Genomic DNA, 60948 nt, shown 5'->3' with positions numbered 1-60948 from the left:
GGAAGTTATCCTTCAGGGCAACACAAAAGCTAGCAGCTCTTCCTCCCCGAGAGAAAAGAGGATGCCATCCACAGATCAGACACCTGGAGAGCTGGATTCAGCCTTTGCTGCAAGAAGCCATGGGATTTCAAACGAGATGCACAATGAAAAGACACAGCGACTGTGTCTTAGTTTGAGTAACTATTGCTGGGATAAAACACTGTGACCAACACCAGCTGGTGAGGAAAGGGTTTATTTCATCTTAGCTCATCGTCTAGGGAAGTCGGGGCAGGAACTCAAGCAGGGCAGGAGCCTGGAGGCACGAACTGAGCCGAGGCCAAGGAGGGGTGCTGGTTACGACATGTTCCTTATGGCTTGCTCCCTTATAGCACCCAGGACTACCTGTCTAGGTGCATCCACCCTCAGTGAGCTGGGCCCTCCTATATCAATCATTAATCAAGAAAATGCTTCACAGACTTGCTAAAAGGCCAGTCTGGCAGGAGCAATCTCCCAGGTGAGGTTTCTTCTTCCCAAATGGCTGTAGCCTGTGCTACATTGACAGAAGACCAGGCAGCGCAAGTCATATGTGAATACATGCCTGCTGATACCGGCACAAGCACTGTTGCACTAATGCAGCAACTTTTGATTGTACCAAACGTTTAGACTTCTACACTTTATTTTCAATGATTAGGAACACTATACAAATCCAAAGATACCATTTTGATGTTTTCCTTCCTTCCTTCCTTCCTTCCTTCCTTCCTTCCTTCCTTCCTTCCTTCCTTCCTTCCTTCCTTTCTATTTTCCCTAGCTGTGAGCCAGAGATAGTCATCAGGACCATGGGTGGCCAGAATCCTTGAGATGCAGTTCACTGTGTTGCTTCTCAGTGGGTATTTGCTGAGGGCAACAAATAAGGAATCACTGCAGCTTGGGAAGTGTAGAACGCCACAGACACAAAAGCCAGTTTTAAAAGCAGCTCACGACAAAGGTTAGCCGCGTGAGAGTACTGTTCTTACTCTTCAAGGGGTCTGCTCCTGCTGTCGTGCACCTCAACAAAGGCACGCAGAGCAATGTCAGCAACCCTGAGATCTGGGTGATTTTTCCTGATTTACACTGAATCCCTTGCCATATCCCTATCTGAATGTAAATAAACCAGTGGTCAGCAAAGAAGAGATTGTAAATAAAATTTTATAAGGGAATTTTTTATTTTATTTATTTATTTTTTTTACAGCTACAATATTTTATTTACTTTATCTTTTATCATAACTAAGATAAACTATAACTATAAAATTCTTCAAATCCACCAAAGAGTCTAGAAGGCTATATTATCAAAGTAAACAGAAAGTACATTGTAAGCAACTTCCAAAGCTCTAGAATTGACAGAGACACATTGCTGCCTGGACAGTCACCCACATTCTTCTGTACTGTTGGTGCATCCAGTCTTCAGCATTCAGGCCCATAGTACACAGCAGACTTTTCTATAAAGCAGAAAATTTCAAAGATAGTTCCACCTATATTGGCAGTTTGTCAGTCACTTTCTTCTGTGTCCTAAAGAATATCTACCATACTCTTTCATAAAGCAGGAACCCCAAAAGATTGCCTAGCCTTATTTATTATTTTTTAAAATTATTTGTTTTTATTGTATTGCATTGGGGTTTTGCCATGGGTGCCGGGCCCCTTAAACTGAAATTACAGACAGTTGTGAGCTCCCATGTGGGTGCTGGGAATTGAACCCATGTCCTCTGGAAGAGCAGCCAGTGCTCTTAATCATTGAGCCACCTCTCCAGCACTTCCCCCTTTTTTTCATTTTAATCTCCTAGTTAGAAATTAAGTTCAGACACCCCGTGAAGAAACACACGTAATATAAACAGTCCTAAAAATTAAATAGTTTTTGTCCTCTTTTAAATTTTGGTCCTCAGTGACGGAGAAGCCCCACAGGGGGTGTAGACAGGCTGGAGCAGCCCCACAGGAGGTGTAGACAGGCTGTATTTTGTACATTTTCCCTGAAAGGAACGGAATACCTACACTCCACAGCACAAATGAACCTTGTGCCCCGTGAAATAACCAGTCCCCAAAGGTCACATATTGGGTGGTTTGATTAATTTGACTTCTCTACAGTGAAAAAAGTCACAGAGAAAGCAGATTAGCATCTGCATGGGGCTGAAGGTTTTGTAGAGTTCTGTTGATTTATCTGTAGTGTTTTGAGCAGATCTCTTTGCATAGCTTTATAGCAATTGTTCCTCTTATTACATTATATATGCACAACTATGGCAGTCTGCCATTGTTTGAGCAGTTCAGCTGAAGTAACAACATCTTAACTCTACATCCCTTTAACATCTGCCACTTATAACCGTCTTAAATATTCTTCTCCGCATAGTTACAGCCACATCAGACAATGTTATAATTTACTTCAATTATCAAATATAATTGAGTCAATTCAAGAGGAGGTGGAAAGCCTGCTATATTCAGTCATATTTTGTTTACTCTGTTATTTCTTCTGCTCTGGTTCTTTCTTTGCTTTCTCATGCATGCATTTATATATTTATTATTATTATTTTTGCAGATCTCCATGTATCCGCATTTACCCCCAGGAAGCCTGCTTGCAACGGTCTCCTAGTTTGCCACCCTTGAGACTGTTGGCTTATCACAGTTTCCCAAAGGATGCTTTTGCCGACGATGGGATCCAGAGCTGCAGGCTCTTTTTTCGGCTCCTGAAAATATTGTGCTTCTTTCTTTAGGCCTCAATGGTTTGGGTTGAGAAATCTGCTGTGATTCAAGTTGACGTCCACGGTAAAGAAAGCTGCTTGAAAAGTGTTTTGTTAGGGTTGAGGAGACGGTTCGGTAAGAGCACTTGCTGTGAAAATCGAGGACCACGTGTTAGCTGGGCGTGGCCGTGCCTGCTGGTCCCACAGAGTGGTGGGCATAGCAACAAATCTCGAGCATCCACGTGTTAGCTGGGCATGACTGTTCCCGCTGGTCCCACAGAGTGGTGAGCATAGAGACAGGTCTCCAGCATCCACGGGTTATCTGGGTGTGACTGTGCCTGCTGGTCCCACAGAGTGGTGGGCATAGCGTCAAGAAGACTGCTGAGCCTTGCTGGCCTTACCCTCAGGGAGCTCCAGGCTCAGTAAGACATCCTGTCTCAAGGTGAAGGGCCACAGAGAAGAATCCAGATGTTTCCTCTGGCATCTGGTAGAGTTTCAGCACTGTTCTCTCTGTTCTTCTGAAACTCTCTCTTTTTTAATGTAACTTTCTTCTTAATCACTCGAGAATTTCATACATTCTCAGTGTGTTTTGATGATATTCACCCCCAGCCTTGCTTGCGACCCTCCCCAGACCTATACTCACCCCACCTTCTCCCAACTTCATGACCTCTTTTATGTATATAACCCATCCAGTCCAATTTGTGCCGCCTATATATCCCATGGGTACGGAGCCATCTGCTGGAACATGGTCAACCTACCAGGGACCACAGAACGGATTCTCCTTCCCCTAGAACCCAGAATCTGTCAATAGCTCCTCTGCTCATGGGCCCCTCCCATCCAGGCTCTAATGCGACTGCCTTGAACTTGGGTAGATCTTGTGCACACAAGCCACCACAACTGCTTCCCTTTCTCATTAGTCCCCATTTGTCCCTTTGTCCCTGTGCTGGCTAGTTTAATGTCAACTTGATACAAACTAGAGTCATTTTGGAAGAAGAAACCTCAATTGTTTCCACCAGACTGGCTTCTGGCAAGTTTGTAGAGCATTTTATTGATTGATAGTTAATGAGGTAGGGCCCAGCTCACTGTGGGTGATGCCACCCCTGGCAGGTTATCCTGGGTGCTAGAAGAAAACAGGATAAGCAAGCCCTGAGAAGCAAGCCTGTCAGCAGCACCCCTCCATGGCCTCTGCTTTAGCTGCCGCTTCCAGATTCCTACCTTGCTTGAATCTGTGTCCTTCCATTCCTCAGTGATGGACTTTTATCTAGAAGTATGAGATGCAATAAACCATTTCTCTCCAAGTTGCTTTTACTCATGGTGTTTTATCACAACAAATGAAACCCCAACTAAGACAGTTTCTCCTGGAAAATTTAATTACACTTTCATGTCCTATATACCTACATGATTTTATTATCTATGTAAAACCTAGAAACGGCAAAAGGAAGAAGACCCATGGTATCTGTCTTTTTGAGACTGGTTTAATTTGTTCAGTGCAGTTGTCTCTAGTTAGATCCATTTTCCTATGAACCACACAGCTTTGTTCTTTATGGCTGAAAGGAATCCTACTGTATGTATAAACCTTTGCTGTATTCTACGGCATGTATACACCTTTTCTTTGTTCATTCTTGGATGCTTAGCTTGGGTCCATAACTTCCCTATTTAATATTAAAATCCTTTTAAGAAGTAAAAGAAGAATCCACTTCCCAGAAGTATATAAGCAGAGTATTTCATAAAACCATGCATATTTTCTACCCCTACACACGGGCACAATGGGCAAAGAAGACATTACAGAGAGAAGCCTCCACTCTGTTTCTGCAAAGTGGCTCCTATGTCTCTTTCCTCCAGTTGTAGCCTCTCTATAAACAGACAGAAAACGCTTGGCTAATTCCCTGATGTTGATCAACACTGTGGCAAAGATACTGTTATAACAGTAAATCCCACAACCTTGTGATATCTAGGCAGATGTTGACAACCAGAAAGCCAGGCGTGAGTGTCTGCATGTCTAAGGAGAGGCAGTGTCTTCCTTTCCTGGCAGAAAACAGAAGGTCGATATGAGTGCTGCCATTTTGTCTCACTCTGAGTGAAAGGCTGTCTGGAGACATTAGGGAAAAACAAGAGTGTGTCTGAAGGTTTCCCCAGGCCCACCCCCACAGCACCGCAGCACGGAGATGTCCCACAATGCACTGCTGTTTTCCAGCCTGCTCATGCAAAGTCTGAAAGCCCAGATGCACCTGACAGCTGTGGGTGAGTATTATCATGCTTACACAAACCCAAAGCTTACAGAGATTCGTGTGGACATCAGTGTGGGGTGTGGTTGTGTTAGGGGGACCTGAGGAACTATAGTGCTGCTTAGGTGTTCCCACCATGTGGCAGAGAGCTTGCACACAGACACTAGTGGGCAGAGTCACATACATAGCATTGTGCCCTTTGCAACTGGTGACACAGAGATGAACATCTTTGTGACTGTGGGTGTGGCCTGGCTCTGCACATCTTGATGTTCCTGCCTGGCTCCTTGTCAGCACACATGACTACTGAGCCATTTTAAGCTTAACTGCTTGGCTCCGGTAAGATGCCTGAGAGTGAGGGTTCTGCCTCAGTCACCACTCCACCAGGCCTTTGGAGATGGGGGAAGGGCTCCTCTCATTGACATTGAGTCTTGGTCAGGGTGAGAGTAACACTAATATCTCGGGATGTCATCTGCAGCACTGCCCAGACCCAAAGGAGCAGACACTCCAAGAAGAGTAGAGCGTTTGCTTTGAAAGCTTCCGGAACCACCACAAGTTCATCTCAGTTCTGCACCTTGCTGGGGTCCTTCTCCGATATATTCCGATACATCCCATAACAGCCCACCTGAGAGAAGACTATGGCCCAGGAAGGCAATAGTCTAATCTGGCTGCTTGGTCTCTCTCTCCAGTATTCCAGTTGCGTAGATATGTTAGTGGGCAGAGTTTTCTTCTTAAAATTTGTTTCAGCCAAAGTGGGTGTCATGGCACATGCCTGTGATCCAAGTATACGGGAGGCTGAGCTAGAAGACGGCGAGTTCCAGGCCAGCTTGGGTTACATTGTGAGTCCCTGTCTCTAAAAACAGCAGCCCTGCCCTCAAAAAATCAAAAACAAAAATAAAAACCAAACCAACAATATCAGGCTTTCCTGGAACTGATTTTCTAGAAAATGAGGATTTAGGTGACACCATGGTGATTTTATCTGAGTCCGAGAGCCATTGGCATGGACTTTCAAACATTAAGTAAATGGGAACACTGGCAGACAGTTTAGACAGAAGCAGTTAATAAACAAAGCAAAGAGCAGGTTAAAGGGATAATACGGGAAGAGTTGGTGGTCAGACCTAAGCAGCTCGAGCTGCTTGTTCCAGGGTCTGCAGAACTGCGGTGAATCTGGGAGATTTCTGACCCTTGCAGCAGCATGCCGGGTAGGAGTGTTTCACCCAAGGCCTGACGACATGACACACTGTGTCAGTTATAATGGCCGCTTAATGAGATGCCTTCAACTTGACCTCCAGGGCACTGGGTCAGTCCTGCACGTGTTCCATGTGTGTGAGACCCAGTAGAAATCCTGGATGTTACAGTCAGGTTGAAGCTTCTTAGGTGGCCACCGCTGCCAGGTGTTGCCCATATGGTTTCTGGAGAATGCCATGGTCCTGCAGCTGTGCTGGGGAAGTCACACCAAAGCCTTGCTCTCCAGCCTGTAACCCCAGTGCTGTGCAGGAGGATTGGGATGGAAACAAGAGGATCCTTGTGGCTCCAGGTTCTGTGAGAGACTACGTCTCAAAAAATGAGTAGAGAAGCCGTGGTGGTTTTAAGAAGAATGCCTCCCCCACCCTGTATAAGCTGATATATTTGAATGTTTGGTCAACAGGGAGTGTGGAACTGTTTGAAAGGATTACAAGAATTAGGAGATGTGTCTTTGTTGGAAGAAGTGTCACAGGGGTGGGCTTTGGGGGTCTCAAATGCTCAAGCCAGGCCCAATGGTTTTGTCCTTGACGGCTGCCTGCTGATCCAGATGTAGAACTCTAGCTACTTCTCCAGCACCACGTCTGCCTGCATACTGCCATGCTTTCCACCATGATGACAATGGACTAAACCTCCGAACTGTAAGCCAGCCTCAGTTAAATGGTTTTCTTTTGTAATAGTTACCATGGTCATTGTGTCTCTTCACAGCAATAGAACATTGACTATGACATAAGTGATTGAGAATGATACCTAACATTGGTCTCCACATGTGAATGCACATACACACACACACACACACACACACACACACAGAGACACACAAATAAATACATAAACAAATATTCCTTCTAGAGCTTCCAGGGTTGAAAGGTTGTACTTCTGGGGACTGGAGTATTGAAGTGTGATTCTAAACATCAGTTTTTTAAGACAACTGTGGTGATTTGCCTAGAAAAGGCCCCCATAGACTCATGTGTTGAATTCTTGACCAATAGGGAGTGGCACTATTAGGAGGTGTGGCCTCGTTGGAGGAAGTGTGTCATTATGGGAGCCAACCTTGAGGTCTTATATGCTCAAGCTACACTCAGTGTGGCTCACAGTTCGCTCCCTGATGCCTGTGAATCAAGATGTAGAACTCTCAACTCCTTCTCCAGCACCATGCCTGCCTGCGTGCTGCCATGCTTCCCATCATGAACGTCTGAAACAGCAAACCAGTGCCAATTAAATGTTTTCCTTTATAAGAGTTGCTGTGATCATGTCTCTTCACAGAGAAACCCTAAGACAATGACTAAGATAAGTAGAGCCAATAGTTAAATTGAGGGTTTTGTGACCACTGGGTTATAAGCCCTGAACAGAGCATGCCTGCAGAAATACAGTGAATTTTCCTCTAAATTCATCTTTTGGTTTGTATGAAACTATTCCAGCACACCTCAGTACATACAAAACGTGCGTGCAGGTGCCGAGAATTTGATTCTTTCTGACAGCTGAATTCCAATGATAGTTCCTATATTTCTAGACCTTAGCTCGATAAAGCAAGAGCCCTGAGCAGACCATCAATTCTAATAACAATATTACACTATGATTACAATGCAAGCCAGACACACGTAAGTTTAATACATGGAAATGCACCATCTACTTTGGCCTGTTTATTCATTCCAGGACCAAAACAGCTCCTGAAATTTCTGAGTTTCTAATTCAGAAAATCTTAAATAGGGAGAGAACGGTTTGGACAAGCCTGGCTAACAGTTTTCAAAAAACTCATTAGTCCTGTAAAATTTCAATTTATCCTCTCAAATTTGCAAGGCTTCCAGCGCATTTACCAATAATACCCTTTTCTTCTCCAGTTATCCTCACCTCCATCTGCCGCTGCCCATGTCATTAAAACACAGTGATGTGACCGCAGAGAGCCGATGTGCATGCCCAGCCAACAGCCACTATTAAAACAAAGGAAAGGGGAGGGGAGGTATTATCAAGTTTCTTGCGGGGGGGGGGGGAGGAGGCTGCCTTTTCTCTGGTCACTCAGACTCTCTTCAGGTTCTGAGAATATTTCTGCATGCATGCCATCAGCCGTCCAGGGATTAAAAGCACACCCGAATGTTGAGGCTTGAGAGCTCCCTGGAGAGGTGGCATCCAGCAGCATCACCCTCAGGCCAGCAAGGTTCACACTGGAGGTCATATTAATCATCACTGTCCACCCTAGAATAAGGTAACGACTAGAAAGGCCTCGGTCCCCAAGGTCTCTCCCTATGTAGGTGGCATTGGGCATCATCAGCAGAGGGAAGGCAAATGTCTCTTTGACAGGGGTTCCTGAAATATACCAAGACAGCAAACACAGTTGAGAAACTGGGCAGAGAAGCTAGCTCTGTAATAGATGGCTGTGACCGGGGAATAAGAACTCATGGTTTGGTGTGAGATACAGGTCCTGGATGCTCTCTGGTCACCTAGTGGCTGGCCACTCAACTTGCTTTTTTCAGCATCCCACCTGTTTTTGTTTTATTTTTATTTATTTATTTATTTTGAGATAACATCACACTCTGTAGCTCTGCCTGTCCTGGAACTCCCTTTGTAGACCAGGCTGGTCTCAAACTCACAGAGGTCTACCTGCCTCTGCTTTCCAAAAACTAGAATTAAAGGTGTGTGCCACCATGCTTGGCTGCCCATTCTTAAATTTGATCCCTACCAACCACCCGTGTTCACTGTCCCCTTCAGAGGCTGTCTCCTCTCTGCATAGGTCTGAGCTTGCCTGTCCTCTCACGTCTGCCTTACTTACTTTGAGCTTGCCCCAATAGACCTCAATAGAGAGCAAGTCATTAACTAAGCCTTGACACTGAAGTGACCTATTATCTGCCTCCCCACCAGTCTTCTGCGGGGCTCCAAGAGCAATATTCCCAGACCACCTGGTCCTTTTGCTGCTCAGCTTGGAAATGATGATGACTCCCTTAGGATGGATGGGTGCTGAAAATGTAAGTGACACACACGCAGTTGGGAGTCCTGGGCCCTCACAGCAGTGGCGAGGGAGTGTATTACACGGTTAAGTCACAGACTCATCCCAACAGAAGTCCAGAGGAGCTGCCTCTAGGGCTCCATCTCACAGATCCTAAATTTAAGAGTCAGAGCATGCCCTGTGGTTACAAAGTGACCAGGATAAGGGTTGAAATCCGCAGGTCTCTGTCCAAAAGGCTGCACATATCAGAGAACAGCATGAAAGACTCTCAACTGCATGGCTCCCAGACCACCTTGCATAGCAGGCTGAATGGAGAGAGCATAGGAGACTGCACTGGCTGGGTACTAGGAAGATGTGGCTGTAGGATGAGGCAAGGGTACTTGGCAGTGGCCAGCAGATGTAATTCCCATCCACACACATTCACCCTGTGGTTGGAGGCAGCCATATGACCCAGTGTTGGCCCAAGAAATTCAAGCTGAAGACCAAAAATGACTTCCACTCCTGTCGTGACAGAGGACGGGGTTGGCTTCCAGGGTCTGGCATCCTTCCATATCTTTCTTCCTGGTTGGAGAACAAATGCACGCATTGCCTGAGGCTGTGGCAGCCACCATGTGGTAACACGGCATTAGCGCGAGGAAACGCTACTATGAGGTCCCTGAGGAGACACTCATGAGCAGCTACCCAGCGCTGGACTTTGGGTTCTGCTGTAAATGAGATTTCTGCTATTCATAGCCAAATACAAATTTAACTGGTAGGACCAAGTGTTGTAACTTATTTAAAAAACGCCACAAAGAGAAGTTACACGGTGTAGCAAAACTCACATGGGAGGGCTATTGGAAGAGGAGAGAGAAGGGGCAGAAAAGGGGACAGAGAAGGGGGCAGAGAGGGGCAGAGACCAGAGGACAAGATTGGTGGAAGAGAGGGGAGGGATGTGGGCAAGGCCCACCTTTTAAAAGGGAATGTAGTGAATGTGCACAGGAGGTGCTCTTAGTGGCTGCAGCTGAGGATGCATCCTGTCAGGGGCCTGAGTGAATACTAACACCAAGGCCTTGAGACACTACTGTGTGTCCCAGGAGATATGAGAGGCACAGTGGTCAGATGTCCTAACAGCTGAGGGCCAGTTCTGTGTTGACGCTTATTCCCCTCCCATCTGCACGTGGTGTATTCCAGGGTCAGCAGTGCAGCAACAGCAGCGTCAAGATCTGTGTGAGGTCCCAGGCCTTCTATTCCAGAGATGAGGCTGTGACATTGTGGTTTAGAGAGCCCTCTGTAGACCTATGGTCTTAAACCCTGGCATGGTGCTGAGCAACACCCAGGATGCACTCCTAGATAGTCTGCCTGGCATGTTCTAGAGACTGTGCTTCGGATTGACAGGCACTAGGGGACCAGACCAGCTCTGGGCATCGGCGGTCTCTGCAGCCCAGCCTCTGGGGAGGGCCAGAGATCTCAGGTTTAACCAGTCCAGCATTTGCATGCCTGCTTGGGTAGAAACATGGTACAGCAAAGAGCAGGACAGTTACCAGAGAGGTGGCTGGAGTGAACCTTAGAGGCCGGACAGAGCAGGAACACGGATTCTGGTGCTGCTCATATGGTTTCTTGTCACCTCCCCCTAAGCAGGCCCTGACCCGGCAGGCGGGAAGTACCTGTGAGTATCTCCACGTTAGTGAGCAGCGAGGGAGAGGTCAGGTGTTGGGGATATTATGTTCAGGTGTGTGACCTTTGTTGCATTTAACTCTGTGAAGTTGTGGTATTTGCCTGTCTTGACCACTTGATGGTCTAATAAAGATCTGAACAGCCAATAGAGAGCCAGGAGAAAGGATAGCCAGGAATGGCAGGCAGAGAGGATAATAGGAAAAAACTAGGAGAAGAGGTTCTGGAAAAATAGCCAGAGAAGGAGGAGGCCATCAGCGGCCAGCCATCCAGCTGCACAACAATCAATCCATGGGGTAAGAGTAAGATTTAAAGCAAGAGAACGGGAAAAACACAGAGGGCAAAGGTTAGACGCGTTAATTTAAGAAATGTAGGCAAGAAACAAGCCAAGCTAAGGATGAACTTTTATAAATACGAATAAGATTCCACGTGCGATTCATCTGGGAGCTGGGTAGCGGATCCGTCCAAAGAGCATAACAACACATTGCTACAGACAGGACGTGCTGAGCCTTTCTGGTTATATCATATGACCCTTAATCATCTCAGCTACATCATCCTAATAGAACCCTTTCCTCTAACTCAGTGGGTCTCAGCCTTCCTAATGCTGCAACCCTCCCTTCAGTACAGGTTCCTCATGTTGTGTTGCTACTTCATAACTGTAATTTTACTACTGTTATGAATCATCATGTAAATGCTTCTGGAGACAGAGGTTTGCCAAAGGGGTCACGGCCCACATGTTGAGAACCCCTTCTCTAACTGTGAAGAGTGTCAATCCCTGGGTTTTCTGAGCTGTGCTTGTGAGTTCTATAGCAGAACCAACTGGTGCTGTCCCCGAGGGGGCCTGCATTGCTAATCAGCACCCCCCCCAACTGGAGGAGCTCTACACTGATCCCAGAAGATGTGGCTTGGTGGTCCTCGGCCCTGTGGGCCTACTCATGCTGGGGGTTTCCAAGCAGGGAGCAGGAGTGTAGGAGAGCCAATATTTAAAATTAAACCATCGGAACAACATGGTGGCTTATAGCTGTAATCCTAGCACGTAAGCTGTGACAGGAGGATTGCTGTGAATTCAAGGTGAGTATCGGTTACATAATAAGCTCTAGGACAGTTTACAAACTAAACCTGTCTCAAAGCAGGACAAGCAATGACATGAAGCATGCCAGTATTTGGAATTAAAAAGGAAATGACATTATCTCTCACTTCAGAGTAATATCTCCTGAAGCCAGTGGCTATGGTGACAGGCAGGTGGGTGGGGGAATGTGTCATTCCTGTGAGTTGGTGGTAGGGTGCTTAGGGAGTAAAAAGCTGGGGTCTGCCAGTCCACTGAGATACCTCTTCCATACACCATCCCAAAGGAACGCACCTAGAGATGAACAGAAACTCTGGTAGTATAGAGGAAGTTGCCTTTGGTAGGGATGAGCCGATGTGCCCACCCTACAGACACCTTTACAGGTGACAGAGGAGGCCTTCCCCGTGCTGTACCTGCTTGGGGCCTCCAGGGTTGGTTCTCCTTTCTAGGGCAGGGGCTCCATCCACTCCCAGCTCATCTGCATTTTAGAAGGGCCTGGACAACAAACTCTATAGATGGAGTGCCTGCCCAGGCTGCTCTGGTTCAACCTGATGAGAGTTGGTCCTTTTCACAAGGCTACAGGATCTTCTGAAGCCAGGACAGCCATGGGGTCCTGAGCAGCCACCCTTCCTATTGCAGCTCCAGAATGGTGGTGCTCCCTGCTCATGCTCTCTGCTTGGTCCGGCCTTGTTTCTAGGAGCTGCATGGACCAAGGGACCCAGACAAGGAATGACTATGAGCACTGGGCACCCAGGACCACAGAGGCCCCACACAGCTCCAGCTGTCCTCCATATCCAAATCCTCAGGTTGTTCCCCAGGGCTCCCCTCACCAGCTAACTGCACCCACTACTGGGTGCAGATCCCAGGACTCTGTATGGGTGGGGACTGAGGTACTCTTCACTTGACAGACTCAGCCCTGCCCCACCCTCAAATTCCAGGGCCAGGCGTCAAAAGTGTGTGTGTGACTCAGGTATGTGGAAGTGGACATGTGCAGACATGAACACACGGCTTGTGACTGGGGTCACCATCCAGATAAGCTCTTATCACATGTAAGGCTTCAGCTCAGAAGCCAGCCCTCAATATCTTATGGTTGACACCGGAGCCCAAGCCAGGTGCCACCAAAGGCATGGGAGCATCCCGTGAGTTCTCAGGAGTCTCTGGAGCCCAGCAACTTGTTTAAACACATTTTATTTATAATCCTGAAAGGCAGTCAAGTGTTTGGAAAGCTCACAATGTTTTATGTTGGCTTCCACACGTCGTGAAAGGTTCCCTCTGTAGCTTTTAGAAAAAAAACAGGTGAGTTGCTGCATGCTCTGGGGAGCCCTACCTCCCGGACAGGGTGTCACCTCCCTGGGGCCCAAGAAGTACTTCCTCTAAGCTACATGAGCATTCTGTTACCAGAAGAGAGGCCTCCAGTCTCTTCAGTTACAAAACCTGAGAAGGTGCAAGTGGTACTGAGATGTGCTGGGGCAAAATGGAGCCATTTTTTTTCTTCCTGGAATTACTAGGCCAGCTTTGCAAACACATGCTGGTTGTTTTCTCTGAGTCTACAAAGTGAAGGAAGACGGCCGAATCTTCGCTCTGGAAGAACGACTTGAAGTACCTAAGCTTAGCCTGCTTCCTAGCAAAAGCTGAATCTGTCATTCTGGAGGGGCAAATGGACGATCTGAGTCAGCGTGCCTCTCCTGCAAAGCTGAGTTTTACTCTGAAGTCTGTCTTGCAGGGACTTATTTATTGCCTGATAATAAATGCAGAAATTTTTACTAAATGCTAAAAACTCGGAAGCAAACAATTTGAGTTTGTTCTTGCCAAAAGGTTGTAAGATTAAAAATTGGGGCTTAAGATTTTTAAAAGTGAAATTTTCAAAAGGTTATTTTAATCCAAATACCATTTTATTCTTCTTACAATTTCCTGCAAGTAGGTTCTTTCTATCCTTCATTGCCAGACAATAGCATGGTGACCCTTTTGCGGGGGTTATCTGTGACTATAATGCTTTTTTTTTTTTTTAATGCATTTACGTTTACATAGCCTACAATTATTCCCTTGATGCCCTTGATGGATAGCAAGCTGGCTCCATCCCTTGCACATGACAAGTGAAAGAGCCAAAGCCAGTTCCTTTGGTTGTCTCTATAATGTGATCGATCCTGGAGTGAGCTTGCATTCCCATGGCAGGTGGGCCACACATGGGGGCAGAAAACACATGCATGGAACATAGCTTACTTTATGCTTGTCCACAGGTTACCCCAGCCCACAGGTACCAGGAAGGGCTAGACTGAGCATAGCACCATCTAGGAAGGGTCTCTAGACACTCAGCAGCTGACTTTTCCTTCACGGTTTGTGATAAAGTTTTGACTGTTGCTTCTAGTAAGAGCAGGGTCCATCTGTGATCTTAATTTCTCCTAAGACCCCCGAGCCTGCAGTTCTAAAACTGATCATCTAATCCAGTCCAGAAGAAGAAGATGCCAGGGGTCACAGCTTGACTTAGAGGACCATCCTGAAATAACCAGGTTGTTATTCTAATTAAATTGATATCCCACATTCTTCAGTAATCCAGGACAGATGGGGCAAAAAAAAAAAAAAAAAAAACAACAACAACAACAACAAAAGGACAAACAAAAAGCCACACAAGTAAACAAGCCATCAACTAAATTCTGGGTAAGGGCAACACGGAGAGTGGGTGGACAAGGGAAAAAAGGAGCTGGGGGAGCTGGGGACTTACCTGCCAGGCTTGGTCTCAGACCCTACAAAACTCCCGAGATTCAGAAGAACAGGCTCAGAGTTCAGCTGGAAAAACTGCTCATAAATATCAGTGAGGCTCATTTGTACCAATTGCCAGAATCCTGCTCAGAATCGTTCATACGGGTCTTTTCTCAGTAATAAAGACCCAGGTACTTCTGGCCTGAAACTTTCGCTATTTCAGCTCATTACTGGAGAGGCATCTATACACTGGTGACAAATAACAGAACTGGTTCCCGATGCCTATGTCTTTGGAATTCGAGTATATATTTTTTTAAAGCTCCAGGTAAAAAAATAATCCCTGGCTGTTAAACTTGTCTCATGGGAGATTCCAGATGTCATGCCTGATTCTGACAAAGGTCCCAGGGTATCTGCAGCATTCTCAGGGAACTCTACATACACTACTAAAAGTCACAGTGCAAAACCCACAGAAAAATAAGGGCTGGGATGGATTTCTGTCGAAATCTCATTTATATGGCAATTACTTGAAATTGTGGGGAGGAAGGCCTCAAGCAGTTTCTTATAAAATATCCCTAAAACTTTGATCCTTTGCAGGGGAAATTATTTTTCAGGCTCCTTTTTATTCCTTCAACAGCAGCATTGGCACAGAGGTAGCCACACATTTCCTGTAGGTAAATTAGGATGAGGGCAGTTGTTCCTAAATTGTTCTTGGCATAACAAATAGGAAAAAATAAATATAACAAACATTTTTGTATCTTAAATATCATCAAAAGATCTGCTGGTTCTAAAAATTAAAAAAAAAAGTGGTGATCTTTGACATTTAAAAATTTTCACCTCACAGGTGTAGTAGTTTTTAATCCCAGCACTTGGGAGGCAGAGGTAGGTGAATCTCTGTGAGTTTGAGGCCAGCCTGGTCTACATAGCGAGTTCCAGGACATGTAAGGGCTGTGTAGAAAGAAACTGCCTCAAAAAACAAATCAATAAAATTCATCTCTACTTGTATTAAAACAAAACAAAACAAGACAAAACAGTGTCCTTCAACTGAACCCAAGTAAGTAAAACCAGTGAGTGTTTAGCATACCACATGGATGAGAAGTGAAAGGAACGATCCATGCTTCTCCATGAAATTTCTAGTTTACAGACGTTCTAGGATTTATTTTAGAGTATGTCATACCAATTTAGAACATGTGGGGGTGACTATAGAACCCCCTTATTCACAAATCACCTTTGGAAATGTATACCCCAGGGCTTATTTTCCCAAGTGAGGTCCCGTACAGTAGGCACGCTGGTATGGTCAGGTTCTCCCCCTCGGCCCACGGACAGGACCCAGCATACATTTGTTTTGTTTACACATGCTGACACCATGCACTTCTGTCGAATGCCCCTCCTGATTTTCCCACCAGGTTTTCCCCAGAGCCCAGTGAATGTTGTACCGCAGGTCTCAAGTGGGTGCGCTCAAGGCTGCCTTGTCTAGCTTACACACTGGGATGCTGGCAAAGAAAGGAAGGATACACATAGAGCTGTAAATCAGGGTGTTGGCTGTTTAGCTGATGTGGCTTCTCGAGTATTTTTAATGATCAGGAAATAACCACCATGTTAACCTGAGCATTCGGATCTTCCTCAGGGGAGTGTTCACTTGTGCGTGTGCTTGTATGCGATGTATACAAAAAGAGCCAAGTCACTTTAAAAAAATCTCTTTTCTGACAGAAAAGGAAGTCAGCATAGTGCTCATAGAAAGTGCTTTTATTTCACCATAGGGACTGCAGCATTGAAAAGAACTCCAATGAGCTGAAGGCTTGCTGCTGTTCTTTTCCTGAGTAAAGACAGAAACACATTTCCACAGCCCCAAAACGACCCTGCAGAATTCTTCCAGCTGTCTTCTATAAGAAAAATGTTGTGTTATGGGGTAATATTTTCGGGCAATTGTTCACGTTCTCTCTATATATAAATACCGTCAATTACTCTGTCCATTGACTCATGTCCATTGACTCATGTTATGAGTGGCTTAAAATCATGGGGTTTTAGAAGTGGAGGGATTTGAGTATATCATCAACTTCTGAGCTCCTTCAGGCAAGGAGACCAAGTGAGGGGAGGGAGAGGCTCCATCTCTTGCATGTTTGACCCTCTGCTGAGCCTACCCCAAGAACACATGGAGATCCAGTTACATGCATGCCTCTGACTCAATACCACAGTACTGAAGATGACGGTATTGTGACTTGCTCTTAAGGCTCTCCCTCTATAAAGAATGCCCAGAGTTAATACCAGTCCTTTCTCTTTAAGTAAAGAGGAAAATAATTTTCCATATTATAATCAGAAATGCTTTTGTAGATCAAATTTTAGCCTTTCCCAAATCAACCAAGAGACAAAAATGTGTTCCATCTTGTCCTCTGGTGAAGCGCTCAGTCACAAGAAACCTCAACAGAAAACAAGCAAGTGTCCACCCTACCTTAGCTCTGGTATTTAGTAAGTGAGCTAGGCTGGTCGGAGTATGTGGTGGGGACAGGCTAGACAATGAGCCATGGTCACACATCATCACTGCTTTGCCTCAAGAATGCACCAAGAGGGAGACACAAAGGGTTCAGGCGACTGCAGCTAGAGACATGCAGCCGGGGGACAAGAGTGGTCTTACGCTGGTGGTGGGCTGGAAGTGAGACACTACTTAGGAATAAAGAAATGCCCCTGCCATCGACTGTGCTTACGAAATACCACAGGGGAGCAGGTATTGTCTGCCACACAGGAAGGAAAAGCAGGAGGGATACCGCAGTCTACTGTCATTCCTGGAGACAAGAGTATTCCTGTCTGGCCCTGCAGTGCTGCTCCTAATTAGTTTTAAATGTTAGCGGATCCTGCAATGGAGTTAGAATAGAAATGCAGTTAAATAATTTTTAGGGATGGTTGCCACTTAGGATTCTTTTGAGTACCACAGCTGGAGTCAGAAGTAGAACCCACATATGCTAAGCCCAGATACCTCTGACTTGCTACTTAAAAATAATTTTGAAATAGAAGAGATAGCTCCTTTTTCTCTTGAATTTTAATTTGTATTAGGGATTCTAAGCAGTTGTGGGGTCTTTGCTACGTCTCTTTTTAAAAAAAAAAAAGATTGAATTTACTATCTGACTTAGTTCAAGTACATCAACACGGTTTTGTTCCTAAAGCTTGGGAACAGTGAAGGGTGGCCTGGCCCGCTGGATTAGCTGCTGGTGCCTTTCTCGCTCCCAAAAGAACTATTCTTCCACCATGTTCCTGACCTAAGCCACTTCAGCTGCTGGGTATCAATAGTTATTTAATGTTTAAAAATGAAGAAATGGGTTCTCCAACATAATACCCAGGAGCTCTTAAATAAGTCAGAAGCCTTAGCAAAGTATCTGTGAGACAAAGCTAATTTAGAAAGAAATGACATCTCCACTGGGAGTAGACAGAGGCCGGTGTCGGAGAGCGTACAGGCTGTCTGCCGCGTGTGGTACCCGGGAGCACACTCTTATTCTTGTACTTCCTAATTCTAGAGCATCTATTTGTTCAAGTGACCTGGAAGCTGCTATGTCCCCTCAGCGCAGATGATGGGAAGGCAGTCCCCAGCATGGCCGGGACTCTCCGGCAGACATCTCTTACTGCATTGTCTCCCACGACAGAAGGAAAACAATATCCACAATGAGGTTTATTTTTATTTGGGGAAAAATAAAAAAGAAATCAGGGGAAGGATAAACGGACGAGTGGCAGGGTACTTGGATACCATGCACGCACAGGGCCCTGGGCGCTATACCCAGCACTGGAAAAAAAAATTTCAAGATCAATCTAAGTACTCCTAGACATTGCTGAGATTTATGTTGTCAACTCTTGCTGACTTTTCCCGTGGAAAACACCACAGACGCCCGTTCACCACCAGTGACCAGCACTGCAAATTCCACCAAGAAGAATCAGGGGACACAATTCAGAAATAATATGACATCCTGCATTTTATTCGGTTCATATGACAAAAATAGTAACCTAGACTAAGACATCCATTTCAGTCAGTAGATGTGTCAAGCCACAAGATTTAATCATAAAATATATTGGATCTACGAAACAGCCTGGCTGGTTCTGGGTGGCCCTCTCCCCGCGTGGTTTTACGTTTATAAAAATAGTGTCTCTCTTCACCACGCAGAGGGACAGCTGGCCCTGAACACACAATGGCGGTGGTCACGGCACCTTCCTCAGCCATCTCAGTTATAATGCTTTACATTTCTCTTAAGTTATATACACATCGTTTTGAGAGAAGAAAGAACACTAACATGGTGCCAAATACCAACCAAGAGTGGGGACAAACACACCAGGACACAGATAAATAACAAGACGTTCAACTGCCCAGAGCCCGGCAACGTTAGCCACTTTTCTTCCTTTTCCCAAAGCCGAAGCACCCGGTCCCGTCCCCCAGCAAGAGATGGCATGGCCTGGAGACGCTCCACCTCACTATGTGGAAAAGAGAGTCAGAGAGTTCCGTGTTCATTTCCAAAGACAGAAACAGATAACGAGCCCCAGAAGCTCTCTGCTTAGCCACGGGCCAGCGGGCCAGCGGTAGTCACTCCCCTGCAATGCCTTTTCCTGTTGATTCAGTTGTTTGAGGTGACTGCTCTATCCGTCTGTCTCACACTGTCTGGTTCAGCCTCCAGGCGCAGACCACTCCCTGTGGAGGTACCCAGCTACCTAGGTATGTCTTGAGCAATTCTGTTGGAAGGTCATCATGTCACATCCCAGCATGCTTGCGATGCACAAAAATGAGGTAGTACACACAACACTGACGTTCAAGTTTGGGTTCAGCCCCGCCTCCCTGCATCTGGCCTCTTTGCTCACTGGATGCGGTTTAGACAAGTCATCAGCAAACCATCAGACTTTTGGATCATCAGGACACTGCACTGTGTTGGCTCTTGGAAAGACAATAAATCATGGACTCAGAAAACGTCAAAGCTATGACTGACTCTACTGCCAGACACTCACGGTTCTCATTTACGTCATGGCCAGAGCTATGAGGCAGTCACATCTCATGTGTATGGGAGGAAGAGGCGAGCCTACAGTAAATCACACCTACATAACGTTCACTCTGTTGGTTTTTTTTTTCCTTTTCTATGTCACAGAACTAAGATTAATTTGTCAAAGTTTTGGTAGGGTGCTCACAGTTTTTCAATGGGTTTTGTAGAAAAGTTAAATAAATCATGTTAATTTAAGAAATGGCAGGCCTTATTTTATTGAGGTGCCAACAAGCCTTGGTGGCTTCTCTGCTCAAACAGCACAGATTTCTCACGTTCAACTTTAAGACAAAACAAACTGTGACATTTTTTCTCCATTTTCTTTAAACCGAGGTACTATTTATAAAATACTTTACATCTTTTGTAAATTCTCAAATTATAGACAAACCTCCCTAATACAAAATACTAAAAGTGCAATTGTATAAATTAAGATTTGCAACCACATTATACAAACATTACCTCTTTATTATACAGCGTCGATAATGCGAAATATTTACTCACAACTGTTTATAATGCTGCGAATCATTTTATGGTGATGCTTGTCTGTAACTTGTTCCCAATCAACTGCTGGGCTACAGACCACACTAGAGAACAATCGTTCACATAGCAGCTACAAACATTTAAATTAAAAAAGGGGAGGGGGGTGTTACTGACAGGTACTTGCACACAAAAGCATGCTATCTTTCCCAATAGAACATCACAATTTTGCCTGCATTTAATTAATCCACTTATTTATAATAAAGCAAATCTTGCTTTAAAAAAAATCACATAGCCAGATGTATTCTGTGATACAAGATCCTCATTTAAGGTTGGGTTATTTTATTGTCTGTTACCCGCATAATCTTAACATAAATACTATAGACGAAGAGACTGTCATAACACACAGCATTTGAAGCACTGAGCTGCTTCCTCAAGATGAAGAGTCCCTAAAACAGAGTTCAAGTGCCTACAGAATTTGAACAAAACCATGGAATGCAGCTCACTGGATTACCACAGGGGACCCTGCTCCCCCACACAAGGAGGTCACTAGGTTCTAGGAGCAATGAAGTAGATATGGTCTGAGCTCTTTCTGTTCCTAAGGCAGTTTTCCAAGCACTTAAGCCTTTGTCTGAAATTTGCTTAAAAGGTTGCAGAGTTCTCAAGAACAGTCAAACTGTTGAAGACGCGCCGAGGGGCACTCACCAGGCCACCTTACAGCAGCCACGCGGTGCAGGTATTTCCTGCCATGGATAAAACATTAGTGAGATCCCAGGCATGTGGGGTCCAAAGCCTGATGCTCAAACTGTGGACTTGGGACGGAGCAAGAGGGAGAAGTCTGAAGTATATCTGCCTAGTTTATTCCAATCTCCTTGTTATCCTCAATGAACCTTGTGAATGGCCGGCTGGCTCCCGTCTCTGAGCTTGTTTTGTCCAAGCTGACAATGGGCGGGCTACTGCCAGTGCGCGTCTTGTCCACCCCACCAGCCATGGCACCCAAAGGCGGGATGGCACCTCCGCCTAGACTTACTGGGAGCTGAGGAATGCCTCCATTCTGGATGACGGAAATCTCATTGTTCTTCATGGCAAGTCCATTGGTGATGGCAGCGGCATACTGGTTCCAAAAGCTAGGGTCAACGTTCATGGCCCGAGCCGCCAGGTCCTTCTGGAACATCTCAGAGAACTTCAGAGCGTCACCACCGAGCAGGGCCATGGGGTTTTCCACAGACAGGCGGCGGCCACGCCTTGCAGGTGCATTGTTCCACATGTGGGTGCCCATGTGTACCTGTGGGAGACATGGAGAAACAAGCCACAAGTAAGCAAGTCTAGAACTGACAGGCAGCAATGTCTTGGTCTCAATGTCTAGTGTGGCTTACTTGCATTCTAAGCATTAGCATGGGGGCAATAGCATGCAGTTAGGTGGGCTCTCCTGGGCACCTTGTACAATATACACAGTATTGCATTCTGTGACTCTAAAAAGCACAACCAGCATGTAAATGGACAAACTTGTTAGACACCAACATCCCCTCCCCCAAGACTGCTCGAGAAGGTTCTAGAGCTTCGAGGATAAAGGACCTTTCCACTGCTTCATCCATCCCCACTTCAGTGTGTACACTGGAGGTCAGTGGACAACTTCTGGTGATTCTTCAACCATACTACACCTTTTTTGGGTGGGGGAGGTAGGGTCTGCTATGGGCCTGGAACTCACCAAGCAGACTAGACCCAGCCTCCCCACCCCAAGTCCACGTTCAAGCTTGTAAAAGGTCTTAAACTTGAACTCTTTGACTGTCCTTCTCTTCTCTTGCTTTCTTTCAAACAAGAAAAGAGAGCACTAAGACCTCATGGGCCAGCCAGAGCGCAGGGTCCTCAGGAGGCTCCTGTCCCATCAGCACTGGTCCAGCACAGAAACCACAGGGACTGACCACTGGCTTTCTTTAGAGAGGAACTATTTTAGCCCCGCAAAGGTGGTGTCTGCTTGGCTGAAGCCTGGAATGGGGAGTGGCCTGTGGCACCTGCCAGCAGTTGGTGAGAACACTCATCTGTGCCTGGTCTTCAGTAGGGATGCAGGCTTCACATGGTGGGAAACCTCTCACCCGGTGTCCCTCCCCTCCCAGGGCCCCATCTGTAGTCACACAGACAATAGAACATTCTATAATTCACAGAACAAGTCTTGTTTTGCTCTATGCTAAGGTTTAAGGACCAAATTCATTTTGTTTAAGGATCAAGATTCAAGAGCTTTGAATCCTGGGCCTGCTCACCAAGTGTCTGCCATGACCTGAGGCCCTGGAGCAGGCTGATACCATCGAGGGAGCAGGCAGACATGAGCCTCATGGACTCACTTACTGCTATTTAAATGGGATGCACGTTTTTTTGAGTGTGTGTACACGCATGTGCATATATCCATTACTCATATACACACGTGTATACACAAGCACATACTACATACACTCTTACTGTACATGTACAACCAACCCATTCTACACATGTGTATACATACATACAAGTGTGAAGACAGAATCTCTGCTTAGACAGGGGGTACAGGGCCATCCACAGGGGCCATGTGGCTTGGCCATAGCCTCAGGCCTGTGGCCCTCTTACCTTGAGATTGCCCTTGGTGGTGAAGGCCCTGCCACAGATGGTGCAACCGAAGGGCTTCTCCCCAGTGTGGGTGCGTTCATGGATCTGCAGGGCACTGGCGGAGGAGAAGGTCTTCCCACATGATTGACAGTTGTGTTGCTTGGGTGTCCGTCGTGGTGGGGGTGCCAGCATGGGAGCCAGGCTAGGGCTCATCACTGTCTGGGGCCCAGCGGGGACCTGGACTCCGGCTGGTAGGGCTGGGCCCTCACCCAGTGCGATGGCCTTGCTGTGACCGTTCACTTCCATTTTGATCATGGTGGGCGCGGGGCTGGAGGCCAGGCTAGGTGTGCTGTGGCTGGGACCTAGAGTAAAGTCGGAGTCAAACTGAGAAGGCAGCTCTTTCAACTTGTGTGTCAGTAAGTGCTGCTTTAAGTTACCCATAGTGGAGCAGCCTCGCCTGCAGACCGTGCAGACAAATGGCCGCTCCTTGGTATGGCTGCGGTGGTGGATTTCCAACGCGCTTTTGCAAGCAAAGGGCTTGCCACAGACACCACACACAGTGCTCACACACTTACCCCGCTCTCTGCTCAGGAACAGCAGGCTGAAAGGGGCCTCCTCCTTGATGAGCGGCCGCCCAGGGTGGCCTGCTGTCAGGTCCAGGGCACCTCCATTTCCTGGGCCGGGGGGTGGGCTCTCCAGCCTTTCAGTCTTCAGTGGGATCTCCTGGGGATCCTCCTGGTGGCCAAGACCTGGTGACTTGGAACGGAAGCTCTCACCATTACTGTGAGCTGGCGACAGAGCCTGGGAGGATGAGGACTCAGACAGAGCAGGACTGCCTGCACTGCGGCTCTCCAGGTCACCTACCGCGGATGAGGAATCATTGCTCAAGCGGTCACTTTCCCCAGACCCGTTTTCCACTGATTTCAAGCTGGCCAGCTGCTGGCAGTTCATGACCGAGTCGATCATTTTCATCTGATTCTCGAGGGCAGCAATGCTGGAGATGACAGATGGGGGTGAGGGCGGACAGGACCCCGAATAGGAGAGAAGTGGTTTAGATGACTCGCTGGCCGTGTCCTTCAGCTCTGAGTCCTCCTCCATGGAGTTCTCATCAAGGTCATCGTCGAAGCTGCTGAGGGTCTCTGCGTTCTTTTCGTCAAAGGGCAGTTCAGCATCCATGGCCTCCTGCAAGCCCTCGGGCAGCGGCGTGTTTGGGATCTGCCCCCCCATGTGCATGCGGATGTGCTGCTGCAGCACCACGGCGTTGGTGAACTTCTTCTGGCAGATGGGGCACGAGTGCTGCACTCGGAGCGGGGGCTTTGCACGGTGCACCCCGAAGTGTGTCTTCAGGTTGCCCTTGGTGGTGAAGGCGCGCCCACAGATCTTGCACTTGAAGGGCCGCTCCCCGGTGTGTGTCCTGTAGTGCATCTTCAGGGCGCTCTGGCAGCTCAGCACGCGGTGGCAGATGACGCACTGGTTCGGGTCAGTCATCTTCTTATCAATGTTCTCCACCAGCTGCTGCAGTTTCGAGGTCTCTGACGTTTGCATAGAGTCAAGCAGCCCGCCGAAAGGAAACTGGGCCTTGAACTGGTCAGAAACAGCCGGAAGACCGGGGCTCCCGAGGCTTGCACAGGTGCTGTCCGTGACAGTGGTGGCGGTTGAAGTGGGCAATCCACTGACCTGCCCGCCCACCACAGGGGCATCCCCCGTCCTTGTACTAGTGCAAGGCAGGCTGACTGGCTCCGTTTTAGTAGCTGAAGGCCCACCGAGGAGCGGCTGGGGTGACTCCGGCCTTACTGGGATACCAGACTCAGTATTGTTGAGGCCTGGAGACAGAGAGGTACATTCGCTGGATGCTGGAGAGGGCCTCTGTGGGGAACGGCTGATGGGGGTGATGCTGGGGGAGTCGGTGTAGCTGTGGGTGCCAGGGACAGTGGGGGGTAGCTGCAGCCCTACTGATGTGGGCACAGTGGGCAGCACTGGCTTGCTGTCTAGCCAGGTGGTCACTGGCTTCTCTGGGGGCAGGGACATGCCATAGGGAATGCCGGAGCAGGTGGGCACGTTGTCGAGGTATTCTGGGACAGGATAGGGGTTCATCTGGATGTGGGGGTACTTCTCCTTGTGCCGCTGGAAGTGGACCTTCAGGTTGCCCTTGGTGGAGAAGCGGTTCCCGCAGATGTTGCATTTGAAGGGCCGCTCCCCGGTGTGGGAGCGCAAGTGGATCTGCAGGGCGCTGTCACTGCCGAAGACCTTGGCACAGAACCTACACTTGTGCTTAAAGAAAGGGTCCTCGGCACTGGCCTTGGGCTCGAACACTGACACGTTAGGGGGTTTGCCCTTGCGGTGTTTCATGAGAGCCGACAGCGGGTCCAGGGCATTGGCTGTGGCAGCAATGCTCACCAGGGGGTTGGGGAAGATGACGCTGCTGGATGAAGTCTGAGGTAGCAGAGGGTTTGGCAGATTGGAGGCTGAGCTGAGGAGAGACCCGGGACCCAGGGCCGGGGGCGTAGATGCGTTCTGGGGCTGCACTGTGTTGCCCACTGTACTGGATGCTGCGGCCACGACTCCCGGAGCAGGGCCGGTGCTGCAGGCGGGGTGTGCCCCAGATTCGGTGGGGGCAGCACTGGTGCTGCAGGGAGTGCTTGTGCCAGAGGCAGGCTGAGACAGGTGCTGGGAGCCATCGAAAGGCGCTGGCAGGGTGGAGCCTGAGCCAGCAGAGGCAGTGGTGGGTCCAGTAGAAAGCTGGAGAGCTGTGTGTGGAGCCAGGCCCTGCAGCTGTACCGAGGCGGTGCCAGGGGCACTGGCTGAGGGCTTCAGTGGAGGCCCAGGCTGGCGGCTCATCAGGGCCACCTGGCTGCGGATCTGCTCAATGAGCTGGAGCTGGTGGATCTGCTGCTGCTGCAGTGCCACCAGCTGCTCTAGGATCATGGGGATGGCCACAGCGCCCACGGTGCCACCGGCGCCTGCCGTGCTGCCCGCACGTGCACCCTGGGAGAATTGTGCCACCGCCACCTTGGTGCTGAGCAGCGTCTCCAGCGTCACATTGGTGCTAGGCATGCTGAAGGCCACAGGTTCCGGTTGTGGTGGCAGTGCAGGTGGCGGTGGGGGCACACCTGGGCCTGGAGGGCCCTTGTCCGTTGATGCCTCCACATCCATGGGCTCAGCCTCCTTTGCTGGAGCCTTCACCTCGCTGCCCTCCGTGGGTGCCACCTCCTCAGCCACCTCACTCTCAGTGTGGTCGCTGGGCGAGCTGGCGGGAGAAGGTTCTGGAAAGTCCTCGGAGGGCGGCGCTGGCTCATCGTCATGCACGATCAGCACCAGTGGGTTCTTGGTACAAGTCTTCTTGTGCTGCAGGAAGTCTGCCCACTTGAAGAACTCTGCACAGCACTTCTCACACACGCTGGTTTCCTCGCTGCCACTCCTGCTCTCACTACCGCTCTCCCCGTCCTCAGCACCGTCCCCGGGGACGCCTAGGAAACCAAGAGATTACATCAGCCAGACAGCCGCCCTCCATTTCAAAATTTTGCACATCAGTAAAATCAATATTTTTTATTTTGTACAAATTACCCCACTTCAACATTTCTGACGTCCCAGCGTGTGTGTTCTATGACTCTTTCTAGCTAGCTAATCATTTTCTTAGCACAATCTATCAAATTATGAGGCTCTATCAATTGTGGATACTGCTTCTTAATGAAATTCCATAGAAGCCATCGATTTCCAATATCTTCATACAATCCACAGCCACCCTGTCTGTTGGGTACAAAGCCAGCCTTCGACGGGCTCATTAGGATTCCCCTTTACCATGGGCTTCCTCATTTCCAACAAAATTAGAGACGCCTCTGCCAGTTCACTTAACATCGCTGAGCTAATCCGTAACCTTTCCCACACACCAGCACCTGACAGGAAGCCGGTGTGGTGTGGTCTGTGCTCCTGGATTCATCATCGCTAAGCCCAGCTGAGGCGGTGCTGATCAACATGATCCTCCAGAACCTTTGGAATCAATAGGCATTTATTTCATGTAGGAAATTTAGGCTAAATACTATGATTTGTGATCGCAACAAAGAAACTACAAGCGCTTCTTCGGATCCTAATGGTGGTGTCCTTCTCTCTCCTACCTCTCGGCTCTTTTGGAAGGCAGAGGCCCTCTACACTTTAGGACTTGCCAGATGACTATCAATATACACCAGGCCTAAAAATGAATCATGTTTAGTACAATTAATCGGCTCTGTCAGATGCAATATTCTTTGGCGAAATGAACTTGAAATTACATGTTATTGTGATTAGCCAATAGAGTTCAGTGGTTTGTTAACAAACCAGGAATTATATATTTAAAGTTCATTTATGTTGACATGTTTAGCATGAGAATGTTGCAGTCAGACACACTTTTTGTACCTATTTTCATCCATGCTCATAGAAAGACTTAGCAAATTATATGCTTGCACCATCGTGGAAAAGCCTCTAATTGGTTACACATGTTTAATTACTGTTGTAGGCAGCTACTTCCTCTGTCTCCTAACCCTCTTGTGCCGAATAACAACCGTGTTTAATGAACAACTCTAATTCACACCTGATCAAATAAATAGCTGTATGGGAACGAGAAATCGACACCCCGTGACACTTTTGGCTTTGGCTTTTTTGGGTCACTGTGGTGGGGAGAGATGCCCACTGCGACCTGGTTTTGTGTACCAACTTGGGTGCCACTGACTAGAAGGCTTTTTGTTTTGTTTTTGGTTTTTTCCTGGGTTTTTATTTTTTTTTTCCAGCTTGCAGATGGAGTGACAGCAACAGATCCGTTGAACAGAGCAAATGTCACAGAAGTCAGCTCTTTGTTGGATGTACGGAGTTGAGCCTGAGAACAAAACATCCTTCAGTCCCATCCGAAAAAGCACTGGTGACATTACACATGGACTTGCTAAAAAGTCTCTAACATTTTTAAGGGTTTTTTTTTTTTTGGGGGGGGGATTAATTCAGTTATACGTTGAGCAGAGAAATCTGGGTTTTGTTTTTGTTTTTTAATTTTGTCCAGGAAACCCCACTGCTTCTCTCTTGGAAAATGAAATAAAAATATTTTTGTGGCTGCTCTGCTGTGTTCCACGAGGCCATTATTTCCAGGTAATTTCTACATGCCTTTAAAAATGATTAGCAGCATTCAATTAGCATTTTCTTAACTGGCTAAGCCATTTGAAGGGGAAAGAAGTCAGAGCTGCAGCCCATAAACCCCATAGACTTTTAAACTAAACTCAGAGCGAAGAGCAGGCTGCAGCAAGCAGTCTCATTACCGCATGGGGGAAGGAGCGTAATAGGTATCTGTAATGAGGTTGAGGGTAGCTGGGAGCAAAGACACAGCCGATTTCTATAGCAGATAGGCACATTAAGGAAACAAATACTCCATGCTCAACTTTGCTCAGTGTATGTGAAACTAATTGTAAACCTGGTTAAGGTCATGGAGCAGGGCTGGGGGAGGCTAGAATTTTTTAATCATTGAATAAACAAAACAAAACAAAAAACGATGAGTTCCTCAAAATTCCAGTAATTTAATTTAAAAAGTTTTAACAAAATGCCAAAAAAATGTATCTATGATTTCTCTTTAACTGCACAATGTTCTTAAAACATATACATATCACAGATACATAAATACACACATATGTATTTATATGTATCTCAGCAGACATTAGAAAGCTCATTTGCATTAAGCCCTAAGACAGATGCACAGAAATAGCTAAGCAGGGAACTGATTTTAAAAAGTTGCTTTCCAATGTGCAAAGCTATGATAGAAAAAGTGTAATTCCTGTACTTTCTAAAAAAAGGAAATGCCAAAACATTAAAAATTGCTACTGCCTTGAAATATTGTCTATAGGCACCTCCTTTAAGAAGATAAAAATGAACAGTATGTACAATGCTTAAAAACTGAAGGCATGCGCACTTTAAATTTTATGAAATCAAACAAAATCTTATGAAAAGAATACCTTTTCTCTATGTTTAGTATGCTCTAGGGACAATGCATTCAGAGAATGCTGCAAAGTGGGCTGACTCAGATCACTTAAAGTGCATCCAAAGTAGAGAGAATTAATTTACCTAACTGTGAGTTATACCTTCAGAAATGAACTTTCCCAGATTTTCCTTATAAAAGAGCATAGTGCGACACAGAGAACCCGGGCTTTTCAGGGGGGTCTCGACCCAAACAAACCTCTATTCACCTTAAAGATGTGCAGTTTTACATTCCCATTAGTTTTTTCTGTGTTAAGTGTTTTTAGGGTTCACTTCCAGACACACTGAAGCTGAGAAGGGACCCCTCAGGTAATTTTATTTTTTCTTCCCTCCACAGCAAGAACTGGTAAATTACAAGCGTTTCCCAGCTCTCCGATGTGTGCGTGGAATATATAAGCACGTTCTGCCAAATAATGTCGTTTTGTTTAATTCAGTCTTAAGTGACAATGATCTCAACATTAGATATTTTGTTCAAAGTAAAACGACCCTCCACCAAACGGAAGGAGGAAATTGTAGGGAAGGCATTCTGACCCCTTGCACCCTTAACAGTTCTTTATGTTACTGAGTCCAAGGAAACCAAGCCTGGCAACAATTTGCTTATGAGCCAAGCTTCATCACGAATTTCACTTTTGGCAAAAGAGTGATCTTAAAAACTACAGTTAGCAAGGGGAAAATTCTTCAAAAACAATTTGTTTGCATTTCTTCTTGGGGCAAATAAATTAGAATTACCACTTAACACGGTAGGTCTCAAATGCTCAAGCTATGGCTATGATTTCCAAATTCGAATGGAACTAGACCTCTTTTATAAAACAGGTCTAGAGACAAGCAGAAACTTATTAAGACTCATGTTTTCTCTATGGAACTGAATTTGTTTGCGTATATTTGAAATGTTTTTAAGCAACAAAACACTCTTTAGCTGAACGGACAGTCAGGCAATGTCTGAACACAGTAAGGACAGGACTCTCTGGAGTGGCATAGTCTACTGACTCAAAAGAGTCCAAGTACCGACCCCCAATGTGTTCTAAAGAGTGAGAGAGATTAAACTAACCTGCTTTTGACACTGTGTACATTGCAGTGTCTATGTGTGAAGCTGGTATTATTGTTTTTTATAACAGAAAACCCAGGTAGTCACCCTGACTGCAGTTTATAATTCTATCAAATTGCTGTTAGTGTCCTTTACGTCTGCCTTCCTGTATAGCCAAGACTATATCCATGTTTCTCTTTAAGTAACATTCTGAACTGGCCACCATGCTCAAAAGTTATTAGCCCACTAGTTAGTATTGCTTAATTTACGGGTAACCAGGGTCAGGGAGGCACACTCTTCAAACGGACAATAAAAACACTTTGAAAATTTATTAGCAATGTATGTTTTTATTCTTTCTTTTTTTTTTTTTTTTGGAGAGGATTCAAAAACAAGCATTCTAAACATTCTCAATTGTGTCAAAGTAACTTGTATTGTTGCCTGCTGGTGGCTCAGCAATAAGATCTGAAACCAACCACACAGCGACTATGCAGGCATTTTACAGGACTTAAAGGTTACAGACAGTTACACACAGAGGAGAGAAAATGCTAACCAGTTGGTCAAGTGCACCATCTGAGTGTTGGATCTCCCTCCTGGAAGGCCTTCCTCCTGTCTGGGGACCAGCAGGTGAAGGTGGCTACCAGGTGAAGAGAACTGCGGAAGGACCACACAGTCCTCAGAACCCTGGAAACCAGTCACCTCCACCGAGGAGGACGAATAGGAAATTTGGGGTCAATTTATAGTCATCCCAGAACCTAGAGTTCCTAACTCCACCTTGAGTGACAGTCATGCCTTTGGCTGGTAGAGGAGAAGGGGAAGGCCCACAGCCCCTCAGAGAAAACCACAGGCCATTAGCTTCAGGGCGCTCCTCTTACAAACACGCGCGTTTTTCCACGCACGGACAGCACAGCATGTTTAATAACAATCCGCCGATTCCCGGTGCATCCTCACCGATCACAGCTCTCACTCCTGGTTAGCTGTGGAAAACGGCACTATGCTTTCTCTGTCTTCTAGAACACCATCTTTTCCAGGCCACATGTGAAAAACACTGCAGTGCATAAAGATATTTGAGATGCCACGCTTTCTCTATGCAAATATTTATGCACAGCTCTTAGCAAGGGTTATTTTTATTTTCTCTTTTCAGAAGGGTCAAGAATTTCACCCATTTCAAAGCAGCACTAAAATTGCTGATTTATTGTTTCCTTTATTTTGCTACATTTTCATTACACATTTTTAATTCAGCACAATTAACAAAGGGAGAAGTACAGAGGGAGGCACGTTAAACTTCCCCTCTTTAACTATTAACTTTAAAATGCCAGGTGGGTCTTCGGGACAGGAAGCCCTACTTTTTTCTTTGTCTTTTCATCTCTTAAAATTGTAGCAAGCATTTCTCAAGTTTCCCCCAAACTCTTAGGAGACACTTATTTTCTTGCAAATTAATTCTTTTTAACTCCTTATGATAGCTTTGAATCCCATAAAGAAAGATGAATTATCGCCATACTGAGCCCAAGCTGTGTCACAGGAGGAGACAAATAGAGACCCCCACTGTGTTTAACAATGTAGAAGAAATTCCAGGCGCAAAAGAAAAATTTCTGTCCTTCTCCCCCAGACCTGGAAAGCGCGTGTGCTCACAGAGCTGAACGGTGGAGGGCAGTCTTGCTATGCTCAGCGTGCGGCACTGACCCACACGCTCCCTCTCACTCACTGGTCCACATCTCAAATTTGTTAAGTCACGACCACCTGTGGCACAGGCCCCAGGCATCTACTGTTTAAACTGGTTCAGTTTTAATCTGTGAGGTGAGGCTCCAGGGACAGAAACACTGTCCCTTTATGGGACACGAAGTTGAGGCAGCAACACACACACAGTGACTTTGATAGAAAGATGTCTAGTGCACTTCAAGTCTTACACAATCGTCCTTCCATCCAGCTGCCATGCTATACTCACACTCACATCACTATTTGTGCTTTAGAAGAAGCACAGACCTGAGACATGTCAGCAGAAGCCAGCAAGCTGAAAACAAGGTTTTGTTAAGTCACTTCAGGTGAAGGTGGTGAGCTGTTTAAGTACAGAGAACTCCTAGATTTGATACAAATATTCCACATCATTTTATGACATAGAAATAGAAAGTGTCTATTCCATTGCAATCCACTAACAGAGTATGCACAAACTGTCCCATTCCCCCCATCACTTAGTTGGGGGAGGGGGAGAGATCGAGTGAGCAAGCAAAATGCACTTGGTGAAAAAATGCCTCCGTTGAAATAGCCCTAGTCACACAACTAGGAAAGAGGCCGAGATCACCTGTGAGCATTTGGCTCCAGGCACCTGGACTAGGCAATTACATCCTTTCCCTCATCTGCCATGACTTCGCGATGCTGTTTCATGTCTATGGGAGAAATTTGCATACAAGCAGAAAGTCATCCTGGAAAAGCCACCGCCCACCCCATGATGCCAGGGACTTTGCATGTGTACAAATTACACAAGACTATTATCAAACAGCTCCGGCTGAGGCCACTCTGAGGACCCGTAATACTGAGGAATGAGGACAAAGTGCCCTGGCACCTGCAGGGTTAATTAAACCGTTCAAGATGTAATGGCTACACAAAAGCAAGCCAGTTTCTCTTCTTCCAAGAGCTATAAACACTTGTGCTGAACTGGATGGCATTTGATAAGCCTGGACCGCACGGAACAAACTCATGGGATCTCTAGTTAGCACGGACTCGGAGTTCACACTTAACAGAACAGAGCTGAGTCCTGTTGCCAAGGTCAACAGCACACACGCACTAATTGTATTATGAGCTTGACATCTAGTGGCCGTCCTGGCAGGGCGAAGCAGGCAAAGGCTTGTCACAGCACTCCCAAGGACTCACCTTCAGGGAGAGAAGGCGCAAGCTGGCCAGCTTTAGGCCACCCACCTTTCCTAGAACCACACTTTAAAAAGGTTCCACGCCATACCATGAAGTCACCAGGCTTTCAAAGAATGCAAAAGGGGCTGAACCTCCTAGAGAGCACGCAAAACTAGCTAGAGGTGAGAGAAAAGGTCCACCCTCAGAGGAGAAAACGCTTGGGTACCATCAGCTTCCTCTGGTGGCCAGAACCCCCTTCCTTTAATTAAGAAACAAATCAATCTTAGTCTCAAGCATAAAGGTCATCTCATTATTTTGTTTAAAAAAAAAACTGTATTTTTCACTTTCTGGAGTATGCCTTGCCTTTTTTGGCAGTCATACAATTAACTGCATCTTAAATCATAACTGCGTTAAAATTACAAGAGTAAAAAACCAAAAAATACTTTAAAAACATTTTTCTTAAAGTAATTCCTAAAATTCGATTTTCACATAGATTGTATGTGAAATGTGCAGTACATGTAATTACACACTGTAATTACAATAGTCCCACCAGCAGTAGTATTAGCTCACATCTTCATGAGATTGTCTAAAATTCACTGGTGTTTCTTATACTGGCAGCCAGTCAAGAGACCAAGGAGGACAAGAGAAATCAATAAAACAGCAAAGGAAAACAGAGAAAGGGAACCCTTCCTTGATTGTATTATTTTTAAAAATGGCACTCAGAACTATGTCGCTGTATTAAAAGATGCTGAAAAGCCCACAAGCAGCCTAAAGGATTTTTAATTTACTTACAGGAGACCTTGTGCCAATACTTACACATAAGAATGCTAAATTCCAGCTGATGGTCAGTTCACAGAACAAAAATCTTGGCTCTGTTTGCTGCATTTCCTATCCCCAAAGAAAATGTTCTTAAGCCTACCGGGAGAAGGGTGGCAGAGTTGAATATGAAAGCTGACCCACTTTTGTCTCTTTCCCCCATCATTCTGGATACAAAGAAATCCTCAGCACGCTAAATAATTCCCGCTGCTCCTCCACACCTTTCCCTTCCCTGCGGTCTAACGCATCCAAAAACCCTGGATTACGCTTAGCTTTGAAAAGTTTAGAGCAAGCCCTTCTAAGAATTCCCTAACTCTTGCCTCACAACCAGCTCTCCTTAAGGTGGAATTAATTGGCACCCATTTTAGGAGTACGCATTTTTAAACAGGTTAAGTTTTTTGAGCGCTATTTTAAAAAGGAATGTTTGCAAATTCTCCCCCCCTCCCCTCTCCCCCTTCACTTACTTTCCACCTTTCATGTTTCAGAGAAAACAATCTGCCAGTGGATGTAAGAAAGTGGCTTCTGTTTTGTCCCTTTTGGTATGCTGAATTGTAAATGTGAGGCTTGGGGGGGTGGGGTGGGGGGAGCTGGAGGCAAACCCTGCACACACAGATAAAAGAAAAAAAGATCCCTTCACTGAGCACGGGTGGCTTTCTCTCCCTGAACTTAAGCAGTCTATGAATTCCACGCCTTAGTGTTTAGGTCGCAGACTCACCACACTGGAAAAGATTTTTAAGATCTCCATAAACTGTACACCGGTAGAAACTAAAAACACCACGAGGTAGTGGATGCCACAAAGAAGATGCGCCCCCCAAACTGTTTTAAATTACAACATTCTTTTGTTCTTCCTTAAACACAGACTTTCCCAGGGCAGAGAAATGCATCTTTAGGACTGCTTTTCTTTTCCTTTTGCCGGCACAAGGCTGCCGTCTTGAAAGTTCGTGGTGGGGCTTACACGCGACACTGTCACTGGAAGTTTTAATGAGTTTTTCTTAGAACAAAAATGTTCAGCTGGCTCAGAGGATATCATTACCGGTGGCACAGATCAAACTGAACCCCCCAAAGCTGCACCACATTTATTTCTAAAAGGGGAAATAATCACAAATAAGCAATTTAAAATGACAATTTCTATTGGGGATTTAAGGCTCAGTAACTCAAAATAAAATGCTATCACAAGGTAACTCCAGAACTTTCCACAAGGCAAGCATTGCTTGTTTTCATTCAGACCTGTCATTCATTCCTTCAGTGCTATGGTCTGGAGAGAACCAAAGCTATTGCTGTTTTTTTTTTCCTTCCCATTGTTTGTCTAAAAACCAAATCCTGAAAAATAAACTATAAAAATGTAGAGTTTCTACTGGAAGTCAGCATGACTATGTATCTTTGCTCTCCACTATTCTCATTTTTTTAAACATATGCTATCTGTCCTGTATGGCATTAACAAAAGCCTTCAATTTTACTGCAGGATGGACCTAGTGCTTTAATTAACACGTCACACCCAAAGTGATACAAAGGAATCATTTACTCCATTTCTAAAACACTGTAGTAGACTTAGCTCACTTAGAACTTCATGCAGCACACATTTGTCTCCTGTGCCCCTAAAAAGAATTAAAAATTTGAAATGACAATGGAGTAATTTAGTTTACACAACCATTTATCTTTTTTTTTTTTTTAAAAAAATACTTTTCTTGGTTATCTCAGAGTTAAGACAGCGTGAGCATTCCTTGGCTTTAGAGGAAACAGAGATCTTTTATGCTCCATGAACAATCTGCTTCAGAACAATTAAATCAGAAGGAACTTGTTTTAATAGTTTGCCTGAACTATTCTTCAAACACGAATAGCACATTTGCTTTACTAGGGCTCAGTCTCAGACAGGCTATTTTTGGCCTGTTGCAAAATATGATGAGGAACTGTGGCAACCTCGGGAACAGAAGTCTGAACCACTGTGCAAAACACAGCCTGGATAAAAACGCCAGTCCTGAAAGGATGGAAAACCTGGATATGGGAGAGTCTCGAAATAAATTAGAGCAGCGAGCAGAATTCAAAAGAGAACTCGTAAATAATTGACTATCTGGGGTTTTCAACACTGTCCAGGTTATATATCCTCCGACGTGTTTACACGATTAACTTTACCACACTCACATTTCTGAAGCGAAATTAAAAATGAACAACAGTGCCTCAGCTTGTTAACTGTTAAACACATGAGGTTTTACTCTATTAATTAAAATATGCTTTAATAAAAGGAGACATTGCACATTTTGATAACGACCCTACAAAGCGGAGAAGTATTTACACTGTTGCATTTTAGGGCGGCTGTGAAAGCGGATTTTGAGCTATTCAGGAGCCGCAATAATGAAGCTTTAAAATTCCTCACTGGGATGCAGTGTAGTTCTTTTGAGGGAAAGACTGTCTTTCTCATTCGGCAGAAATAAATCCATTCATTTGATCATGTAGTCATTGAGGGTAATACAAAACAACCCAAGTGTGAGAAATTCTATGTGAAGAAGTAAACAAAACAAAAAAAAATCCATTTCCATGACAAAAAGATTCTTTGTCCCTAATCTACCCAACATATGCAAGCGTTTCTTTTTAGCATATCGCCTGTTCTAATCTTGGCTGACTTGGCTGCAGAGCTGCCGGCTCCCTCACCTCACAGCAACAAAAAGACCCAACGAGTCCCATTTGATTTAATTCATCCCCGGGCTGCTGTGGGCATTTTCTCACTTTCTACTGCGACTTGCATGCTTTGTCAAACTTTAACGCTTGTATGTTAAACCCTTAAATTCCGCCTATTTGCTAGGGTTTTGAGTTTGATTTTTTTTTTGGAAGGTGGTATAATCTTAGTTAAAAGATTATTTAGTATCTGCATCTAAACAATTTATAATAGGTTGATCATAAAAGTTGGCTTTTAAGGAATAAATTATTCCACCTCTAACTAGTTGGGGGGGGGGATCCGTGTCATATGCGGCCGCCCCTCCTCGGCCTCCTTGCTGGCGCCCTGGGGACCCTGGTAAGGAGCGCCAAAACTGGCACCCAGGGCTCAAGGATTCGGGGTGCCATAAACTTTAGGGTGCCAAAGTTCAACCACACTAAATTCGCATCTTCCGTAGCGCCTGCCCTGCACTTTTAGATGGTTCGAAGAGGAAGTTGCTACCAGCGAAGTAACTGAAGGTATCTCCATCGCCCGATTTCGGTGTATCCAAAAGAGTACGAAAAGGCCGAAGGGAAAACTTGGAATCCGCCAGGAACGTGCTGAGGTCCTAACGCATGCATGCACTAGCCCCCGAAAGAAACAGCTGTGCTCGCGCCCCACAATTCCCTAGTCGGCCATTAAGGAAAGGCCAAGAGACATTTACTTCCCACTTGCTTCCCAAAGGGATGATTGGATTTGTCAACGCTCTGGGACACCGCGGGGTTCGCGGCCCGAGGGTCACCCAAGGCGGCCTGCTGGTGGTATCGGGGACAGGCAACAGAGACTGGGATCACCGAGGTGGCGTTGGGGCCCCGGGTAGGCTCCAGACGAGCACCGGCTGGGCACCAGGACGCGCGGTGCCGAACAAAGCTGGCCAGGCGGAGGCTTCCAGGGCCCGCGTCCAGCGGTAGGTGAGCCCCGGGCGCGTCCCCCGCTGCTGAGCCAGCCCTGGGGACATTATTGAGCTAGACCAGGGTCTCGGAGCTTTTGGAGGCTCCGGGCCCGCTGAAGCAGGGTGGGGGCGCAGAGACCAGGAGCAGCTAAGGGTGGCAGCTCGGACCGGACCCCCCCAGCCCCCTCCCCCGCCGGCTCTCGGCGTACTGGCCTCCGCCTCCGGCCCAGCCGATTCCGGTCCATCCTGGAGCCGGCCCGGCCTCAACTCAGTCGGCGCGCAGCTCAAATCGGAGCAGCAGAGCCAAGTTTACTTGGCCCGCAACTCTTCTGCGCCGCGCGCTTCGACGGAGTACCGATCCCGGTTGGCCAGACTGGCCAAGTGACCGGACCTCTAGCTAGCACTCGCTCACCGGAACCAGGGAACTTTCTCCGACTCCAAGACGCGCTCAGTCGCTCCCACCGCCCGCGCTTCCCAACCTGGGTGGGCGCCCCAGAACTCCGGGCCACCCTGAGGTCCCCGGCCCTCACCGTGCTCTGAAGCCCCGTCCTGCGGCGGTAGCTCCTCGTCCGACTTGAGGTGCTGGGGCTTGGCCTGCTTGCGCCGAGACATGCTGCTAGCGGCGCTCCGGCCCCGTGCGGGGCAGCGGCATCAGCGGGGTGGCCGGCGGGGACAGCGCGGGGTGGGCGCGGGGTGGCCGGGCGGGCGCGGGGCGCGGGGCGCGGGGCGGTGGCGGCGGCTGCGCGGGCCGCGCATGGGGCTGAGCAATTAGGCTGGTGAATAATGCATGTCCATTAGCGGAGGGCCGCGCCGATTGGCCGGCCTCCAGCGGACTCCGGCGGCCTATGCAAATGAGGCCGCTCTCGCAATTAGCAGCCGCGAAGGCGAGGAGGGGCCGCGGCGCCTGCGGACCTGGGTGCGCGCTGCCCCACGCCGCTCACATCTCGGGCTCCGGCGACCGCGCTCGGGCGCCGAGCTCCTCGACTGCCCAGGTGCGGCTTCGGCGGGCCGGGGTGCGGTGCGGACCGTGGCAGCGAACCCTCCGCGTCGCGCAGGCTGCAAACTTTGGTGGCGTCCGCGCGGCGCCGTCTCCGCCGGCGCGCCGGGCTCGCCCCTTTATAGAGTGCCTGCGCCTTCGCCCGCGCCCCCCCCCGCCGCCGCCGGGCGGCCCCTCCCGGAGCGAGCGGCCGCGGGCAGGGCTCCGGCCCGGCGCCTTTGTCTCGCGCCCCGGCCGATCGGGCGCCACACCGCCTGCGCTCCGGGTCGGTCGGTCGACTGCCTATGGTCCTCGGCAACGGGTCGCCGCGCCGCTCAGCTCGCCCGGCCCGTTCCGGTTCAGGTGTCCCTGTCTCCGGACTTTCTCTCCCGGCTCTTTCCCACTTCGCGGGGTCCTCCGGCGGCCCGCCAGGCTCAGAAGCTCGAGGCCGGAGCGGAGTGCGCACGCTAGGGTGGCGGGACTTCGGCAAGACCAACTTTCCGGTTCGGAAGCGGCGCGGGCCGCGCGGCTCCTCCCCTCCCTGCGTTCTCCTCCCCTCTGCTGCCCCCCCCTCCACCGGTCCCCACCGACTTCTGAGTGCCCGCCCCGCCCGCCGCCACCACTAGGGCCTCCAGGGCTCCGCGCCCGCCTGCCAGGGCCTCCCCACGGCGGACGGCTTCTTAAGTCCAGGGTAGGGAGGGGGCAGCGGGACTTCGGTGCCGCCCCCCTTTTCCCGTTCCCGCTGGTTCTGTGGCCCCAGTGCCCACTGTCCGGGCCCGCAGAGTGGGCAACGAGTGCGACTCAAAGTTCCAAGTCCACGAAAGTCCGGCGAGCGGGCCGCGAGTTGTTGGGATTTCGGGGGTGACGTGGGGGGGGGGCAGGTGAGGGGACCGCGCATGTCTAAGCCAGCCTGGCACCCTTGGCCAGCTGGCGCGGCGCGCTCCCCGCACCGGTCTCCCTGCCCGCGGTCACGCGAACGCGGCCTCGCTCCCGCGCGCTCACTCGCGCGCTCTCCCACCACACCGAGCACACGCATCCGTGTGCGACCTCTGTCCCGGAGCTGCCACCAGGATGTGCCCCAGGCCTCGCCGCAGCAGCTCCAATGCCCTTCTCCCCAGTATGCCTCTTTTTTATTTCTTAAATTTCTTATTTTTGCCGGTGCAAGTGACCAAGAGTACAAAGCTTCGGCTCAGATGGCCTCCCGGAGTTTACCCTGGCTTGTTTCGTGGGTGGAGGGTGGGAAAGTAGGCAGTGACCCTCCAACCCGAACGTCCAGCGACCCGCGAGCTTCCCGCAGGGCTGGGGAACGGGCTGCCTACTGATGGAATCCCCTGCCCCTTCCACAGGACCCAAGGCTGGCTAACTTGCCGAGCACTCCAAAAGCTGCCTTTCGGTTTACTCCGGTTCCCACATTGCGTTCGCCTTTGCGCATCTAGTCAAAGTTCCACGAAGCAACAGCTTTGGGCTCCGGGAAGTGCGAGAGAACTGTGCTGAAGAACGAAGCGCACAGGAGGTTGGAGTCGCCTCCAAACAGCCCTAAGAGCTACTTATGAAAAAAAAAAAATAATTCCTTAAGGTTGGTTTGTTTTTCCTTTTGGTGGAGGGTGTAGTCATTTAAATGGCAAAAAAAAAAAAAAAAATTTAAAGAAAAGCAAATAAAAGATGTTCCAAATCTCGAGTTCCGTTTTAACACTCACGCCCACGGATGGCATGTTTACAGTTAAATTATGGGGGTGAAATGTCTGTGTCGCTATACACGCGGTGAAGATTTGAAGGGGCTGCAGACTGGGGAGGGGGGGACACAAGTGCCTGGTGCAAAGAGGCCTTTGATGACAAAAAGTTTACAACTAGGACTTTGGGGCGATCATGGGGCAAAACTTTTACTGTCAAAATTTGAACAGGAGAAAGCAGTAAGGAAGAGAAGAGGAAAAAATGGAAGTGTTATGTTGGAGGGCAGGTGTGATGTGTGGAATGATTTTGGGTTTTTTGTTTGCAAAATTTGTAGAACAATTAAGAGTTAGAGAAAAGTTGCAGCGACTTGTTGGGAAGGTTGTCATGAGAAAACACAGGTCGTGGGTGTCCAATGCCTGGCCAAAAGTGCACTTCTTTTATGGTTCGCTTTACCCTCCCTCCCTCTCCCCACCTCCTGTTGGCAGAAACCAAGGGAGAAGCAAAAAACGGGTTCCCACAAAGGTCTAAAGCCTTTAGGGAGCATGGGTCCCACTGGATCCCACAACCACTGGGTCCCCATCAACCCTTCACTGGGTGACTTTAAGCCTCTGTTAACTGTTAACCTTTTTCTTGTTGCTTGAGGTCCTCTTCCACCCTCTTGCTGCCCACTGCTCCTGATCTCTTTAGCAACCAAAATGCTTGCCCAGGTCTTCCTTCCCAGTATGAGTGTTTAATTGGGAGACTTGCTTTGCATTTTTTGTGATGCATAGTTCTGGGTAGGATCCGCCTAGTCCCTCCAATGGAGGTGAATCTAGCCCTTGCCCTTCTTGTGAACGGAGCACTCCCTTAGATTCCAGAGGTGTGGAGTGATTTTTAAGCCGTGAGTGAAGCAGGTGGGGCTCACGCAGAAGTGGACATTGCTGATCAACGTCTCCAGCTAGCCTTCATGGATGCCAGGTCTCCACGTTGGATCCAGCCTAGGGTGGTTTGCCATGGCAGAGTCATGGTGAAGCCTGGGTGAGCTTGCAGGCTACCTAACTCCCCTGAGGCTGACTTAGCTGGAATTTTCGTTGAGAAGACGTCAAAGACATGGAGGAAAGGACCAGGTTCATTGTGTATAACAAAAACCTACAGAGATCCTCTCCATTGTGGAAGAGCCATACTCAAGTGAATAATTCTGAAGTGTACCTTTCAAAAATTGGAGTCAGGGAGAGGGTTTTTTTTTTTTTTTAAAAAAAGTAAAATTGGAAAACAAAAGCACATTTCTCTCTCTTTACCTGTTCACTCCCTCCCTTGCTTTCCTATGCTTATGTAGAAAACCTTCCATTGTCACCCTGTGTGGTAAATTTTGAGGAAAGGGTTGCCCTCGGAAGCTTTATTCAAAGCTTTATTCAATCAGTATATTGCAAAGTGACAATGTGTTATGGAGTGTCTTCGCAGATGGATCAGGAAGCAGTCTCTCTGGCTGTGCCCAGGTTAACACAGAAGAGGTACAGGCTCCACTGTGGCTAGGCACACCAAACATGGACACTTATCACATGACCGCTGTCTATTAAAATATTGCAATACCTAAGCTCCATTGAAAAAACAAAAGTTGCTTTTCCTCCCTATAATTAAATCTAATTTGTTAATTGTCTTTCCTCTTGCAATGTTGTTTTCATCTTAAGAGGTGACACGTTATTATTTTGTCTGCTTAATGATATTATTTACAAATTAATACTGTATATTTTACATTAATGGAACATATAATTAGGTGTTTGGATTAATTTGTATCATTTCTTCAGATAAAGCAGAAAGCTTGTCTGCAAGATTGACTTGACCAGAGGAGTTGAATAGTTGGTTCTGACTTCCCAGCCACGGTTTATGGAAGATACATGGCTCTGGATTCACAGCAGACAGACTTGCAGAGGTGCACTTGACATTTGGTTCACAATGTGTTCATTCCCCCAGCTCCTTTGCACAAAACAGGCCTTCTCTCTCCTTTCATCCCTTCCCCGCACAAAATTCCTATTTTGTTTTTAGTTTTTGTTTGTCCTACTCCCTGGCCCCCTCTCTCCCTCTCTCCTTCTCTTTGGTTCCTTTCCTACCCCAAGTTTTTTTTAAAACTCCTTTGAGTTAAATTCAGCATGATTTTGTGTCTTTAGTGCTGTGACAAGTAACCGCTAATTGGTTCTCACTTGAGCAAAGATATTACCATACTAATATTATTATTGGTAAGAAGAGGTAATTGATAACACCACCTGCCACTCTGGGGCAATCACAATGATAAATGTTTCCATCAACAGGAAATCTGTGCTTGGTGTACCACAGCCCAACGCAAACAGCATGTCAAGTGCCAATTATAGAGATGTTGCTTTCCTATTACAGTGTGTGTGTGTGTGTGTGTGTACTAGAAAACATGTAGCCAAAAATTGTACCTGTGAGGTATTTTTGAAAAACGTTGAATCTGAGCGTCTGTTCTCCCCTTCGAAGTTAAACTACTGAAATCAGTCCCTAACCATGCCCACACTGCCCACACCAGATTCAGCTCAGCTCCTGCTCTGATCACTGTTTGCAATTCAAAGTCACTGAGATGAATTTGCCCAAATACTTTTAAGAGGAGGGGGGCATGTGCTTCGTATATAAATCTACGTTGTTTCCTGTGCTGCGGAGCCTAGCTGCACATTCACTACAGGACATCATGCAGCTCCACTGTAGGCGTCTCGGTGGAGCATTCGATGGCTTTTTATGGCACGTACACACACAGAGAGACACACAGAGCTCACAACCATCATCTGATCTCCGGGGGGGGGGGGGCTACAGATGATGTGGAAGTCCTTCTCCCCTGACCACCAAACTTTGAATCTGGGCTGCATGAGGCTGGGAAGGGATGCTTTAGCATATATAATTATATAAATAATTCCAGGACTGGAAACTTTGACTCTCCTGCCTATGGGGAGGCACAAGTGATTATTATTAGCTTGCATTAATAGATGCAGGCCTCAAAAGGCGAAATCAGCTATTGATAATTGCAAGAAGTATACGGCAGCTACTGTATCGATCGGCTGGCCTCTTATTCCCCTGGTATGGGAGAGATAAGAAGACTCACTCTTTAGTGCAATATAATTTCTTTTGACCTATCTGCTTGCTACAGACTTATGATGAATAGCCGGAGTGGTTAAAGTCCTTTATCACGAAAGTTACCCCTTGATATAATATTGATTCTTTATAACTAGCTCCAAACACAAAAATCAAACTGTCCTCTTGACCATCATCATCATCAATATCATCACAAAGCCTTTGGAATAAAGATCAGCTGCAGCCTGAAAACGCTTTCTGTAATCTCCCTGGCTAATCTTTATTTGCTGATGATGAAAAGAAAAAAAGGGGGGGAGGATGGAATGTCATTTGGACGAACACTGTATTTATACGCTTACGTGTCTTAGGTCAAGCAGGCTTGTCTCTCTTGGGGAGTGCGTCGCGGCCAGCATGGTCAGGCCTGCTAGGCCTGGCTTTGGTGCTATCCCTGAGAGTCTTTTCTGGGGAGACCAAAGGGACTCAAGGGCTCCCCGTGAGCTGCCTTGCTTTGGAGATAGGACTGGCCCAGAGCTTCCAGATCAATCGGAAAGCGTCCTCTTCCTGGGTGCTCTGGCCTGCCCGAAGTCCTGGCGCCCGAGAGGAGAGGGGACTCGCCGGGTGGGCTGGCCCGCACGGAGGGGCCGTCAGCCCAGAGGCGACATCAAAGGCTGCCCCTGCAATTCGTGTGCATTTCCCTCAATTAAGGGCATTTCCTGTCCTCTCTGCTTCTCCGCCCGCCCCGCCCCCCGCGCCAGCTTGGCCTACGGGAGCCGGGGACCAGAGGTTTGTAGTCATTTCCCCCAAGAGCGCGCGTGAGGACGCATGTACACGCGTGAGCCCCGGAGGAGGCCACACTGAGGGTCTATCGAGGCCAAGTATCGGGCACATCTGGGGGCGTGTTAGGTGGTGGACTGGGTGGAAGGCGAAGGGAATGTACCAACGCCTGTCTTCGGGAGCTTTCTGGTCCCCAGAGTCCAACCTTATTCCTTATTACAGGCTTTTCGTCTGGCCTCCACCAGTGACTGTCTTTATAAACCCCACGTACAAGGTTCTCAAGCGGCCCCTCTATTCAACACACTACTGACTTAGGTCCCTTCCCACCCGCATTTCTGCAGCCTACAGATGTCACGCGCCAAATTGGTGGGGGTGGGGCGAGATGAAATAGTTGTAAGAATGTCGCGGCTGCTAGGGCCAAAGCGAGGATACCACCCCCTGCAGTTTCCTAATTAGTATGGCGGTAGGGTCTGGGAGGGCAGTGGAGGCCCCTCGGAGGTCTGTACTGCACTAGGCAGGGAGGACGAAGTTCCCGAGTTCCCGCGCGAGTCCCTGGGAGCACGGACCATAATTTCTGACACTCCCAGGCGGGCGGCGCAGGTTGGCGGTTTCAGTTCCCAAAGCAGTTGTCAGTGCCGCATCGCATCCCTCTTTCTCTTCCTACCTTTTGAGCCAAGAACCACCTCTCCTACCGCTCCAGGTCTCAGTTCATCAGAGGTCTCGGGGTCCTGCAGGACTCCACCGCGTGGAACATGGACCGCTTGGAGTGACATACACAGCCCTGAACCTGGCAACTGCGCTGGGCTGATCTAAGGCCCTTTGGAGAATCCAGGGCTCTTTTCCCTGTTAGGATTCATGCAGGAAACCAAACACCACTTTTCATAAGGGAGTCTAGGAAGTTTGAGAAAGCCGGCACAGTTACTGTGAAGTAGCTCTTTGCATGGTTCTCAGCCTCCTCATTGTCTCTGATGTCATTTGTTTTGACTTCAAGCTTTGCCTAAGTTCAGAGATGCAATTCTGCAGAAGGAAGAGAAAGATGCCTACCACAAGGCCAGGACTACCTACTTCCTCACAAAACAGCCAGTTCTGGATGGGGGCTCCTGCTCTCATTCAAGGGTTACCTAACGCTGACTTCTGAGGCCAGGTAAAGGCTGTCCCATTAGAATCTGATCAGTCTTCAGGAACAAGACATGACATCAAGGTAGAATCAGCACCGGGACCTGGGGAAAATGAGTTGGGTCTGATTATTAAAGTTATTAAAATGGATCAAGGAATTTCCAAGTAGAGGAGCCAGGTTCAGAAAAAGAAAGAAGGGGGGGGGGGGAAGGAGCTGTTTTCAGAACTAAAGTGCTAGCACAGAGGTAACAGGATCCCTCCCAGCACCCTTCCTTCCTTCAGTGTTCTTTCTGGCCACTGCAGAGAAACTGGGCTAAATGCATTTTATACTCTGAATTACAGATGTCTGATTCATCAGGACTTTTCTGTTTAAAATAAAACATAAAGCTGGGGAGGTGGCTCAGTGGTAGAACACTTGCTGTGTGAGTCCCTGGCGCCCATCCCAGCCCCCTCCACACAAAAGGGGAAGACTATAGTAAGACACTGCTGTCTCTGGGAGGATGAATGTCAGTCACAAAAAAGGACAATTTAAATGGCCGGTTCAGCAGCACACTAGAATGCCCACCCACACTGCAAACTTCAGAACACTGGGCTCCCCACAAGGCTGGCAGGGTTTACCATGCATCTTCAGGAGCAAGGAAGTGTCCAGTGTCCTTTAGTGACTCACTGAAGGGTTGTGCTTTTGTTTTATTATAGATGTCTTACCAAGAAAGGACAACTCCCTTCTTCAGCTCAGTGACCCTACATTATTAGCCTACGGCCTTGTCTTAAGGCAAGGTGGCCTCCAAGGCTGAATGTGAAGTAGGAAGGGGTCTTGAGAGTACTGCCACTGTGGTCAGGGAGCAGCCATTTATTTGTCTGTCCTAGCTACATGATGGAGAACAAGGTAGAGAGGGCACCATCAGAAGAAGGTGGCACACTAGGGAGTATGAGGAACAGCAGAGTGTGAAAGGCCAGAGAGAAGAGAGGAGGGTCTGCCACTGAAGCTCAGGACAGCTGGGAGAGTCCTCAAGGAGAGAAGACCTGGGCCAGTAGTGGGGAGGGTGGCATCCAGGGTCCCTAAATCAGCTCCCTCCTGGAGTCCGCACCACTCAGACTGCATGGTCTAGGATGAAGTCTTTGTAGCCTAGTGTGAGGTCCTCCTTCCCATGGGGAGACCCCCCAGGGAGCAGTCCTCTCTGAGCATGTTTGCTAAGCTTCTGTGGAAACCATTTCTGTTTTCTGGCAAACTTGAGAAAAAGTGATATTCCTATTCCACAGGGTCAGAGGACAGGCAACACCCCCGGTGCCCCCACCCCCGCCTCACTGCCACGACCATCTCCCCCTCCCCCAGCTGGGTCTTCTCTGTGGTTCTGTGTCAGCACAAGTCCACACAATCAGCTTTCTGTGAGAGACTTCAGAACCAGAAAGAGCTTCCAGAAAGACTTTCTCAGGGAAATCCATGTGCAGGACTGCATGGATGTCTGACAGCTCAAGCAACGAATGTGTGAGTGTACATTCACAGACATGTGCATATGGTACATCCACTGATCCTGGTTGAGTTCCTCGTTGCTGACTCCCCTCCCCCGTAGCTAATCTGGAGGCAAGAGTTGGAAACTCTTGCTACTCTGTGTGTGTGTGTGTTCTCTCTCTGGCTTTAACCTCCCAGATGCTCAGATTTTTGTCTACGAAGTCCACGTTATCCCTAGGCACCATGTCTGGGCTTTCCTGTGTATTCTCTAACTGCTTTGTTTCTCACTCCTTTATCAAATGCATTCAGGTAGATTCTGAAGTAGTAGTGACATCCATGGCCAACCCCTCCCCTGCACTGGTGGAGATGGAGAAGGAGAATATTGCTCATCTTAGTCCGCCTGGAAACACATTCTTGATGAGACCGTGTGCTGCGCCTCTGCCCACACTGTTTTTCCTTTTGCTTCTTGTGCAGCAATGATGTCATTATCTTCCTCAGAAGTGACCATCAAGATGAGCCCGACCTTGCCCTCCCTGACAGTGTGGCTGTTATTTCTTTGGATATCTGAGGCAGAGTCCATTTTCTCCGGCAGAAGTGATCGTTCAAATGATCTAATTTCTCGCCCTTGCTGTCCTGGTCTTGCTGCACCAACCTAGTCCACCTTGGGCACCTACTCACCTCTTCTGTGAACATCAGACTCACCTGAAACAGACGATTTTCATCCTTGAGCAAATTCGGAGCCAGTGTTTTCATTGTTCTTGCTGCTTCTTATTTTTTAAGAATTACTTTTATTTTTATATGTATGAGTGTTTTGCATGTATGTATGTATATATGTATGTATGTGTACCATGTGTATGCCTAGTGCTCACAGAAGTCAGATGGTGTTAATATCCTGAAACTGGAGTTATAGATGATGTGAACAGTCATGTGGGTGCTAGGAACCAAACCTAGGTCCTCTGGACGACTAGAACGTGCATTTAACTGCTAAGTCAGTTCTCCGGTCCCTGGCTGCTTTCTTCTTTTGAGACAGTATCTTACTATAGACCCTGGAAACCCAGATCTTCCTGCCTCTGTCTCCCAAATGCTGGGATTATAGGTGTGCACCACCAAGCCTGGTATGAACCATTTGACATTTTTCTTTGAGAAAGTATTCCAAGATGGTACCTTCTTCACTCCTGGGGTTCTTGTGTTCTTCCCTTTTCTTTTTATTGTTGGAGGTCATGAATGGAGTTAAAAATGGTTTTTAAAGAGTATCTCCCAGACCTAAAAAACTGTCATGAAGTTATTCTGAAAGTAAGGTCTAATATAAACACACACCTGTGTCGCCATCTTTGTGTCTGTCCCGCCTCTGCCAGTCTCTGTGTCCTTGCCTCATGTCATCGGCACCTGATGCTGTCCCAGCGAAAGAAGCTGAAGATTGCTGCCTCTCACGCCTATCATATGATCTGTATGAGTCTCCTTAACTCTGGTCTTACTATTCATGCCCCAGGGTCCCCTCTGAGGGAATTACATCTGTCACTTTGATTCTCACAGGATGTTGCAAAGCACCTTTGAGGAAGCGAAACTGAACCAGTGAGTGTATTACATGGACAGATAGGTTGGCTTCATGACTGTATAGCGGTACCTTCACTTAGGTTTGGGATGCTTGTCTCAGTAGTAGAAACTTGGTTGTAGTTTTTGTTTTACTTTTTAATTTAATTTTATTTTTTTTGTACAGGGTTGGAACCCAGGGCCTTGTGCATGGCACACCCCCAGGCTTCAATGTCTTGCTTCTAAACTTGAGAAGAGGAAATGTGATGGCATACAAGTGAGTGATTTGTATGGGGGCACTGGAGTGTGGCAGAGCCACAGGGAACCCTGGCGCACATCTAGCCTTGCCCCGAGTTGCCACAGTGCTCAGTTACAGAAGGTCTCACAAGATGGGAGATTGGCTAGTGGGACAAATACTCTCAGAACAGGGCTGAATGGCTAGATGTCTTCTAATGTGCACTTCCTCAGATGGGTCTTCCTGATGACCAAACTATCTTCCAGAGGAACACTGCCTGGAAGCTGGGGACACCTGGGTAGCATTAGAGTCCTTCAATTCTCTCCCACACAACCACACCCCACACTGATGTCCACACGGATCTCTGTAAGCTTTGGGTTTGTGTAAGCATGATAATACTCACCCGCAGCTGTCAGGTGCATCTGGGCTTTCAGACTTCGTATGGGCAGGCTGGAAAACAGCACTGCATTGTGGGACATCTCCGTGCTGCGGTGCTGTGGGGGTGGGCCTGGGGAAACCTTCAGACACACTCTTGTTTTTCCCTAATGTCTCCAGACAGCCTTTCACTCAGAGTGAGACAAGATGGCAGCACTCATATCGACCTTCTGTTTTCTGCCAGGAAGGGAAGACACTGCCTCTCCTTAGACACGCAGACACTCATGCCTGGCTTTCTGGTTGTCAACATCTGCCTAGATATCACAAGGTTGTGGGATTTATTGTTATAACAGTGTCTTTGCCACAGTGTTGATCAACATCAGGGAATTAGCCAAGCATTTTCTGTCTGTTTATAGAGAGGCTACAACTGGAGGAAAGAGACATAGGAGCCGCTTTGCAGAAACAGAGTGGAGGCTTCTCTCTGTAATGTCTTCTTTGCCCATTGTGCCCGTGTGTGGGGGTAGAAAATACGTATGGTTTTGTGAAATACTCTGCTTATATACTTCTAAAAGTTCTGCTTTGTGTCTTTATCAATGTATCATTTGAACATATGTTTAAACTATACTTTACCCCATACATACATTTCTTATATTCTGAGATAGTTATTAAATTATGGGTGTTTACAAGAAATGAGGACAACTAATATATATTGACAATGTTTGTAAAAGGAGCTACTTTGCACATAAAAATATGATAATCACAAATCTAATGCCATTAAAAATGACAGAGCATGAAATTATGCACTAGTAGGGGGCTGGAGAGATGGCTTATAGTTAGAATACTGACTGCTCCTGCAGAGGAGGGTTCAATTCCCAACACTGTCTGTAACCCCAGTGCCAGGGGATCTGAGGCTCCTTCCACTTTCACATGCACCAGGCATGCATGTGTTACACATAAACACATAGAGGTAAAATACCTATCCATACACATTAAAAATTTTTTTAAAAAAATATGCATAAGGAAAAATTTGGTATGGTGATGTTCAGAAAGCATCCTGGAGAACTGAGTTAAAGATCACTCTCTTTTTTGTTTTTTGTTTTGTTTGTTTGTTTGTTTTGCTTGTTTTCTGTTTTCTTAGACAGGGTTTCTCTATAGCTTTGGAGCCTACCTGGAACTAGCTCTTGTAGATCAGGCTGGGCTTGAACTCTGCTGCAGGTAGAAAAATCACATGCCTTCTGTCGTCCATGCCAGGAGGCATTGACCCTGCAGAAATGTCAGTTGGGGCCCTTGGCCATCTGAGATGTGGGCTAGGGGACTCTCGGGACAGTGAGGCATCCTTCCTCGCTCTCAGCAGTCTCCGTCAAAACAGCCCGCTCTGGTTTATATAGCGTTACTGTACATTTTGCTCCTTGTGCTTCACCTCAGAAACGTAAACAACTGTTGATGTTTTCACCAGTCTTAGAACATATGTATGCTTTTGTGGATAAAGGAGCAGATACTATGTTTACCAGATGCCCAAAGGTTTACAGTAGATGAAAACGGCGGTGCAGAGAGGCCCAGAGTTTTCACTCACTCTAGTGTGTATGGGGGGTTATTTGGAAGAATCAAGGAACACTTTAATCCCACCGTAGAGTCTGAAGAGCTGTTTGTTTGGTGTGTCATAGAGTTTGAAGTTATTTAATTTTATAATGCTTAGACAACTGAGGAAATAACTCCCAGGACCTGTTATGGCGATGAACGCTGGAGACACTTTTGCAGATGGAGCCAGAGTTGTCATTGAAGTTGAAAGAACTCTGTTCACTAAAACTCTTTTTCATGATATGGAATAATGGAAATTCAGTCCAGCACTCTGTTAAATATTTAACATAAAACTCATAAGCTGGACTGGGAAGGAACCAGCATAGGATCAAACTAGTTCCTCTGAATGTGGTTGACAGTTGCATGGCTGGGGCAGATGGAGGGGCCACTGGCAGTGGCACCAGGATTTATCCCTACTGCATGTACTGGCTTTGTGGGATCCTATTCTCTTTGGATGGATACCTTGCTTAGCCTAGATATAGTAGGGAGGGCCTTGGACCTTCCATAAAGCAATCCCTCTCTGAGGATTAGATGGGAGTGGGGTGGGAGGGTGTGTGCAGGGAATGGGAGGAGGGGAGGGAGTGGGAACTTGGATTGGTATGTATAATGAAAAAAGATAGTTTCTTTTCTTTTAAAAAAGATATTATTAAGAGAGAACTCCATTTTAAAAATAGGTATTGTTTTTTCTTTTTGGATGAACTGGTTAGATTACAGTGACAGCAGACATCATGACTTTGCCAAGACAAAGAAGTGTGAGTGTGTGTGTGTGTGTAGTGTATATGTAGAGTGTGTAGAAGTACATGTGAGTGAATGATAATGTGTAAGTGTGTGAGGGTGTGAGTACATGTGACTGAGGTTGTGGCTGCATATAAGCATATGCACATGTGTTTGAGTGTGAGAGTATTGGGAGTATGGGTGTGAGCCTGAATTTGTGGGAGAGTACGTGAGTGTATGTGAGCATGGGTGGGAGTGTGAACATATGTGAGAGTCTGTGAATGTGTGCATGGGTATGTGTCTGAGCCTGAGCTTGTGTGAGTGTGAGCCTTGGCAGGCATGAAAGTGTGTGCGAGTGCACGAGGGAATGTGTGAGTGTGCAAAGGCGTAGGGGTATGAATGTCAGCACACATGAACGTGTGAGCATAAGAATGGGCGTGTATACATGTATGAGCGTGTATGTGACTGAGCATGAGCGTGTATGAATGTGAGGGTGTGGGGAATACATGGACATGAGACACATGCTTGTATGTGACTGAGCATGCGTGTGCACCCGTGTGTGAGCATACCTGTGTGCATATCAGGCACGGCAAAGGTGGTGGAGCAGCTGCCATCTTGCCATCTGAGGGCAGGCATCCGCTAGAAAGGAGACAGGCCACCACATTGCTCAGCAGCTCCAGGGACAGAAATATTCTCCATGGAATTTAGCTTACTAACAGTGGGGCAGAGAGGAAGCTTGTGCTTGCTCATTGGCTGGGCTTGTGGAGTGGTGGCTGTTCACTGAAGGCTGCCGGCCGGATTGGTGTTTGGGGGATTTTTATTAACTTTCAGGGGAGTGAGCTGTATGAGACTGTGAGCATCAACTTTTATTCTTGGATGTGCATCTTTCGCTTACTATACTGCAGCAGGAGTGTATTGAGTCAGGAGGGTCTGTCTGCACATCTCTAGTCCTTTGGTCTTTTTCCCACCAGGAAAAGCAGGACATGTGTACCGTGTGGATCTTGCTTGATATAAACCTGACGCTGCTGAGATCACTGAGGCCAGGACCCCTCTTAACTCTCTTGTGTTCTCCGTGTCTCTGTGATTGTGTTTCTCAGTCTGAGAGAAAATGGAACAGCATGGCAGAGCAAGCAAGATTGCTTCCACTGCATGTGAGCGCTGTTGAAGTTTTGAGGGTTTTTGGTATGGCTTCAGTAACGCGCCAGGTAAAATTCCTTCGCATTGAATAATACTGCGGCAAGAATGCCTTTTCCGTGAGTTTGGAAGAAATAGAATACACAGAACTGGGGACATATCCCAAGCTCCCTGTACCAGTGGCTGATATTTGAAAATAAGATGATTTATACTGAGTGAATAGGTGAGCATGTGCACCGGCTGGAGGATTTTCCTGCAGGATTATCCTACAAGAGATGCCGTCATCCTGTGGGGGATTTCCTCAGTTCCAAAATACGTGGAAGTGGCTGGGGGTGGGGAGTATGTGTGACAGACCCGTGCCATGATCTGGGCACATGTAGAGGTCAGAGGACAACTGGCGGGAGTTGGTTTTCTTCCCTGTGGATCCTCGGAATGAACTCAGGTTATCAGTTTAGGCAGCCAATGCCCTTACTGGCTGCACTCTCTTGCCCTCCCTATGGGGAGTGTTAGCGTGACTTTTATTGTTGTTGTTGTTGTTGTTAAGTTTCTGCAGTGTGAAACCACATTTTATTGCCAGTCTGAGTTCTGTGTCTCCCTGTTGATATTTAACCCCCAGCTCCATTTTTTCTGATTGAAGAATAAGATTTGTTTTGTTTAACTTCCTCTGACCTACTCTGATTGTGGTTAAACATACACCACTTGCACAGGCAAGTGTGCCAGCCTATGGGAGAAACTTGATGCCCTTGAGAGCCATCCTCAGAGCCTTTAGCTATTGGGCAACCCCCAGAAAATGTAGCCAATGAGCGAAGGTCACAGCCTGACCTGGTAGCAGTTGACATTACAAAACAACAAGGGATTCATGTTCAAGGGAACCCCCCACCCCAAGAAGTTCTCTTTTCCTTTCTGTGAGACAGTCTCACACGGTAGCCTACGCTGGCTTGGAAGTCACTATTTGGCTAGGATCAAATTCATGGCAATCCTCCTGTCTCAGCCTCCCACTGGGAGTGTTGAAAACGTTACTAGACATTGGTGTAGAGGGGCAGGAGACTAGGAGAGGATGGATAAATTGGTAAAGCCGGGCAATGAGAAGGGGTGAAAGTGAAGGGGAACTGATAAAGTAAAATCCACACCAGGTTTTACCTAACCATCATATTTAAATAATAATATTTGCAAAGAGGGCCAATTTCTGACATTTTTTACGAAAAGCAGATTTCATGACCCATACTTTCCATAGGGTATTACTATGGAATTACTCTTGTAATTCACCTTTTGGTCAATGTCTTCAGTCTTTGAGCTTTTGAAAGGCATGTAATCAGCCTTTACCTGAGGGAAGACCCCAGATGGGTGAAGGATTGCTAACTGATGGATACCCTCAGTCTACCTCAATGCCAACTCTTGCTTCTCAACGTAATGGCATGCTATAGATTCTTTAAAATGGATGCCAAGCGAGCAGAGGTGTACGGAGACTGCTTAGGACTGAGGCACACAGCCTGTTCACAAGTAGAGCACCAAAGCAGGGCTCGCTTGGCTCCAGATTCTCCATCAGTGATGTCATTCATTCTTTCTTTATATCCTATCCTGTTACACTCGCTCTTTGACTGATGTGTGTGTGTGCGCACTCACGTGTGTGTGTGTGTGTGTGTGTGTGCATGTGTGCCGGCCAGAGGCCAGCCTTGGGTGTCATTCCTCATGCCCTGTCCACTCCCAGTGGGCCAGGCTATCTGGCCATCACAACTTGAGATGCACACGTCTTTGCCCTCTCAGTGCTTAGTACTACAGTTCTGGGCATGAGACTCAGATGCTCAAACTTGCATGGGAAGCATTTTATCAAGAGAGCTTTCATCATAGTTTCTCTAATTTCCCTTTATAGAATCTGATTTTGGAAGAACAATGCAATGCGGCCATAGACTACAGTACAGAATCTCTAATACAGGACACACACGATGTATGCCTTGCAATGAAGAAACCGGCTTTCTGGATGCTCTTTACATTTCTGTGTTTAGTTAAGAACCGAGCTGTTACTGAAACTTGTATCTGGGTAATTACTTTAAAAATAATTAGAGTGATCACTAATTACTGGCCCTGCGCTAGGCCCTTCCAGGTAGAGCTCCTCTCCATTGTTACCTGTTAATTGTGCCCACAGTACCTTGCGCCATCTGAATCCATGCTGCTCACTGAGCACTGTCATTATAATTCATATTGGAATTAGCCGGAATTGTTTTCCTCCTGATCACGTGACGCTTGAATTTCGCAAGGACTTTATAAACACAAACATATTAACTGCTCTTATTCTATGTTCAACGCACATCTTAGTTATATCAACGCAGAGACATAATTTGGTTGCTATTATTTTGTCACAATGCACCAATTTCAAAGAGAATTAAAATAATATCACATGGTGATTTTTTTTAAGTTCCAGTGAATCTTAAATGTATTTTCACTAAGAATCGACCTATCAATTTCTCAAGCCTGTGTTCTGTTGTCTTTACTTGTATTGTCCATATAGACTTCTCCTGAGGTTTTTTTCCCCATTTTTTTCCCTTATCTCAGTCTCCACATATCAGTTCCAGGACGCTAGTCAACTGTCCCTGGATGTAATTTTAAGTGGAATATTAGTGGATTTGGTGTACTTTGTTGTGTTTACAGGAGAAAGAGCACAGAGGCCCATTTTGGCTCAGCTTTTTGTAGACTTGTTCAGAGGTGTGAGTCAGCTGGAGTTCAGCTCCCGGAGGGCATGTCACTGTTGTCCAGTAAGTGCTGAAAATTGCTAAGATGTCCCAGGAACCCTTGGCAAAGGACCTGGGGGCCTGAGTACCTGGGGTTCCTACTGAGGAATTCTAGAATCAGCCCAGAAAGCAGTGACCTCAGAGAGCCTTCAGGCAGTTTCCCTGTGCCAAGGAGTGGAATGTTGTGGGTGCATCTCACCCAAGACTTCCAGACTGAAAAGAGGTGGATTGGTTTTCCCTCTTTGTGTATCTCTTAGTGGGGTACTTTCTTAGTGGGGGAGGGGGAAGAAACTGTGAAAATTTTGAAAGAAAGTCTCTGTTTATGCAAAGCAGCAATTTGCTTTCTGGAAACATGGCTTCCTCATACTGCTCATACATAATTGGGGTGTTTAGCACTGGTACAGGCCCTGTCTTTCTGGCTGTGAGAAACAGCTAGTCATCTCAGGATATCTGTGGAGGGTAAGGGCACCCCCCACGGTTTTTGGGGTCACTGTGACCAGTGATGTAAGAAACAGTGTCCTCCATTATGTAAAGAGAGAGAGAGAGAGAGAGAGAGAGGGAGGGAGGGAGAGAGAGAGAGAGAAACAGCAGTAGAGAGGTTTGGAAAGCAAATTGGTGATTTGTATGTGGATACTTGGACAGACTTCTTAAAATTCCTTGGCTGATAGCTCTCTTTAAATATTAGAGTGCATTTATTCTTGGTAGTCGTGAGGTGAGTCAAAGAATAAATATATTCCTTTTGGGATTTCAGTAAAGGTTAACAGGTGTGTAATTGCATTTGACAAAATGTGACTCAAGGAAGCTCAACAAGAAAAAAAACGTAGCTTTCTTAAATTACTTACTTTTAAATCAGAAAGTGAAACTTGGGTATGTGTGTAGTGTGCCATAGACCGCTGTGATATCTCTGCAATGTGAAAAGGCTGACCCAAGGCATCTTAGCACACGTAGCCTATCTCATACACACCTCTCCAGTGGAGAAAACATGCTCTCAGCAAGAGTCGGCTGTGTGTGGTTACTAGCCATGTGGAGAGCCTTTTAGCTTAGTTCCATGCCATGGTATGGCTGAGTGAACCCTGTAATAATCAAGCCATGGAGATACCCCCAGGATAACTCCATTGCACAAGATGGTCAGGGTCTAGATGTGCCAGGTGTGCCCGGGTGTGCCCAGGTGTTCTGACACCTGTCTGCAGACAATCAGGTGCTTCCATGGAGGATCAGTATCCTCGGGGTGAAATAGAAGACCTGTGTGCCCAAATGTCAATCAACTCGGCATCAACAGGAGCATGCAGGTGAACATCTCCTTGGGTCAGGTCCTTTGCTCTCAGGGCGAGAAAGTCTAAGCCAAGGGTTACCTGCGTTTCTACCATCATGAATGCATAAGTCAGTATAGAGATTTGGGGCAGAGAATTCCAGAGAGCAGTGTGCTCAATTGTTCCAATTGTTCGGGTATCAAAATGCACACAATAGCTGGGGACCCACTGAACCCTGCTTGCTATGCATCCCCAAGAGATCATGACCATTTCCTGGAGGTGACTGAAGAGCTCTAGGTGGGATGATCACAGTGTCCAGGACTTTTTCTTCCCAGTGCAGGGTCCAGGCAGCTAGGGCTGTACGGTTTCTTCTTTTGTTCACAGTCCCCTCCCATCACTCTAGTTCAATGGGAGCTACCCGCAGGCCCCCATATGTAGTTTTTAATTGAATAATTCACAAGCTTTTTTGAGGGAGAACTGCCATTCAGTCTTTCCCTGGGACTTTATAGTAAGCTAGAAGGGACTCTTCCTCTGTGTACCCCCTCTCTTGTTCCCCACAAGTCACCTGGATTTACATTGATCTCAAGTGCCATTTCTTGCTGATGCTGAGTGTTTGTCTCTTTAATCTATAGGATCAGAAATAATCTTTCCTGTGTTCCCTTGTGACATCTCTGTTGACTCAGTCATGTGTTCTGCAGAGATCCTTGGAAGAACTTTTCATGGCTTGGAATGGGCATGGGAGGTTTGTCTATCTTTCTCCCTCACACTCTCTCTGGACATTGCGCTGTAATCCCCTCCGAATTTTTCTGGGGAGCTTGGCCTTACCCAGGCAGGAAGCAAGAAGCCCGATGTCTTTCCGAGGTCCTCCCAAGTCTTGTCTTCACTGTGTCTGACATCCTATTGGGTAGACTGTCCTCTGGGGCAGTCGCACAGTGAGGACTCATAACATTGCAGGCATATCTTCATTTCTCATTAATACTGGGCACACCTCCCTGTGCATAGGTAACTTTGGGTCAATTGTCCATTTCGGCACCATGACCATAAAAACTGGGCAGAGTATGTGGTTGTAGTGATATTTCATTTGTATTTTAATAAGTAAAGCTTGCCTGAAGATCAGAGAGTAAAACAGCCACACTGGTCAGCCATATAGACCAGGCAGGGGTGGCACCCATTTAATCCCAGTAGCCACACTAGTTTGCTATAGAAATTAGGTGGTAGTGGTGCATGCTTTTAATCCCAGCACTAGAGAGGAATATAAGATGGGAGGAGACAGATTTTACCCTCAGTCTCATTCTGAGATTCCTGGAGGCAGGATCGCCTTTTCGGACTGAGGTAGAGGTAAGAACCAGTGACTGGCTGCTTTATTTTCTGATCTTCAGTTGAACCCCAGTATCTGTCTCTGGCTACGTGTGGTAGCCTTGGTGTGCTATCGATAGCAGCAGTAGTAATGCCCTTCGCTCTTGCTGATTTGACCTCAGAGGGAAGGATGAGCGTGGAGCCTACAAACTGGAAGGTACTTCCTGCAAACTCCACTTCAAGGCAAATTAAACTTGGCGTTGTGTCTTGAATGACTTTGCGTTTGTGCCACAAACACGCTTCCTCCTGTAAAAGCTGTCTTGCTCCCTTGGTTCTTGCACTGTGCTACAAAGCAGTGAGGAGTCCTGGGGAGGCAACTGAACAAGTTTCTGCATCAGAGCAGGCTGCACCTAGGCAACCCAAGAAAGCCACTCCTCATGGTTCCTACCAGTTAAGGGGATGTGTAGGACCAACGTGCATGGCGTCAGGGCTATCATCGTCAACAGGAAAAGACATGTCACTTTTCTACCTAACTTTTAGCTCCATTTAGTAACAAATGGTAATGCTGGTTTTGACATTAAAAAACCACATTGTATGTGCTAGCAGTTGTCACCACTGATGAAGGATAGACTCCATCATTCCGACTTAGCAGAACTCTCTGTTTTATGGATACTTGTCCTGCAACCTGAGACAGTGGGAACAAACACGGGAAGGCTATAGAATAGGAAATAGGGGGTGACATGTATGAGGCGAAGGGGTGTGGCTCCCAGAACCATGTCTGATGGGGAGTTAGAGTGACTAGCAAAGCCATAGGTCCTGCTCATCCTTCTGCGGTGCTCCTCTTGTCTCTCTGCAGTGCTCCGCTCACCCCACTGTAGCGCTCTGCTCTTGCTGAGGAGGAGTGAGATGAAGCCTCGTGAGGGAGCTGGGCCTAGAGATGAGGTAGGTGGGTGTGAGGAGGGGCAGAGAGAGGTTGGTACCTGTGACTGATCGTTTGAGGAGCTTTGTCTGAGGTGAGGCCCTTGGGCACTTTGCAGGTAGTCCTGGATTGAGGTGTGTGTGTGTGTGTGTGTGTTGTGTGTAATATGTACTTGTTTGTTCATGTGGGCGTGTGTAGGTACACATGTGCATGTATGTGTATAGGTCAGAGGTCAATACTAGGTGACCTCTTATTTATTCTCCACCTTATTATTTGAGACAAAGTTTCTCACTGAACTTGACACCTAACTTGTGCATGGGTTCTGGAGACCTGAACGTAGGTCTTCATGATGGAGTGGCCTGGGCTGGGTATTTGAAACACGGCAGCTCACATATTTTCTCACGCTGCCAGCGATCTCTCTTCTTGTTTCTCAGTTTGTTCATTATTCATGAGGACTTTTCCTTCTGGAAGAACATTGCCATCAGAGGATCCTAGGCCCAAGTGTTCATTCTCCGATCCCTGGTCCTGAGCTCCCCTGCTGGGTGCATGGCCTGCTGACACTATCCCAACCTTGGCCTTCCCACAGAGAGGACAATGCCCTGTAGCTCTTGCTCAGCTTTCTGGCCTGTGGAATTAACAGTACATCTCAGGCAGGGCTGAATCCCAACTCCCCTTTGGACAGCCCTGCTACCATCATGGTAGAACTTTCTCTGGAGTCTGTCAGTATTTGGAGAGCAGACACCTGAGTGCCAACCATTCCGATGAGAGCTACTTTCTGACTCTCAGGTATCCTTGCAGAATCTCCTGCATCCGGGGTCAGAACACAGCCATCACAGGCCAGTGCTGGCAGAGCTGTCTTTGTTTGTGACTCTCCGAAACACACAGGATGGTGAGCAGACAGTACTGTAACTGAGTAGGGAGACTTCATGGCAAATCCCGAAGCTTTCAGAGATGCTGGCTAGGGGCAGGGAGTGTGTGCAGGGTGGCTTGGGGAAGGTGAGAACCAACCATTGCTTTACGTGGTCTCCACTGACTCAGTTTCCTCCTACATCCGTCTTCACATCTCGGGCCAGGTCCAGCATGGGAACCGTGTAGAAGCAGCTACTCTGCTCTGAGTCCACTCTCCCGGCTGGGTTCAGCTGTCTTCTGCTAGGCCTAGTTGGCCTCCAAACTCCCACCGAGACTTCTAACCTACCTTGACATGTGTTTGTCTCAACACTGGACTATGGTTGACAAAACATCGAGACAAAAATGGTGCTTCTTGCTCTTATCTGAGACCAAGTGAGAAGTTTAGGGAAAAATCACCAAGTGAAATTTCAGAAATGTGGTTTTCCTAAATGTAAGGTATAAGGTGATTGACCTTTGCCCTCATAGCCAGGACCAGCAAAATGTACTTTATTTTAGATTTTTCTTTCTGGGTCAAGAGTCTTAGAATAGTGAGATTGAGAATTTTATAGTGGCTGTGGTGTTCAGTAACACACAAAAGCAGAGGAACTGGAACTGGTTGGAGGCTGCGGAAGGAGTCCCACCTTCCCACGGTCCCTTACTGTCAAGTGGAGAGCACGGGGTTATGGGACCAATGCAGAGTCGTTTGTGATTGTTTGGTTTCACAATTCAACCTCATAGGAGCAAGGGAGGGAAAGGTTTTATAGGTGGGACTGAGTTTAGTGTTTTTCCTATAAAATAATCTCCACAAATTTAGCTTCAGGCTCTCTTCAGTCTGATATAGGAGGCCCCACTTAGAATTCATTTGGGGGACATCTATAAAATGCACAGTACTATGACCAACAACCCCACCTCTGTTGTTTATGTCATAGAACTGCCTGTCTTTCCAGAACCATCTACCTGTTCTATCCCTCCCTTCCTTTTCTCTTCTTTTCTTCCTTCCTTTTCCCCCTTTCCCGTCCTTCCTTTCTTTCCTCCCTCCATTCTCCCTTCCTTCTTTCCTTTACTTCCTTAAAACAACTGTGAGAATTGATCAATAATAATCTAAAATAAGCAGGATTATATACAAGATTAGAGCAACACACACACACACACACACACACACACACACACACACACACACTCCTTTCCCCAATTCAGGGTAGCCCTGACATCTGAGGGTCCTGTGATGGGCACAGCAGCTTGTCTGTGATGAGGGTGATGGCCATTGGAGTGAGGTGCTGCCAGCTGTGAGCACTGGCATTCTATGAGTGCCAAGGATGTCCGGGCTGAGAAAACACATCAGAGAATCTGGAAGGGGGCTATTGTGGAAGCTCCTTACAGTTCCTTAAAAAATCATTCACTGGGGCTGAGGGAATGGTCAGTTGGCAAAATGCCAGTCATGTAATCATGAGGACCTGAGTTTCCATCCCTCGCACCCATGTAAAAGACCAGGTGTGGAAACCAAAATTTGTCAGCCTAGGACTGGAGCGAGTGGAGCCAGGTGGATCTTCAGAGTCCCTGGCCAGCCAGTCTAGCCCACTGTGAGTTCTGGCTTCAGTAACAGACCCTGTCTCAAAACTAAGGTGGGGATGGGGGGGACATTTGATGTTGATCTCTGGCCTCCACAGGTGTCCTCACACATGTGTACACATATCTGTATATGCACACATGAGCATACATACACACATACACACATAAACATGCACACACACACAAAGGAATCATTTATACAAATACCCCACAGATACACACCCACACACATACACGCATAAACATGCACACACACACACAAATCATCTATATAAATACCCCACAGATACACACACACATACACACATAAACATGCACACACACACAAAGGAATCATCTATACAAATACCCCACAGATACACACATACACACATAAACATGCACACACACACAAAGGAATCATCTATACAAATACCCCACAGATACACACACACACACATAAACATGCACACACACACACACACAAAGGAATCATCTATACAAATACCCCACAGATACACACACACATACTCACACACATAAACATGCACACACACACAAAGGAATCATCTATACAAATACCCCACAGATACACACACACATACACACACATAAACATGCACACACACACACACACACAAAGGAATCATCTATACAAATACCCCACAGATACACACACACATACACACACATAAACATGCACACACACACACACACACACAAAGGAATCATCTATACAAATACCCCACAGATACACACACACATACACACACATAAACATGCACACACACACAAAGGAATCATCTATACAAATACCCCACAGATACACACACACACACACACACACACACATAAACATGCACACACACACACACAAAGGAATCATCTATACAAATACCCCACAGAGAGGT

At 47.1% G+C, this 60948-nt stretch overlaps 1 protein-coding gene across 2 annotated transcripts; it reads right to left on the bottom strand.

Moving 5' to 3' along the window:
• Positions 1 to 18523: 18523 nt before the first annotated feature.
• Sall3 (spalt like transcription factor 3) lies at positions 18524 to 37460 on the bottom strand. 2 transcript variants are annotated; one of them, XM_057788833.1, is made up of 4 exons: positions 37331 to 37460; positions 23129 to 26020; positions 22575 to 22915; positions 18524 to 21261 (listed from the first exon to the last, which is right to left on the bottom strand). In XM_057788833.1, exons 1-4 carry the CDS (start codon positions 37410 to 37412, stop codon positions 20830 to 20832), a joined length of 3747 nt encoding a protein of 1248 aa, XP_057644816.1. In that variant the 5' UTR covers positions 37413 to 37460; the 3' UTR covers positions 18524 to 20829. The 2 variants fall into 2 exon arrangements, with proteins under 2 accessions (XP_057644816.1, XP_057644815.1); XM_057788832.1 differs by having other exon boundaries at positions 22575 to 26020.
• Positions 37461 to 60948: the final 23488 nt, after the last annotated feature.

Source organism: Chionomys nivalis, chromosome 14 (assembly GCF_950005125.1).
Source record: "Chionomys nivalis chromosome 14, mChiNiv1.1, whole genome shotgun sequence".
NCBI lineage: Eukaryota > Metazoa > Chordata > Mammalia > Rodentia > Cricetidae > Chionomys > Chionomys nivalis.
The sequence above is the reverse complement of the archived record's forward strand: the minus strand, read 5'-3'. Positions and strand labels throughout refer to the sequence as shown.

Coding starts and splice junctions, on each gene's coding strand:
- Sall3 (XM_057788832.1), bottom strand. CDS start 37,412: ATGTCTCGGCGCAAGCAGGCCAAGCCCCAGCACCTCAAGTCGGACGAG. Junction 26,021..37,330: donor GGACGGGGCTTCAGAGCACG/GTGAGGGCCGGG, acceptor TTGGTTTCCTAG/GCGTCCCCGGGGACGGTGCT. Junction 21,262..22,574: donor CCACCAAGGGCAATCTCAAG/GTAAGAGGGCCA, acceptor TGTCTCCCACAG/GTACACATGGGCACCCACAT.